The sequence below is a fragment of the Liolophura sinensis genome, chromosome 8 (genome assembly GCF_032854445.1).
Source record: "Liolophura sinensis isolate JHLJ2023 chromosome 8, CUHK_Ljap_v2, whole genome shotgun sequence".
Taxonomy (NCBI): domain Eukaryota; kingdom Metazoa; phylum Mollusca; class Polyplacophora; order Chitonida; family Chitonidae; genus Liolophura; species Liolophura sinensis.
Genome location: NC_088302.1, coordinates 2,685,547 through 2,757,635, shown reverse-complemented (window position 1 = coordinate 2,757,635; position 72,089 = coordinate 2,685,547). Strand labels below are relative to the sequence as shown.

Sequence of the window (72,089 nt, the reverse complement as noted above, 5' to 3'; positions counted from 1 at the left end):
CCATCCTAAAATTATCCGTCGTTGCTATTCTAAGAAAAAAGCACGGAAACCTTTTTCTTATGTACAGAAAATAACAGCCTCCAAACATCGTATCTAACTATGAATGACGAAATCTCTGTCCCTCTATCTGTATGTCGGGGCCTCCGTGGCTCAGTCGGTTAGCGCGCTAGCGCAGCGTAGTGACCCAGAAGCCTCTCACCAATGCGGTCGCTGTGAGTTCAAGACCAGCTCATGCTGGCTTCCTCTCCGGCCGTACGTGGGAAGGTCTGCCAGCAACCTGCGGATGGTCGTGGGTTTCCGCCGGGCTCTGCCCGGTTTCCACCCACCATAATGCTGGCCGCCGTCGTATAAGTGAAATATTCTTGAGTACGGCGTAAAGCACCAATCAAAAAAAAAAAAAAAAAAAAATCTGTATGTCCATGTGTCTAGCCTTTGATTTTCTACACAACCGCTGATTCGATCGACTTCATCCCTACGAAGTATATTGTTGATGACACATCAAAGTGCAGCACCAGGTAGTATAAAATTACGTACATAAGGCGTAACAAATGTTTTCAGCGGACACTGCCTTGAGATGTATACTCAAACCCTACATCCCTTAGAAAGAAAAGAGCATAAGAAAAGGGCTTAATGGAAGTATACAAACCCAACATCAATCAGATCAGCAAAAGGGCTTAATGGCATGTCACTGTTTGTGACATGTATTTCATATGGAAGGAAATGCACTGTACTAAATTAAGCGCCGTTCTGGTCATGTCCCGGCTGAAATATCACTTTTTCCATGACATGGACACCACTGACCTGTATCCGTAGTAAGTCATTGGCCAATTACGCATGGCTTGTGAACGGCCATCATAGATTGGGCCTGAATTGTATATAGGATTACTTAATTTGAGGTTAATATCGATTTTACGTTACGTCAGTGTTGATATCGCTCTGCTAATCATATCAGTGGGGCCGGGGCCCAAAGTATTCAGACCTAAGCTATATCCATGTGTAGTCAGTTGACGTTTGCCTTTGCCATTATGTTTTATGGATTATATGTAAATGATATTACAAGAGTACAATGACCAGCACAGCTTTGACACAAGTCGCGATTAGGCGGAAGTATGTATACCTCACATACTTAAATATACCCTGGAAGCAGGGCATTTTCTCTTCTCTCTGATTTCACCTTATTAAAGTACATTTAGCGCGTAACAATTAATCTTAAACTGTCAGAGAAAAAAGTCAAGTAGCAGCATTCATGAGAACTACTAATGTGGAATTAAAAATGGGGGACGTGGAAATACTTTTTTGTCTAATACGCGTTTAAAATGTCTTCATGTCGGCTAAATTTGTTATTTCATTCCAAGATATTTTAGTTTCGCTCCTAACACTCATATGTTTTTTTTTAAATTTGTGAAATTATAAAAATAGTGGCTGTAATGAAAAATATTAAATATGAAAAGGGGGGTAATCGAACTAATTTCTTTTCTCTAACGAGAATGCAAAATGCCATTATGTAAGTGTAAATTGAAATTAATGACTTCCGGATTGAGAGGATGGCGGACAAAATTTCTGATAAATTTACCCTCAGACTTTCAAATATCCAGAGTTACATTTGACAACTTTTTTTGTTATGAACTTTTCAGTTTTTGCATGTCACATACCGATCTGTCCGTGCTTGACAACTGCGAAACAGCGCAATCTGCCGGATAAATTACACCTGCGCCATAAACATATTTCACGTGTCGCGAACTATCATGATAACGTGATGTTTTAACACTGGGTGAGGCAATTGTACTGCTTCTGTCCAGGTCATAAATACACATGTAGCATTTTAAATACGTAGGAAGGAATCTGTTCGGAAGTGAACCTAGGCGTTTTAACTATAAAGCAATGTCAGAAATCACGTGTTATAGATGGAAAGTGTTTGTTAAGGAACTAAAGGAGACCGGCGTGACAGGTCGAACAATTATTAGGACTAGTGAATTATCTTCTATTCTCATATTTAACCATTACATGAAATAAGAACTACGGTTGCTGATCTTATAAGACGTGCATATAAAACCAGAGGCGAACAGCTACAGTCTAGGGATGTATTGATGTTAATTATGTTGGGCCTTGTGTCACTTTGTGGTAGAAGTCTATTGGTAATAAATCTATCTCTCGCCGGTACAACATATTTAAATTTGAAAAATGTACTTTTTAAACTCGTTAGCCTTTCATTAAATATAAAGGTTACATATACAAGTAAACTCTGTTTCGTGCAGGCCTATATGGAACACATAAGTCTTATACCATTAACAAACCTTCAGGTAAATATCCAAATGATTACCCCCAGGTATGTGCTTATGAATGTCTTGGACGAGTTATCCCTGGGCTCATTTGATTTATTTCACGGGTATTTAGATAAGTCAAAATAATCAAAACACTTTACAATCAGATGATTTAATCATTCTTTGCAGTGACATCTTTACAGGATGTACATGTGTCGAAAATTCCAATGTACTAGATGTATCTAATCTACAGATTTTGTCCATATTCATAGATGTTGAAGAGCAATACAATAAAACGATTTCAAAGCTACTTATAAGGAATATGTCGACTCTGTCATACGGAAGCCAAAACGAGAATTTAACCAACATATCACGTCATGTGGGATTTCTTCCAAATTGGCTATGAATCCGATTTAAAGTCTCTTATGTCAGACCTTAAACTGCTTTACCTGTATTGTCTCCAACACAGCTGTAACATTCTCAATACTAATCAATAAATAAATGACACTGAAAGCACCTTGAATGATTTATATTTAATCCAACCAGTTTCAAAGCAACAAATTTCGGTCAAAGTTCAAACTGCTTTTTCTGTTTGAGTTATGAGTTTGAGTTTTGAGTTTGAGTTATATGTTGGTAAGCAACGATAATGTACACCAAATTTAATAAATGAGTCCTTTCGCGTGGCAGGCTTAGAGAGAGACAGTCTTTATTTGATGGTGCCTAATCCAGTTGGTTCCAACGTAGATTTTATTCCGCTTTGAGCAAAGTATATTGACACTCGATATTATAAATGATATTATTTCACATGAGCAATACTGAATCTGTATTCTCCGTTCGGCATGATCTCAATTTCATCATCACCTATCCGCCAAGTCTTCGAAGGGTCTCACTTGACCATCGATTGGTAATCGAATTTAGTATTCCGTTCCCTTGAAGTAAATTAGATTATACTGTATGTACTAAATCTAAAGACTGTTGGTTTCCTAAATAACTATTACAAACCAGCGAATTTGCTGTTCTACATATGTGAACCCCAAGGATTTATTCTAAGATTATTCGTTCTTCGAGTTTCGTTAATGAGATTGCACTTCCTCTCCGTCCAGATGTGAGAAGATCTACATGAAAACCTGCGGATGGTCGTAGGTTTCCCCTTGGCTCTGCCCGGTTTTCTCTCACAATAATACTGGCCGCCGTCGTATAAGTCGTACAAGAAATGTTTTTGAGCACGGCTTAAAACACCAATGAAATAAATAAAATTTATTAAGTACTCTGCGAATACAGTTCACTACTTGATTCAAATATATCCTGTCTGTCCTGAAGAGATGACAGTGTGATGGGTAGTAGACCGAGAATGAGAGAATAAATAATCAATTTTAATTAATTTTTTTTTATTTTAAACAATTACAAAGTGTATTTGTTTATTTTCAGCACAGATTTTCTTCAAACCCTGCTAGAGACTGATTACGATGGGCGAGTGCCGCCAAACTTCAACACAGGTCAGTTCTGTTTGTTCTCTATCAAGTCATCTCGGTATTTATTACAGGTGTTTAAATGCAAATTTATCCGTAGGCGGCTTTTTTTATTCCGTTTCCTATAGCACATTTATGTAGAACTTTCTGAAATTCGGCCACAGATGAGAAAAACCTTTGGCTTTCCGACCAGTGCCAGTTAAGACTTTTTCAGGTGTGCGCATTGTTTGCGTATTGTTTTGTAAAAAGGCATGAGGATAAGGACATCCACAGCTGTCTGATCGCTTGTCCACCAGAAAACGACCCTATAGGCACACTGTTTTATCGTACGGTGCTTGGGAGTGTCTTATGTATAAGGAGGAAACAAAACGCGCTTGAATGCTGAAAAACTCATGTGGGGTGATATATAATATATGTCTAAGCCTCTGGCATATGAGGACGTCAAGGGTCAACAGAACAATCGTTACACAAGTTATCTCCATCCCGGATGGTGGGCGGAAGTGGGTTTGGCATTAGGAGCTGATACCCGGAAGTGTCTCATTCAGTGGTCACCTGCCTCAACCAGTGAGTTTGAATCTGTAAAAGACTATAGCTATAACGGCAGCTCATTCGGAGGGTATGCTACTTATCTATACCGGTAATGACACCTCCTGTGTCGACAGGGAGTTTTTAGGTCGTCATCAAGTCTGTGCCGCGATCAGAGACTGGGTCGTTTAAAGTACACTTTGGGAATGGTTCTTCTCATTAAGGCCAAGGACACCTTCATACACGCACACTATGACATTTCTTGAGACGTTTTGGGATAGTTTATAGAAACTGAAAAGGTACTGAGGAAACGCATTCCCGGCCAAAGGGCCATATCGCTTCGAACTTGTACGCCAGCTGAGTTTGTACAGACCAGAGTTTTCTCTCTAAAACCAATAGACTGAAGATCTATTGTTACCAGATTGGTGGTGCCCGTTTTGCCAACAATCATGGTGTTATTTATTTTTTTTTATTTGAGTGGTGATTTACGCCGTACTCAAGAATATTTCACTTATACGACGGCGGCCTGCATTATGGTGGACGGAAATCGGGCAGATCGCGGAGGAAACAGCATATTGCTGGGTGAACTCACAGCGGCCACATTTGTGCGAGGCTCCTGGGTCATTGCGCCGTGCTGGCGTGCTAACCACCTCGACCCCATCATGCTCTTAGAAAACGTTCATCCCAATAAGCTGTTAAGTGACGATGTGATCTGTAATCACGTAGATGTGTGAAGTCATTCATAGATTTAATCTATTTATTTATTTGATTGGTGTTTTACACCGTCTGAATATTTCACTTATGCGACGGCGGCCAGCGTTATAGTGGGAGGAAAACGGGCAGAGCCCGGGGAAAACGACCTTTCGCACGCTGCCTGCAGGCGTCCTTACGAAGCCAGGGCCGTGGATAAAAAACAGAACGCAGTACGCATGACTAAGCACAGAATCCTAATCTCAACGCTATGATCTAAACGTATCAACTACCAGAGCCGTTTATATCGAGATTCTCTTGAATGTGTGAAAGTAAGTGTTCAGTAGTGCACACGTATTGTCAGAGTCTCATAATAGGACTTTTTCGTTGTCTTTTCTGTATTTTTTGTTTTGTTCTAGTCGACAGTGAAATCGGGTAATTCAATCAACGCTGAATTGAATTCCAGGATGAGCGGATGCTAGAAAAAATAAAAGGATTGACGAAGCCGCAGTATTTGGACATTCTGCGCCTTCAAACAGAAGTACATTAAACGTTATTAACCATGCTTGAGATATCCTAAATGAGTTCTTAAGGTAGGTTAAAAACACAAACCGTTAGGTTAGTTGTCATTCCTTGCAGGCTTAGGCACATGTTTTGTGAGAGAGAGGGAATACGTTTCTGCTCGAAGTAAGCTGTCTCTGATTGTTTAAAAAACAACTACTCATGGAATTTGATTATAGTGCAGAGAATCTCACACGGCGTAGTCACCGGCTACAAACAGCCCATGTTCTGTACATTTAGCAAACAAGAGTAATTCAATTTTTACCTTTTTGATTCAATTTTGGATGTTGAGAGGACAGTATTGTTAGTATACATGAAATTTCTGATCATCTTATTTTAATAAGATAAATGTTTTTTCTAATGCCCTGTTCATTATGTTATATTGTTCATGGACTATTGCATGCAGAAAAAAACTAACTATATTTCCACTTAGATCTGCTTTGACGTAGCGTAACTTTCGCCATCGTGAATTCCACGTGTTGTAACGGCTAAGGTTCTGCTGAAGAAGCAAAAACACAGTAGCAGTGGATATTGCCATCATTTAACCTAGGTCTTGGTCAGGTCACACCACTGAAAACGAATGTTCTCTGCCCAATCATGCAGACTTACATTCACTGACTCTTGACTTGATACGAAAGTGAAGAAATAATTCAGCAGTAAAATTTGCTATGTGATGGTGTAAAAGTCACTGACCAGAAATCAATATTATATCTTACCTAGTGAAATTACTTCATTCTGGAAAACTTTTGGTGACTAAAAATTTTTTTCTCTAAAAAAATATGTTAAAACTGTATCGTTTGTTTAAGTCACTTTATGCTAGCCGTTTCGGCAAAGGAACTTTAAAACCGGGGATCCTTACGGATTTTATTACTCTGGGCTCCAACCAGTTTGGGATACACTCACAAACCAGAGTGTGCTTACACAGTATATAGCTATCACATTAGACAAATGTATTTAGTTGTTGTTAACCCTTACTTAAGCCTTCTAGACTAATATGACGATCAGATTTATGGACAGAGGAAACCGGAGTGCCCTGCTTAAACCAGCGACCTTTGGCAGGTTTCTCACGAACTTACTCCAACATAAGGCGTATAGATATGAAAACCATATTGGTGGCAGGCTAGTGGCAGGCTAGTGATTTATGGGGAGAGGAACGGAGTGCCCGACTTAAACCAGCGACCTTTGGCCAGTTTCTCACGAACTTTCCAACACATGATGTGCAGATATGAAAACCATATTTGTGACAGGCTACTGGCAGACTAGTGGCAGGCTTGTGGCGGGCTAGTGACGGGCTGGTGACGGGCTGGTGGCAGGGTAGTGGCAGGCTAGTGGTAGGCTAGTTACAGGCTAGTGACAGGCTAGTGGTAGGCTAGTGGCAGTCTAGTGACAAGCTAGTGGCGGGCTAGTGGCAGGCTAGTGGAAGGCTAGTGGTGGACTAGTGACAGGCTACTGGCAGGCTAGTGGCTGACTAGTGTCAGGCTAGTGGTGGGGTAGTGGCAGGCTATTGGCAGACTAGTGGCGGATTTGGGACAGGCTGGTGTCGGGCTAGTGGCGGGTTAGTGGTATTCAACTGCACAAATGGCCACATGAGCGTCGTTTAAAGCTTATTGTGACCAGCACTCAACAAGCGTGGGAATCTATAATTTGTCTGCCCAAGGCCGGGTTTGAACATGCACCTTTTATGTCCTATCTATTAAATGACCACGACCAGCTCCCTTGGACGCATTAAATCAGTTTTCAAGTTAACTATCGGTAAATATCGTATAGTGATGAGGTAAATAGTACACAGGTGAAGAAGTTCCAGTTGTTTAATTTTTCATAGAAGGTAACCTCATGCTCGTCTGGAGTTGTTGGCGAGTACATTGGCTTTATTGCCACGAGCTTCAGTTTGTCTGTATCCCAGTTTGTCGGCTTGTTGCCGTTAGAGCGTCAAGGACAAGACTGGTGTGCGACAACCATTGTAGACGACGCCAATATAGCCACGTAACGCCTCTGATATTACTGTAGACCGTCATGTGCAAGTTATGCTGGGCGATGACAACCGTTATAGGCGGCGTCAGTATAGCCACGTAAAGCCTCTGATATTACGGTAGACCGTCATGTGCAAGTCATGCTGGGCGATGACAACCGTTATAGACGGCGTCAGTATAGCCACGTAACGCCTCTGATATTACTGTAGACCGTCATGTGCAAGTCATGCTGGGCGATGACAACCGTTATAGGCGGCGTCAGTATAGCCACGTAACGCCTCTGATATTACTGTAGACCGTCATGTGCAAGTCATGCTGGGCGATGACAATCGTTATAGGCGGCGTCAGTATAGCCACGTAACGCCTCTGATATTACTGTAGACCGTCATGTGCAAGTCATGCTGGGCGATGACAACCGTTATAGGCGGCGTCAACATAGCCACGTAACGCCTCTGATATTACTGTAGACCGTCATGTGCAAGTCATGCTGGGCGATGACAACCGTTATAGGCGGCGTCAGTATAGCCACGTAACGCCTCTGATATTACTGTAGACCGTCATGTGCAAGTCATGCTGGGCGATGACAACCGTTATAGGCGGCGTCAGTATAGCCACGTAACGCCTCTGATATTACTGCAGACCGTCATGTGCAAGTCATGCTGAGCGATGACAACCGTTATAGGCGGCGTCAGTATAGCCACGTAACGCCTCTGATATTACGGTAGACCGTCATGTGCAAGTCATGCTGGGCGATGACAATCGTTATAGACGGCATCAATATAGCCACGTAACACCTCTGATATTACTGTAGACCTTCATGTGCAAGTCATGCTGGGCGATGACAATCGTTATAGACGGCGTCAATATAGCCACGTAACACCTCTGATATTACTGTAGACCGTCATGTGCAAGTCATGCTGGGCGATGACAACCGTTATAGGCGGCGTCAGTATAGCCACGTAACGCCTCTGATGTTACTGTAGACCGTCATGTGCAAGTCATGCTGGGCGATGACAACCGTTATAGGCGGCGTCGGTATAGCCACGTAACGCCTCTGATATTACTGCAGACCGTCATGTGCAAGTCATGCTGGGCGATGACAATCGTTATAGGCGGCGTCAGTATAGCCACGTAACGCCTCTGATATTACTGTAGACCGTCATGTGCAAGTCATGCTGGGCGATGACAACCGTTATAGGCGGCGTCAACATAGCCACGTAACGCCTCTGATATTACTGTAGACCGTCATGTGCAAGTCATGCTGGGCGATGACAATCGTTATAGGCGGCGTCAGTATAGCCACGTAACGCCTCTGATATTACTGTAGACCGTCATGTGCAAGTCATGCTGGGCGATGACAACCGTTATAGACGGCGTCAGTATAGCCACGTAACGCCTCTGATATTACTGCAGACCGTCATGTGCAAGTCATGCTGAGCGATGACAACCGTTATAGGCGGCGTCAGTATAGCCACGTAACGCCTCTGATATTACTGTAGACCGTCATGTGCAAGTCATGCTGGGCGATGACAATCGTTATAGACGGCGTCAACATAGCCACGTAACGCCTCTGATATTACTGTAGACCTTCATGTGCAAGTCATGCTAGGCGATGACAACCGTTATAGACGGCGTCAATATAGCCACGTAACACCTCTGATATTACTGTAGACCGTCATGTGCAAGTCATGCTGGGCGATGACAACCGTTATAGACGGCGTCAACATAGCCACGTAACGCCTCTGATATTACTGTAGACCTTCATGTGCAAGTCATGCTAGGCGATGACAACTGTTATAGACGGCGTCAATATAGCCACGTAACACCTCTGATATTACTGTAGACCGTCATGTGCAAGTCATGCTGGGCGATGACAACCGTTATAGGCGGCGTCGGTATAGCCACGTAAAGCCTCTGATATTACGGTAGACCTTCATGTGCAAGTCATGCTGGGCGAGGAAAGCTGCAGGATAATTCGGCTTATGAAATGAACTCAGTATTTGAAAGGGGATTGCAGTCATGTCCTTACTGGAGGAAACCCATCAGCTTCTCCACTCGTAACCAGACTTCTCATGCTCACGATTGCATTACTATGAAATCAACGGATGGAGCTGGTTTAAACTAACTGAACACACGGACTGTTTTTTTTATCTGACTGGCCTTAAACGCCCGTCTCAAAATAAATTCACCCTGGCGATACTTGACAAGTGGGAACCATAACTAGACAGGTTGCCGGCGGATATTGCCTGCTATTGAAAACTGTCACACCCAGGAGTTGCGTAAATGTAAAAGACAACGCATCGTTTCACACGTTTCTAGAAGTTTCTGAATTCAGTGGCATAGATATCATGTCAGAGACTAGTATCGGGGATAGTGACTGGCAAAATCGATCTAAAATTATGTAGTATGCCATCCGGCATTAGGTTTTTTTCTAACTGTTCATGTAATGGCTTGAATAGCTGTAGGTTGCATCCCTCCTATTATCACGGTTGAGGCAGAATTAGATAAAAAACCGCTAACATTAATAATAATTTTAGACGTCTTTGTTATAGAAAGACCTGAAATGCTGTGTTATCCTACACCGGAGCAAGTTTTCCCCATTTCTCTACAAAATTCTTCATCTTTCAGCACATGTCGCCACTGTCGAATTTATCGTGTTAATGGCAATAGCATCTGAGAAAAGTTAAAATGCGACTTTCCTTACGACTCCTTATGAGACGAAAATTAATTGACTCTACCATTTATAAGTCGTACTCCAGTTCTTACACTTTCAAGAAAGTTAAAGCAAAAAACAGCACCTGACTAGTGTTTGTTTCCACTGAAAGAGTACCATTCAAAGTATCCTAAACCAGCAATAAATATTTTTTAAAGATTTTTTTCAACCCAGTAAAGTTCAGTGAAACTTCGTCTTGTCACAGCTTCAGCAAGTCTCCATTATTGTCACAAAGATGACGTCACGTTTATCGTAGCTCTGCATGTTGACTAAACGCTAACATGAACGAGAAAAAATGTATTTGTATGATATGAACAGCGTGTTTAAGTAGGCCTAAGGTCTACTGGGGAAATGAATGCTGTTTGGACCGAGACGGTATGCTGCTGTCGGACACAATTTGTTATACCATCGTTGAATACTACACGGCTTGTAAATCAACTGATTTTACGTCTGTGATGGTTCAGACCTGTCTCAGAACACTGCGTACAATGGCCTTTCGGCTACACGTATTTAAATCGTTGTAAACGATCTCAAATTGATATTGTATCAGTAGTTCCGTGTTATCATATGTCGCCTCATGGAGTGAATGGGTAAACGCTACGTCACAGCTTAGTCCCCAAAATCTGATAGCAACGTCTTTTATGGGATAAAATTTTCAAGACGGTTGCCTTGATCCACACGAGACATGTGTGCTGTATTGTCATTTTCCTCTACATGTCATTTGGTGAAATCTCATTAAAATAATAAGTGTGATACTTTTCGGCTTTCGATTTAAATAGGTATAACCAGATGCTGTCTTGTCCTTTAAGCATAATTCCCCAAAAGATTGTGGTGGATTCAAGCTATTTGGTGAATGTACAGACTGTGATGAAAATTTACGCTTATACTTTTATACTTATCCACAATTAGAGTACCAAAAGAAGTGCATATTGAGAATTCATTGCTATTCGAGAAAAAAGTGTAGTTTTTTTAAAATGACGAAATGTCATCAAATGCCTAACGGTTAATTATGTGGGTTATGTGAGTCTGTGCTAATGACTTTCGATTTCCTGAACAATTGTCCGGTAATATCACAACGACAACGTTTTCCGAAATGTCACCAATTGGAAGCTGTAAGTGGTTGGAACTAACTGCAAATTGTGCATTTGAAAGGTTTGTGGCTTCTCTGATATCCGTCCATAATCTTTCCGAGAAAACAATTAACGGCCTGTGACACCCTGCTCCCAGCCTTGTGGTCTAATTACCTCCCAAGGTGCTACTAAAGTGGTCAATCAAGTCGATCAAGAACCTATCCATTATGCATGGTGACGATTTGGACACATGGGTGTAGATCATGTTGGTGACGTTGCTCAGGCTGCTATTTTAAAGGTCTCTTTCGGTTGACAAACAACACAATGACGGCACCACTCTAGATAATGGAATTTACATTATTGCCTCTCAAAAACACAACAATTGTTTTTTCTGTTTGTGAAATTGCATAAAGTGTTTCTGTAAATGACTGTCATTTGTACGTCTGCGCGTTTCTTTTACAACTACCCACCAGTATTAGACAGCCGGGGGTTCATGGAGTACGGGATGTCTTCGCCTTCTGTTTAAGCTGTCGCTTAGATTCAATACAGAAAACGATTCCATGTCAGTTTATATTGTATTTCCTGGGGAATGACAATATGCTTTCAAAGGATATCGCCGTTGTAAATAATCACCCTCGGCGTGGTTCGTTAGATGAGTGTACTTGCGTGTACTTGTTCTCATGCTGTATTGGGGAGTATGTTTTTGTGACTTATGACACTGAAGGACTGGGAAGAATTTGCATCCATATTTAACTTTGACTGTCCTTATCCTACAGCTGTATCTAAAACATTAACCGACTGTTTTCTCGGGTACCAGATAGGCATGTTGGCGCCTGAGATAAATTAACGGGGGCTAGATTCAAACACGCGACCTCATTGTCAGCGTTTAACTGACTGTCGGCACATCCCATCTGCCGGATCAGTTCTTGCATGCATATTACTCCTGCCTTAGTTTTAACAAAAAGATCCCATTTTATTGTTCCTCGGCTACGGTCATACTGATTGTCTACTCTCAACTATCACAATATTTAACTGTATAGTCAGGTAGCAGCGGACTTACAAGATCTTAACCTGCTGCATGACCCCGTTATCTTTATCAGTTATTGTCAAAATTCTACAGAATTAAGCTATTAATAGAGATAACCCGGCCGAAACTAGATAAAAATATATGTGTTATATATTGCCATTAAAAACTGATACTTATCTCTAAATATAAATATTAATAACAAAACAAGCAATGAGCTCAGATAGTAAATCATTCTTTGAGACAGTCTATGTTGTAGTCTGTGTCTAAGTTTCTGAGGCATTTCTCTGAGTAAAGTTCGTGTCTATTACAATACTAATGTTTGTTCATTTGATTGGAATTCTATGGTATTTTAAGGTAGGCGTTTTCTTGAGGCAAGATATAATATATCTAGTGTAAAATAGTCAATATGCATATTTGTTCTATCAAAATGGCTCAACGTCGTAAAGGTAAAGGCCAATTTTTTTTACCTAAGCCACAGGGTCTTAGGAGAAGAAAGGGAATGTCCCGGCATAAACCACCGCCCTTTGCCCAGTAGTGGACCACCAAAGCCATATTCAAGCCTGGCTCCTCAATGACCGTGCGCCGATTGACTGCACAGTGAATTATTCGATATTTGTTTAAGATCATTTGCAAGATTTTGCCCCTTGCACGATGATGATCATCGTGCCAGGGGAAACCATGCACCTTTTGAAAGTTTGCTTTAGATCTTTTCCACGAATGACACAAACATTTGCACGCCACACTGGAAGAAAACAAGTATTCTTCAACCATCATACGACTTTGTAAATGGCTCTTCGTTTGTTGCCGCCCGTTTATTGCCACCGGGGCCCTAGGGCAATTAGAGAAAGAGTCTTCAACCATCATACGACTTTGTAAATGGCTCTTCGTTTGTTGCCGCCCGTTTATTGCCACCGGGGCCCTAGGGCAATTAGAGAAAGAGTCTTCAACCATCATACGACTTTGTAAATGGCTCTTCGTTTGCTGTCGCCCGTTTATTGCCACCAAGGCCTTAGGGCAATTAGAGGAAGGGCAATCTAGAAATCTGGTGTACAGGCCTCTTGGTTCATTAACCAGCTCCTCGTGTGTTCCAGAGGTTTGTAATCGTGTACCTTTCCTGTGAGCCACGCCCTGCTGCAAAGCAAATGTACCTTTCATGTGAGCCACGCCCTGCTCCACAGCAAATGTAACTTTCCTGTCAGCCATGCCCTGGTCCCCAGCAAATGTACCTTTCCCGTGAGCCATGCCCTGCTGCAAAGCAAATGTACCTTTCCTGTGATCTACGCCCTGCTGCAAAGCAAATGTACCTTTCCTGTGAGCCACGCCCTGCTCCCCAGCAGCTTTTCTGTGATCCATGCCTCAAAAGGACGTAAAATCAATTTTATAACGGCCCTCATCGAATTGGCCAGGCTTGTGTAACTTCTTGCCAGCACCTTTCCTGTGAGCCACACCCTGCTGCCCAGCACCTTTCTAATGATCCGCGCCCTGCTCCCCAGCAAATGTACCTTTCCTGTGAGCCGCACCCTGCTCCCCAGCAAATCTTTGAGTCGGATCGATAATTAGCTGCACCCTCAAAAGGACGTAAGATAACGTTTGATAACGGCCCTCATCGAATGGCCAGGCTGGTGTAATTAGCCATCACTGGAGATGCATTTTGTTAATTAGGCCTCCTGATTTCGCTGTACTTTGTCTGTTTGCTTTGGATTTTAACAACGGCAGCGAAAGTAGAAAACACTCGTGACACACATAAAGACAATTATAAAGCACATTTCGTGGTATTTGTTCTTCAAATAAAATGTTAAAATGAAGTAGAGGAGGAATCTCAAACACGATAGCGTGAGAACTTCCCATGAAAACATCGACTACAGGATTAAATATGGCGGTTTTACTTTACTGACATATTCAACAAGTCCTTGCACGAAGAACTGAGAACGCAAGCTTTATCCAAATTTCCACAGATTTCATGAGTTGGATCAATTTGTTAAAAGAACAGAAAACCGGAGAATCGCATGTCTTATCACGCTATTCAAGAGGAAGTCAATGAGATTTTCTTTTATTAGTCACGCTTTCTGCAATAACCCACGAGTTGACGATCAACTTTATTGGTCGTTTTCACATTACCTGTGAGAGTCACACAATACCGCTGAAAGTTTACGTCACTGTAATTTGGTGGTTGTAAAGTATGCTCATTGAACAACACGAGTTTTTATTTTCAGAACTAGGCAATTGTGCAATTGTAAGACCTGCTTATACCTGATCTGGATAAAACATAAGTAATTTTCATAAAATTTAGAATGCTTGTTGACTACTGAAAATTTTTTTGACTTCTATTTGTTTATTTATGAGATGGAGATGTGTCGGATGAAACACCGCGCTTGGGACGCCGTAGTGTTGAGAGACTGCGAACGGCCACACGAGCTTCATCGACCTGTCACCACTGCAAAACGATCTTTAAAACAAGATCATACACACTATGGACTCTGCATAGTGTAGACTACAGACTATAAAAGTGTTTTTGTTTTCTGTTACAATTTAGAAAAGTGTCATAAAAAATATGTTTTGTAACTAATATAAAGACATGTGCTTATTATTTTTGAATTCAAAGCTTCTGATTTTAGCTTAGATTCTGGTATAGTTAAATTAAGTGTGGAGTAAGAGAGTGGAAGTGATGGTAAAACCCCAGCTGTAAGACTTACAGTAGAGAAAAAGTAGAAATTTGTAAAAATGTTTTTTTTTGTTTAAAAATGCAACTTTTTGAAATGAATTTATTTGTTTCATCGTTGTTAAAATTTATACACCGTAAACTACCCGCTGCATAATAACGGTCAGTTGTATGGGTGGAGAAAACCGGTGTCTCCTGGGTAAACCCCTGACATTTGACATTTTATGAACGATCACACCCATGTGATGTACACAAGTGCACATCGTATTCGTGAAGGACAACTGGTCTCCAAGGAGGACTGGTATGCCTAAATAGCCTAAAGAGCGCAGTCGACTATTTATTGACATTAAGGCTTCACGAACAGCGACAGCGGAGAGAATCTATAGTTACCTTGACCAAGGCCGGGATTGAACGCGCATTTGTCGTGCTCCAGAGAATGAATGAAAATCCTCTTAACTAACCCGGCATGACACGGCTCTTAGAATGTAGAATAGCGCATTTGTTTCAAAGTTTGTTTTGAAATCTTATCATTGATATATGGCTTTAGTTTGAATTTGAGCCATGATAATTGCAAGTCTTAAGAAAGCAAACAACATACAGAATGTGGCGGGAATCTTTATAAATGCAGTTCATAAAGTGACGAAGTGAAGGATTCTTTACACGCAACCCTAACGCAGGGCCCCGTGAAGACTGATGTCAATAGCGTTTTAAATTTACGTCTTTGCTACAATCCAGTCTGCGATCGGTGACATGTAACGTACCGTGTACTGTAATTAACTTCTTCACACCAAAGACATCAATCTTGGTATCCTTGAGATAGACCTGTTCATTGCGTATGGTCCCTGTGGTCTTCACTTATTATGTGTACATTTATTTATTTATTTATTTCAATGGTGTTTTACGCCGTACTCAAGAATATTTCACTTATACGACGGCGGCCGGCATTATGGTGGGAGGAAACCGGGCTGAGCCCGGGGGAAACCCACCACCATCCGCAAGTTGCTGACAGATCTTCCCACTTACGGCCGGAGAGGAAGTCAGCATGGCTGGACTTGAACTCAAAGCGACCGCACTTATTATGTACATGTACATATTATGTATGCACATATTTATTATGTGTACACGTATGTATTGTGTGTATATGTACGTATTAAGTGTACATGCACATATTATGTACCCGTGTATACTATGTGTACGTGTACGCATTATATACACGTATGTATTATGTGTACACGTACACATTACGTGTACATGTACACATTATATGTACACGTATGTATTATGTGTACATGTGCGTATTATGTGTACATGCGCGTATTATGTGTTCATGTGTGTATTATGTGTACATGTCTATATTAAATATTAACTATACTTAACGTTTTGGAAGAGAATTGTAAACAACATTTAGACAGAATTTTTCTTCACATACATGCAAGTGAGCGGAGGTGGGGGGGGGGGCTAATTTGTTACCATGACAACCGCTAATATGGACACGTATGGTACATTATTCACCTTTGCATCTGTAAATATGTATCCACGTACATTAAAACTGCATATGCAAAACTTCTAGCTTTGTAGCTCGGTCAAAAAGTCATGCCTAATTACGGGGAAAACCAAATAAGGCTACGTTGTAGTCATGATTACTACCGACGACATAACGGTTCTGTAGGACATTATCTCGCTCCATTACACCTATACACAATTAGTGAAAGCCACGTAACATTAAGCGTAGAAGATATCTGTTATTCGGACGAACGGACGGACGGACGGGCTTTGTCACATACTAGTAGTTAGAGTACCTACACGGAGCATCAGGGAGACTCATCTGTAGATACCAGACACCAACGGTGGTGAGTGTGGAACATCCAGCAGGGCGAGCGTGATTCAGAAAGTGACCGCGTACCGCTTAAAGCTCGATTTATCGTCATTGCGGAAGCCAGAGCTACTTTGACAAGTGTGAGCGTCCCCATATTTCAGAAGTTAGAGTTCGGCGTTAAGCTATCGATTTTGACTGAGCTTTAGCCTATGTGAGTTCATCTCGCCCATTGCCAGTGGAGGCACAGTGAGGGACAGTGCCAAATTGTCGGCCGGTAGGTGGAGTCACGACAAATTAAGCCCCTGGATTTACTCGGTGACCCAGATGCTGTTTCAGTTCATAACCCAAATAAAATCGAAGTATTGATATCTCCTTACTGATAATGAATCATAAAGATCGGTCCATAAAAGTAACTGAACTCATGGCAAATGTACATGCGTGTCGTTATGATTATATAGTTTGTTTCAAACATAAACCATTATATGATAACTGACACAGGCATTTTATGCAAATACTACACGTTGATAAACGATATTACTAGATGATATCCTTTTTGATGTCTCTGCTATGAACATATCTCTATTGTTACGACCCAAACTGCCTGTATTATAAAGAGATGGCTTGTTCGAAATACACGACAGTTTAGCCGCACAAAAAAGTAACCAAAACCAACAAATTTTATTTTACAACAATTTATTAGCTTTAACCAGAACAGATAATAAGACTTATACAAATACTAAAGTACTTAAGTTTAACAAGAAAGGATAGCTTTATGTGTACAAATACTAAAGTACTTACGGTGTCAAGTCCAAATGGACGCATATATTCCACAATATATACCATACAGACATAAATGCTCAGAGGCAAATTCACAAGAGGGAAAATCCACGGTACAACTAAGTGTATGACGAAATATACACAAAATTCCACAGACAGGGTACGTGTACTAATAAGCACTGTGTACACAAGAGCACGAATCAAATATACAAGCTTGGACTGAACAAGTGCTCGGTGGAGATATAACAAAGCCGGAGGCTATAAAGACACCAAAATTCAGCACAAAAGGCCTACTAAAGTAATACACAGCAAAAGCATCCAAAACTCTCAATAATTCTCCGTTTTCACCTTTTGACCTGTTTTCATAGGTCTTATATAGCCTGGTGAAATTGTCTAGAATAAGAAAATTCCTGAACACTTGATGTAAAGAAACAGGCACCGAACTGAGGGCATTCTGGAATATTCTAAGGTAGAGGCAGACAGCAGGCGCTGAACTCAGCGTATGTAAACAGTGGCAAGCTAAATTTAGAAACTGACGGCAGTCGTGCACATAACACTATGTTGAAGAAAAAGAATTTGATGGCGAATCAGAATAAAAACCAGAACATAAAAAGTCGTTGGCTATCGAGTTTTCACTGCAAGTACTTGTAATAGTATTACAAACTCGATGCCGCAGAATCATAGCTGTTATGATTGTCCTGCACGTCTAAGAGCAAATCGTTTCGAATACCGGTACCATAGAGAAAACTTTAGCAGCCGCTATTACGGCTTGGAAGAAAACACTTTAGTAATGTTTTATTTTAAGTTAACATTTTGTCGAGATGACAGAGTCTAGTTTAATTAGAATATCCGCAATGGTTTGGTACATGTGGCATGGCAACAATATCAGATAAAGGCATGCTAAATATTCTCTTTCTCACTGTCCTGTGAGCAACAACGAAAGAGAACCGAGTCGTGTAAGATTTCAACAGATTTAACTACACTTCTTTTAGTCCCCACTCAAAGGGAATAGACCAGGTGAGGTTGTCTGGAGGCTTTGGCAACACGTTTGAGTGAAGAACACGGCACACTGGCCGACCTTCCCTAATAACCCCTGTGAAAGATCTGTACTGAAAGAGATATAAAATCCGAAGGAAGAGGGCAACCTGACAAGCAAAGGCCCATTAGTGAGATCCAGTGACACAACCCAGACTCCATGTTCCTTGGAAAGATGTTTTAATCTCACAAGCCGATCTTAATTACTTTTAATAGTTGTTTGTGTGTTTGTCTATGATGTAAAATCCATGTCCTGTAGATACCTTTACGTGTGGATATCAACATATAGGAAGGAATCCCATGTGTTTCCGCATCCACACTCAGAAGATGAGATGAACTTCGCACATGAAATATTTTTCTTTCCAGTTGTAAAGGTTTCTATTTTTTTAGCACAGGAATCCATCTATGTTTATGGAGGAAACAAGCACGCCCGGGACGTTTCCGGAATTTAGAATGTCCAACGCTTTCCTACACATACATGGTTACTAAGGTTGAGAAAGAGACAATCGGGAATAATTGTCAGCTGGATTAGGACCGCCCTTTTCACAGGACATGTGACCTAAAAGATCATTTTTTTTACAATGAAAACAATGGAAATGGTTTGTTCCTGGTAGAAGATTAAGCCCTACTCCAGATATAACAATCAGAAAATATTTGATACAAACAAATATGACAAAGACGTAATCCTATTTAGCAAATTTGATGGCACAGTTATCACGCTCCTGCGTGCAGTTATCACTCTACACTGTACAGTTATCACGCTCCACCGTACAGTTATCACGCTCCACCGTACAGTTATCACGCTACTGCGTACAGTTATCACGCTCCACAGTACAGTTATCACGCTCCACCCTACAGTTATCACGCTCCACCCTACAGTTATCACGCTCCACCCTACAGTTATCACGCTCCTGCGTACAGTAATTTAACGTATGTAAAGGATGGTAAGAACACTTAAGACCATGTTTGGCACTCTTCGCTGTCTGAGTTTTAGGCTTAAAACTTAAGATCGATTGAAGTAAAGACTTGGATATGGTTTAAGATGAACGTTAGAAGGTACTAACTCATAAATGTCACGCGTAAACTCCATTTGGCTTTATCCTGGGTTTATTTGCCTGGTTTTCTGGGCAACTGGTGTTAAGGCAAGATAAAAACCTGCAATGTAATCGATGACAAAACAGACGAAGTAAAAGACCTACAAATGTCAGAATAATTTTTATTTTCCAGTTAGAACCATTATTACTAAGAAAACGTTGTTTATTGACAAACTGCCTACAGTGCACCAATTTTGCCATGGTAATGTTTTTCCCTGTAAAAAAAATAAACTGCTCTTTCATTTTCCTTACTCCCGCGGTTATGAACAAGACCTTCGGCTCTCTGTTCATGTCTGTACCGAGACTAAATGTAAAATGTACCGCTGGTAATGGGTGTTATGCACTGCTGGTAATGTGAGTTATGTACTGCTGGTAATGGGATTTATGTTCTGCTGGTAATGGGAGTTATGCACTGCTGGTAATGGGAGTTATGTACTGCTGGTAAAGGGTGTTATCCACTGCTGGTAATGTGAGTTATGTACTGCTGGTAATGGGATTTATGTACTGCTGGTAATGGGAGTTATCTCAAGATTAAATATTCAAAAGATTTTTTTGGCTGTCGTCTTTTATTATTTAGAAAGTACATGTAGTGCTAACTTTTTTCTCTCGTTTGTCTATCGTTATGATGATTTTTTTTTCACCATAGAACCAGCTTTACTTTTGTGAAAAACAATATCACACATTTTGCAGTGAGTATTTTTTTACGTATTCACATCTGGCAAATCCTATGCAGCTTACGCTGGCGTGGGTATGTTTGTCATACTCATTATAGACTTGCCTGTCACATAAGGTTGCTATAGATTCCATAATACCGTTCCCTCCTGGCCATCTTCACCGAAACCCTGTCAGGCTAATGCGATTTTTTTTTATATTAAATTCTGCACTTGCAATATTCTGCGGAAACATATAACTACAGGCATAATAATCCCTACTCCGTAGAGGGCGTGCCGTATTCGAGAAATTGGCATAGTGCTTTGCAGCGCCATATTGGCGTCACGTGTTTCGCCCTAGGAAAAGTCTTCACCTTTAGTACTATTGCATTGTGGTTTAAGAGTTATGTGACATTGGACAACAACATCACCTTCAAACCGGCATAGTTATTTGTCACTTATTGGTAAAAATCAGGGCGATTCGAACACTACAAGATCTTTTGATCTCACCGCGGCCAATGCGTGTTTTTTACCCCAGTTTTATGGCTGTCGTCATTTGAAAAAGAAATAGAGCCAAATTAAAAAAAAATATGTTTTTTTCCAGTAACAATTGCAAAGTTGTTGTCTGGAAAGAGTGACAAATTGTCATGAATTTTATTCATCATGAATACGTTTGATTTTTGACAACATTGCATTTAGGGTGTGGACCTCGTTCAGTCAGCTACAAACACAGTTATGTATAATACGTCATGTACACTGTAAATATTAACGGCGCATGGCATGTATTTATAAAAGCACACGCAATAATGTGCAATCGCCTCGCTGTTTTATTTGAACGCAAACGTCTTATCTATAAACGCGTTACGTGTATATGGCGTGACTATACACGCAGACTTTTTCTTTCAACATATAGGCAGAAACTCTTTTTATAACATTGACCTTCTCAGTAAATTATTTCCAACGTTTTCTCCAAAACATTGATGAAAACATATGACATGTCTACTAGAATGGTCAAATAGCCGTTTTTATTTTAACATGTATATGCCTATCAGTTTTTGTTGTGTATGAATAATGGGAGAGTACGGCAGTGTTTTGAGAGAAACTCTCGACTTGTCATCGTGAACGTCCTCATTATTCTTGACCCATCCTCAGGTAGACATCCATCTGACCCACCCATATGTAGAAAAAGACCTGACCCAGCCTTAGGTAGAAATCGGCCTTGGTCAGGTCGTATAGCCAGAGGGAATCAGAAACATTGTTCTCAGCCATCGACTTCATGCTGTTGAAGAGAGGAAAACTGTTTCCTGGTTAGTGTTTGGTGAGTGTAAATGCTATCTGGTTAGTGTAAATGCTATCTGGTTAGTGTAAATGATGTCTGGTTAGTGTAAATGTTTCCTGGTTGGTATAAATGCTGTCTGGTTAGTGTAAAAGCTGGCTGGTTAGTGTAAACGCTGTCTGGTTAGTGTAAATGCTGTCTGGTTAGTGTAAATGCTGTCTTGTTAGTGTAAATGATGTCTGGTTAGTGTAAATGATGTCTGGTTAGTGTAAATGATGTCTGGTTAGTGTAAATGATGTCTGGTTAGTGTAAATGATGCCTGGTTAGTGTAAATGCTGTCTGGTTAGTGTAAATGCTGGCTGGTTAGTGTAAATGCTGTCTTGTTAGTGTAAATGATGTCTGGTTAGTGTAAATGATGTCCTGGTTAGTGTAAATGATGTCTGGTTAGTGTAAATGCTGGCTGGTTAGTGTAAATGCTGTCTGGCTAGTGTAAATGCTGGCTGGTTAGTGTAAATGCTGTCTGGTTAGTGTAAATGCTGGCTGTTTAGTGTAAATGATGTCTGGTTAGTGTAAATGCTGTCTGGTTAGTTTAATGTTTCCTGGTTAGTGTAAATGATGCCTGGTTAGTGTAAATGCCTGGTTAGTGTAAATGTTCCTGGTTAGTGTAAATACTGTCTGGTAGCGCAGAATAACCATAATGGAGTTATGGGAAACCAACTGCATGTTTATTAACGAATATTTATCTGTATGTTGTGAAAAGCGTAGAGCATTGATTAATGGTAGGCAGTCAACTTTGGCGTGTTGATCTCAGCAGGAAGAAGATGGAGATTTTTTTGGTGAGGGAAAAAAGCTGTGAATCATGTTTAACTCATTACCAGAACGCTCAGTGACCCACAACCGTGTGTGCAGTTCACAACACATTCAGACTTAGCTGTTGGATTGTTTGCCGCGGACGTCAGGGTTCCCAAAAACTGTAAACGAGGTTTGAACGGTGTCTGATTGTAATAGCTCTTGTGCAAAGACAACAGGCTGCAGGCATGTTGTATTCAACAGTTTCACTAGAACTAATGAAAACTTTGTCCAGCAGCATTGTCGTACTTTTCAACCAAGAAATATGGCTACGTCAAACGCTCTTTTGCCATTGACTTTTTAACTTCACAATATCCATCCCACAACAGTGTAATTGTTCCAGTCTAACTATGTGGACATAAAACGAGAACGAGAGGTTGAATGATCGGCTCTGGAGACTGTGTCCAGTCAGTTGTGGGCAACCTGAGACTCATACGTAATCCACTAGGGTGTATTGTTCCCCAAGAATTGTAAAGTCTAAACCACCACGAATGTATTGAAATAAATGCAAAAATCTAGATGCCATGCAAATCGGTATTTGTTACGAATAATCCTAAGAGAAGAGAAGGTAAAAACAGGTGGCGATTGTGAATTTAAGCTTTCCATGAGCAGTCATACCAACATACTCGTGCAATAGATCTATACATGAGTGGCAGAGAAAATTGTTTCAGCATCCACATGCCGAAAACATAAGTTTCGTTTGAATTCTGAAACGCGGCTATCTACTTCTTTGGCATTTAGAATTGGAATGAATGAATTGTTATGGCTTATGGCTGTTAGACTTTTATATCAAGATTACGGGAAATCCGCGTTATAAGTGTTTCCCTTTGTTGCAGTGGCAAAATGGTAAAGTAACAATACATACAGTCGTGAAATCTGGCTGGCGGTTACAAGGTAGTACCTTGATCACACCATCAAGTTTGTTCCTACTGAACTACCTTCTCCCAACAGAGTTAGAACATCGGATAAGGTGACATTCCTGTGATCTGCATGCCTTTAGTTTAGGTGTTCAGATACTGACACTAAAACATAATAAATAGATGTTTTGGTCCCTGAGAGAGCCTCTTAATTCTACTTAAGCCATGGTGCTTGCGGGCCTGTAAGTGGCTCCAATCTAAGTATTTACATTAACAGTTGGAATGAAACCCTATCTGAGATAATTTGAAAGGGTGGTTTACTGTGACCATTTGCAAATAAGCACTCTATCGTTGCCGTTATGGATTTTCTTTCTTTCTTTCTTTATCTGATTGGTGTTTTACGCCGTACTCAAGAATATTTCACTTATTCGGCCGGCGGCCAGCCTTATGGTGGGCGGAAACCAGGCAGAGCTCGGGGGAAACTCACGACCATCCACAGGTTTTATGGTTTTACGTTCAATGCTTTAGTCATTCACATAACATTGTATTGTCATAGAAGTAGCACCATCTTGTCTTAAAAACCCGTTATGTTTTGCTATCACTAACATTTTTGGCAAATTGTGAAGATAAGATAAAATCTTGTCGGATTTCTCTCTCACAAAAATGGAAAATGCAGATAATGTTTTTGCGCTTTATTCACGGAACATTTCTTACCTTGCTTTTGTAAAATTACGCACAGCGTCCGTGACCTGTCATGGTGGCTCCATACGTAGGTTGTTTCACGATTCTTGTGCAGTAATCCATCTCATGGGGCTGGTCGTGACCGAGGCGTTAAGATGTTGCCTATCCGTCACTCGGGCTCAAAAGATGTTGGTTCGATCCTAACTTCGGACGGGAAATTCTCTTATTTTCACTGTTCTCGGTGCTTTGATGACATTACAATGTTGACATAGCGCTTATGACCTACTCGGTGCATTGCCTTAGAAAGTGTTAGTTTTAGATGAATTACCTTCCAGCAAGCCGCTTCGGTGGGCCAATGGTTAGAATGTCCACCTCGATGGCGGGAGGCCCAAGATCTTTAAAATGGCACTTCTTGCTGTCTCGATTGGCACTCAGCACTGAGAGGTTAGAGGAAGGAAACAGGACTGGTTGACCTGGTGTGGGTATAATGTGACTGGGTGGGGTGTGATGTCTTGTTTCCAAGGCTTGATACTTCAGTGGCGGTAGCACTTTGGCGGCATGTGTTTGTCATGTCACAAGAAGACACAGTATATATGCGCACACCTAATGACTCTTCGTCATCATCTGAATGAAAAATTGTAAAGTTCGACATTAAAACCCAATCATTCATTCATACATACATACATACATACATACATACATACATACATACATACATACATACATACATACATACATACATACATACATACATACATACATACATACATACATACATACATACATACATACATACATACACACCGACCTACCGACCTACCTACCTACCTACCTACCTACCTACCTACCTACCTACTTACAATGTAGTTTACCACGGTTTTCCCTACACATACAGCTGACAGCCGTGATTAAATATTACAAGTGTAACATTTTGTTTAGTGCGGCGTTAACTATACAATTTCACCAATGAACGAATCACAGTAAATCCATTTTTAACATTGACATCATCTGTTTTTTTTTATTTTTGATATGCTTCAAAAGTATGCATTGGGTTATTCGTAACTATAAAGCAATGATGTCTAAATTGGGCTCCAATATTTTACGTCGAAAGTAAAAATGGGGGTACATGATCTACACTTGCGACATGGAGATGAGAAAGTGTAAGATTGCACCTTAACATTTTCCGGGATAGAACACCAATCAACTTCTTCTGTTTTAAATGCCATGAAGAAAATGACATAAATGTCATCGCATTATCAAATGTCAGGGAGAAAATGACACAACTATCATCGCATGATCAAATCAAGCAGCCTAGATTGCTATTTTGTCTCGCGGAAACGGTACTAACTTTACGGTTTTGACATGGTTTGGTTTATTTTGGTAAGGTTGGTAATATTTCAAAGTTTTGCCTGTTTGATCGTCAGCAGCTCGTATGCCCTGTCCGTCGGGCAAGCTTGTCAAATCTAGAACTCCCCAAGCATTGAAGCATCATGTACAAAATCCAGAACTTATTTTCACATCTGATTTGAAATCTGGTACTCTCATTTTCACATCATTTGTCGGGAAATTACTAAAGACTATCACATCACGAGTATCAAGTATAGATCTTCCCAAGTACTATCACTTCACGTAGTCTAGATTGCATTTTAACATCGTGTATTTACTCTTGAGCTTCCCAAGTGTTTTAACATGGCAAATATAATCTAGAACGCCTCAAGAATTATAGCATCGCACACTTACTCTTAAACTTTACGGAGTATCTCATATATTTTTACATTGCAAATTTACTCTTGAACTTGCTAAGTGTTTTCACATGACACATTTAATCAAGAATTTAATGGGCTAAATCTGGAACGCTCATGTATTTTAACATTGCGTATTTACTCAAGTGTTCCCCAAGTGTATCTTCACTTAAGTGTTTTCACTTAACGTATTTAGTCCAGAAAGTCTCACGTATGGTGACATCGCGTATTTACTCTTGAGCTTCCTAGGTGTTTTCAGGTGACGTATTTAGTCGATAACGTACCAGGTATGGGGACATTACGTATTCACGCTTAAACGTTCCAAGTCTTTCACGTACCGTAACATATTTAGTCCAGAACGTCTAACGTATGGTGATATTGCGCATTTACTCTTGAGCTTCCCAAGCGTTTTCACGTGACGTGTTTAGTCCAGAACGTCTCATGTATGGTGACATTACTTATTTACTCTTGAGCTTCCGAAGATGTATGGTGACATTGCATATTTACTCTTGAGCTTCCGAAGTGTTTTCACGCGACGTATTTAATCCAGAACGTCTGATGTATGGTGACATTGCATATTTACTCTTGAGCTTCCGAAGTGTTTTCACGCGACGTATTTAGTCCGGAACGTCTGATGTATTGTGACATAGCACATTTACTCTTGAGCTTCCGAAGTGACATATGGTGACATTGCATATTTACTCTGGAACTTCCCAAGTGTTTTCACGCGACGTATTTAATCCCGGACGTCTGATGTATGGTGACATTGCATATTTACTCTGGAACTTCCCAAGTGTTTTCACGCGACGTATTTAATCCAGGACGTCTGATGTATGGTGACATTGCATATTTACTCTGGAACTTCCCAAGTGTTTTCACGCGACGTATTTAATCCAGAACGTCTGATGTATGGTGACATTGCACATTTACTCTTGAGCTTCCCAAGTGTTTTCACGCGACGTATTTAATCTAGGACGTCTGATGTATGGTGACATTGCGTATTTACTCTGGAACTTCCCAAGCGTTTTCTCATACCGTAAAGTATTTAGTCCAGAACGTGTTGTGTATGGTGACATTGCGTATTTACTCTTAAAGTTCCCAAATGTTTTCACGTAACGTATTTAGTCCAGAACGTGTGATGCATGGTGACATTGCGTATTCACTCTTAAAATTCCCAGATGTTTTCACGTGATGTATTTAGTCCAAAACGTGTTGTGCATGGTGACATTGCGTATTTAGTCTTGAGTTTTCCAAGTGTTTTCACACAATGTATTTAGTCCAGAACGTCTCATGTATTTTAACATTCCGCATTCCGCATTCCGCATCACCCGTGTATGTAGAGCGCGTCAAGTTTTTTTTCACATCACACGTTTTATGTAGAGCGTGTCAAGTATTTCCACATCTCATGTTTATGAAGGGCGTGTCAAGTATTTCCACATGAGATGTTTATGAAGAGCGTGTTAAGTATTTCCATATTACACGTTTTATGTAGAGCGTGTCAAGTATTTCCACATCTCATGTTTATGAAGAGCGTGTCAAGTATTTCCACATCAGATGTTTATCTAGAGCGTGTCAAGTATTTCCACATCAGGCGTTTATGTAGGGCGTGTTAAGTATTTCCATATTACACGTTTTATGTAGAGTGTGTCAAGTATTTCCACATCTCACGTTTATGTAGAGCGTGTCAAGTATTTCCACATCAAATATCGTGATGGCTTGATATATACATTCATTCAAATAAAATGTCCACAACTCCTGAAGTAATTCCACACCTCATGTTTTTTCATATCAAATATCATATCTAGGACTCCCAAAGTGTTTCACAGCGCATGTAAATCATCTTTGGTACATGTAAGAACGTATCTGCCTTCCCACGGGTCAACCTCAATCTTCCTGTGGGGTAATGCCAGAACGGTGTTATTCAGTCAGATTCTGGTGAGCTCTGTTAGATCCAGAAGCTTATTATGCTAAATGTCAGTACACGGTTGCCGTTATGAAAGGCTCAAGGCAATAGCCAGCAGGCTATGAAGTATCTATAATGGATTTTTGGTGAGATTCCCTAACCACACAACCGACAGGCAATGAATTACAGTGAGATGGAATTTTGTCTGCCTAGAAAAACGCCAAGACCTCCGTTGGTACTTCTGTCGAATCATTCGTCATCATCTTTCTCAACGTCTGATCCAAACCATGTGGGAGACACTTGTGCTTCTGTTTCACTGGTCGTAAACACGCACTGAGGGGGTATATAATGCAGTTAACACTGCGATATCGCCAGCCTTTACCCGTTTCACCAAGGCACGATGACGGGACTATATACATAGCTATGGCCTGTCTGAGCAGCAAAGCCCAAATAATGCTAGTACTTGAAGTTAATGTCTTCAAATAGAAAGTTGCAAATCCTGTCTTTTAATTGTTTGCTTAGACATTTGTTTGGTTTATTAGTTTAGGTTTATTGGTTTATTAATATTCATAGCCAAAAGGCCAGAAGCCCACTTACAGGTCTGATAACAGGGATAGCCTACACACAGTGTAACACAGTCAAAGGTTTGAATTGTTTGGTTGATTTTATGGACTATATAGGTGGCAATTTTAGCGGCGACGAAAGTGTTTTTTGGTCAGATTTCAGCTGATGGCAATTTTAGGCACGACCAAGCTGTTAGTCGGTCATTTAAATTTCAGCTGATGGCAATTTATCGGTCGTCAACTTTCCGTTGATGGCAAGCTTAGGAGCGATTTGGTTGGTCACATTTCAACTTGATGACAGTTTTAGGCACGAACAAAGCTGTTTGCTTGGTAGGTCAAATCTAAGCTGATGGCCATTTTAGGAGCGACTATGCTGGTTGGTCGATGGAATTTCAGCCACTGAACGCACAAACGTAAAATTTAATCCTTAAAGCCCTTGATGTCCACATGTTGTTAAGTGTATTCCAAAACGAACTTCTATGAGAATCTTACAGTTAACCCGGTTTGGTGATGTGTTAAAATATAATTTTAACAATATAATTCACCAATACGTCAATGACGATATTTTTTTGACGGTCAATCTGCCGATCAGTATTACAGTCTTATTTTGCTTACTTTGAAGCGAAGTTGAACACGTTTATGTTTAGATGAGGTCTCTGTTACTTTCAATATGTCATTGCGTTCTTGGATTAGTTAGTTGTATACCCAGCTCAGTGTAATACGCGATGCGGTGTGCAGTAGTATGTGTGTCATGATGATATCGTGACCATATCATGACCATATTGTTACCATATCATGACCATATCGTGACCATATCATGACCATATCGTGACCATATCGTGACCATATCATAACCATATCGAGCAAAATCAAGGGTATACATAATCAGCATTGGCGCAAAAGCAGGGGTATACGTAATCAGCACACGAGCAAAACCAGGGGTATACATAATCAGCACTCGAGCAAAACCAGGGGTATACATAACCAGCATTGGAGCAAAAGAAGGGGTATACATAATCAGCACACGAGCAAAACCAGGGGTATATATAATCAGCACACGAGCAAAACCAGGGGTATACATAACCAGCATTGGAGCAAAAGCAGGGGTATACATAATCAGCATTGGAGCAAAAGCAGGGGTATACATAATCAGCATTGGAGCAAAAGCAGGGGTATACATAATCAGCATTGGAGCAAAGCCAGGGGTATACATAATCAGCACTCGAGCAAAAGCAGGGGTATACGTAATCAGCACTCGAGCAAAACCAAGGGTATACATAATCAGCATTGGAGCAAAGCCAGGGGTATACATAATCAGCACACGAGCAAAACCAGGGGTATATATAATCAGCACACGAGCAAAACCAGGGGTATACATAACCAGCATTGGAGCAAAAGAAGGGGTATACATAATCAGCAGTCGAGCAATAGCAGGGGTATACATAATCAGCACACGAGCAAAGCCAGGGGTATACATAATTAGCATTCGAGCAAAACCAGGGGTATACATAATCAGCACTGGAGCAAAACGAGGGGTATACGTAATCAGCACTGGAGCAAAAGCAGGGGTATACATAATCAGCACTGGAGCAAAAGAAGGGGTATACATAATCAGCATTGGAGTAAAACCAGGGGTATACATAATCAGCAGTCGAGCAAAAGCAGGGGTATACATAATCAGCACTGGAGCAAAACGAGGGGTATACATAATCAGCACTGGAGCAAAACGAGGGGTATACGTAATCAGCACTCGAGCAAAAGCAGGGGTATACATAACCAGCATTGGAGCAAAAGAAGGGGTATACATAATCAGCATTGGAGTAAAACCAGGGGTATACATAATCAGCAGTCGAGCAATAGCAGGGGTATACATAATCAGCACACGAGCAAAGCCAGGGGTATACATAATTAGCATTCGAGCAAAACCAGGGGCCGATTCCACCAAGCCGCTTCAGGCTTAAGTCATAATTTGAAAATTCTTTCTGATACCTAGTCTTTGGTACTGGATGTTGAAATTTGGACACGATTGTTTTAGGATAAGGTTGTCAGAATAAAACTTGAAGATTGTATTTCAAATTTTGACTTAAGTCAGATATGAAACATTGCATCGCGCATTAGGCAAATGAAAGAATGTAGAATATGCCCCAGGTGCTTAAAATTCGAAGCGATGTTTGCACCCCAGCAACTATCAAATAATTATATCTTTGAAATCAGGTAAAACAGTGATCTGTGCCAAGACATGGTTCTAAATTCGATAGTTTAGTAGTAATGTCGGAAATATCAGATTAAGGCCGAATGCCAGTCGCAATCGTTTCCCGTGCTCAACATATTGGTACTGTAATACTCTTCATATGGATGTAACCCGCATTAATCGTATTTGGCCCTTTTCTCTGAAAACACAATTTTCATTTAGATAATATAGTATAGCTTGTCTCGCTCTAGGAATCTTGTTATGTAATCCAGCTGTCACAGAAGATTGTAAATGTTCCGAATGCCTTCACTTCCCAGATTAACAGCTCCCATACTAATTATGAAATATGTACAGGAAAAGTTACGAATTGCAATTTCCATAGATCGATATTAAAATATTCTAAGGACAAACAAAACGAAGAACTGAAAAAAAACCCAACAAAAAACAAACGATTATTGTAATTTCGTAACTTGTAACAAAGACAAAAGAAATATCTCAGAGGTAGAATTGAATGACAAATCCGCCCCGAGAGCAACACAGCATAAATTTTCTAAAGTATTCATTTACAAACCCATGTTCACGTTTAAATAGCGTACTACATGTTTCAGGGAAGAGCATGAGATCATGTAAGAACCGTATAGATCACGTATTTGAGTGTTTTAGTCCAATATCCGGTTGTAATCTTTACACGCTATGCTAGGTTTGATATAGAAATCATCGACTACACAGTTCAGCAATGCGGAATACGTCGCTGTTTAAGTGTTACTCCAAAGAAAATCAAGGATTTCTTACAGCGGTAAGTTTACCTGACGATGGCCTGAATATATGTCGAAATATATTTACCAATATGAAATTCTCGGCTTCCGTCGGAGTTACTCCCTTCCTCTATTACGTGGAACTAATACGTGGATCCAACAGATTGTCGGTGTCTGTACCTTGGCTATTGGAAGCTGACGAAGTGTCACATACAGTACCACAGCAGATAAAATTGCAAATCATTATTCATTGTCCATAAACTTTTAAGAACGCTTTGAGCCTGGATTTATTGAAATGTGAATGTTACTTTATTTTGATTCGAATCCACTGGATAAATTTGATGACACCAGACTTTCATATGGGACTCCTAATACAGCAATAATCACAGGAATATCCCACTGGAGCCAAGTGTTACATGAAGCTGTCCAAACACCGCCTTCCTGATCACGGAGGTGTGTGAACAAAAGTACGTACCGACAAGGGAATAATGAAACAAAATAAGAGGGTAAAAAGGCTTTAAAGTTTAACGAAAGCTGCTTTAATGCATAATTATTCGTTAGAAAGTGGAGTTGAAACAATAATTATAAAAAAATGTAACACTTTTTTAACCAATTTGTTGATCTGTACATTTTTTCTGATTAAGATTGGGAAACACTTTTTGAGACATTGCAATTTATGAAGCATATTAGTAAGCGTCATGCACAGCAGATAAAATATGTGATGAACAGCTTACTTTGAAACAAGAAAATTTCCGTGAAAATATCCATGACGTATGGAAAAGGTTATTCTCTAATTTACCTAAGTGTTGTTATATTCGTATTTATTTTTCTCCTTCTCAATTTCATCCAGAAATGAAAATACCGGTACACGCAATCACAAGGTAAAGAAAATAAAAACATTATCGCTAAAACCAATCAACCACTACTGACACTTAAACATTACCGGTATAACGATCAGTACGTACGGGTAATCAAACATTACCTGTATTACCAATCAGCAAGTAAGCCTAATCAAACATTATCGATATAACCATCAATAGGTAAGGCCAATCAAACATTAACGATATAACCATCAACAAGTAAGGTCAATCAAGCATTACTCGTACAAGCAATCATCTGATGGACAGACATTGTCGGAACTGTAATTGTGTGATCAAATCTGTCTAGGGAATACCACATGCAGCCTTCAAGGACGATAAGCAGGCATATTGTCGGGGATTAATCTAACCTCTCCTCTCGCGAAGTATTATGCTGTTTGGAAACAAATAGCCATGTTACAAGTCGATGGAATTGGTAAGCCCGACGGGTATCAGTTAGCAGATATCGGCTGTCAGATGGTCTGTCAATTTAATTGGCTTACAAATGTGTCCTCACGACTTACTCTGACGAGATCTGGAGTGTTACCACGAAGGTCAATATTCTAATGAATTACAGTAACAAGGCTTGACAAAGTCAATCTGTTCGATAATATTATATTGGGAGCGATATAACACATTTGCCACAGTATATCCTCAATCCATACAGCGAATTGTGCTTCTCGATGAGTGTCCCCTGGGACAAATCGTTATTTAGGATCTGATGTCAGGCTTGGAGAACACACATCGTCGACCGCTCACAACCCACCTTCAGGGCCCAACGACCGATTCCAGAAAGCCAGTGCTGTCAAAATTAAAATTTTTAGTTGAATTTATTTTCTTTTTACCTTTGGTGTTAAAATTAGGAAAACATGCCATGTGTTATGTTCAGGCAATGTACATCAGTTTGAAGTTAAATTATGTAAAGTATTGAAGTTCATAATTTGGGCTTGTGTCAAAGCTGGCTTTGGGAAATCAATCTCACGGAACTACAACCCATCACCATTATTATTCCGAAACATGTGCGTATGAATTCTCCTTCGGCTTAGCGCCTGTGAATTTGAATTTAAAACAGCTACAAGCAGAGAGAGATGTCTTTTTAATACAGAATGTAGAAATTTTTCTTACCGTGACAGAAAAACTTAAAAAGTAATGTTTATGTCAAACAAGATAGAGTTTTATCCACCTGATGTTGACATATCCTGCAGACGTCGGTTTTTATCCACCTGTTGTTGACATCTCCTGCAGATATCGTTTTTTTTTGAGGATATAAAACCTCAGAGGGACACCCCCTTCAGATGTCGGGATTTATCCACCTAGTGTTGACATCTTTTTCAGATGTCGTTTTATTATCCCCCTGATGTTGACATCTCCTTCAGATGTCGGGTTTTATCCACCTGATTTTGACATCTTTTTCAGATGTCGTTTTATTATCCACCTGATGTTGACATCTCCTTCAAATGTCGGGTTTTATCCACCTGATGTTGACATCTCCTTCAAATGTCGGATTTTATCCACCTGATGTTGACATCTCCTTCACACGTCGAGGTTTTATCCATCTGATGTTGACATCTCCTTCACACGTCGAGGTTTTATCCATCTGATGTTGACATATCCTTCAGGTGTCTGGTTTTATCCATCTGATGTTGACATTTCCTTCAGATTTCGGGTTTTATCCCCCTTATGTTGACATTTTCTGCACACGTCGAGGTTTTATCCATATGATGTTGATATCTCTCTCATATGCCGGAGTTTTATCCAACTTATGTTGACATTTCCTTCAGATGCCGGCGTTTTATCCACCTGATGTTGATATCTCCTTCAGATGCCGGAGTTATATCCACCTGATGTTGATGTCTATTTCAGATGACACGTTACAAAGACAGGCTGACATTTTTCCTCGGTCAAATCCTTCCTGCTCACCTACAGTGCATCACACGTCAATGTCCACATCCACCGTTAGTTTGAGAGGACAAAAACAAGAATATCGGTATTGCGAAATGTGTATGCGAAAGCAATACCTAACGTCAGTTCACATGCATATGGCATTTGCATGGACAGGCATATTGTCTACAGACGACGGGTATTCCATACTCTCATTGCGAAATTGCGTGCTCATCTAAATATCACGTGTGTTTAACAGTCTTGTATTGAGGGTGCAGTTAAACGAGCTTTGTGTCGCTAGATACATGATACCATATAGAAACCACGGAGAGTCATAGCCCAGGTTCATATTATCCTCAGTATTTGGATATTATACATTTGTGTAGGAGTCAATACCATGAATCGTGGATCCCTTGGATAGCTTCTGTCAAGCTGACCTGACCTCGGCATGCGACTAGACTCGACCTCGGTGAGGCCAGCTTGGCAGACTCTGGTCAAGGGATCCGGGATTCACGGTATTGACTCCCGCATTAGTTAATACGTGTTTTGTTATACCGGCTTTAAATTCACGCAGGTTCTGTTAGTTTATGCAGCACATTTTCGTATTCCGTATGACTGGGCGAGTAGCCCTGTAGCCGGGTGTTTCCTGGTTTCCATGTAATAACCTGTAAGTTACACGTGTGCAATGTACATCCTCGGGAAAATGAAAGTAACGCAATGAAGTGATGATATTTAATCTCATCCCTGGCAGTGAAATAAATGAACGAACAGACATGACAGGCGTGATTAAAATATTTACAACGGATTTCGCGTGCTGATGACGTCAGATAAAAACACTCACACGGACCTCACGTGAGCAATGTATCTCTTACAAAGGGCAGGTCATTTAGTGAAAAATAATGACCAGTTAAGAGCTCTGTTTAACCAATGAAATATCAAGACGGCTTTGTGAATATTGTCACGGTATAATAAAGCTGTATGTCAGGTTTTCTAGAAATGCTATATATTCCTTTATATAGAAAAAGAAAACAGGAAAGGGTTATCCTGGTTATCAACTCCAAGACGGCAGTCTTGAATTGTCTGTGTTACTTCATGTTTATCATTAGCGATAGAGTTAGGGTGGGGTTATCAGGTGTGCTAGTGCTGGAAGGCTACTAGACGTCGCACGTTCAGTTACAGTCAGTTTCACGCAACATTCGTAAAATATTCGAAAAAGAAATTCCGAACAAAGAATATCGCGTTTTAGCGAGAGCATTGATTAGATATATCAAAGTAGGACGACTTGCCTGACACTGCAAGGTGTTTTTATGGTGACCATGATAAAACGATGCCCCACGTGACAGACATAAAAGGCATGGAAGAGAGGACTCCCCGCACTATGCTTAGTTGGTGCATACCGAGTATTTGGTCGATAAACACACAAAGAACGTATGCCAGTTACATGTGTGACTTCTTTTCTTTTGGCTATCCAGTTTTGATGACGTTGGTTTGAAGATGACGATCGTCTCACATGGCTATTGTATAAAGAGGAGAACAACGATAGCTGTTAGGAATGTTGTCATCTAAGGCTGGTGGCATAACCTGCTCTTGTGGAGATATTGTCATAGTGATAAGCACGCGATAAGCACGCCATATTGACTTGATATATGACTTTTTGATGTACGCTGAACAACGACATCACAATCCGACCAGCATAGTCTAAAATGACCGGTAGCGTGAGCATTCTCCCAGGTGGCGTAGATCCAACTTTTATTTGTTTGACCTACAGATGACCTTCAGCATAATTTTGATTATATGACGACTATGTTGCATTGAAACAGTGCGATCCCAGTGTTGTTCTATATTTGCTTCAAACTAAAGACAAATCTATCACAGCATCCTTAGCATTAATCCCGAGTAGGAATGAACGAGACTGTCTGTGTGAAGCTTTGTCAAATAATGCATGATTGCATCGGCAACATTGCAGCCATGAAGATCTCGCTAACTAATTTATCTAGTCATTAGAGTGGTGTTTAACGCCGTACTCAAGAATTTGAATCTTATTCGACGGCAATCAGTCTGACAAACCTTCTTACATCCGCAGTCCAATCGGTAAGAGTTGGATTGGAAGATACTATCTCGTTTGTCGATGGTCTGATAGTTGCCAGAGCTTTACCTTACCGAGCCAAATTGATGTTATTTTATTTATTTATTAATTCAACAACAAAGAAAACAAATCAGACGGTTCAAATGGGTAAAAATTCTGATTGGGTATTATTTAGGATTGGAAATCATATCCGATGTATTCATCTATTTAACTGTCCCTTTCTGGACAAAACCATTAACACTGTGTGAGCTCTTTGAGCTGACCTTATCTAAATTGCTTTGTACATATATCGTGTCACTAAATGTCAAAAACGACTCCAGTGGGTAAACACTGGCAATGTTTGCTGAAAGTATGTTGAGAGGTGTGTGGTGAACAAACACGATGGACAAACACGGCTGCGTGAGCTGAACTTGAAAGCCTGCAGCTATTTGTATGTGTGTACCTTGTGGATGATAGCATCGTCATGTCTGGGATAAAAACACCACAGAGGACATCACAGAAGATACCACAGAGGACACCACAGCAGATATCACCGGAGATACCACGGAAGACCACGAGGAAAACTATGATTTGTAATAATGAGTGAAACGCGGCTATATGAAAGAATTTCGGATAAAGAGGTGGGGCTACCAAGGTATTACATTGAACGTAAGAATAAGAATCGGCATGGTGATGGCAATTTATATAAAGTCCTCATTAAATGCAGTTCGTCGGAAAGATCTGGAAAATGATACCGAAATGGTACTGTATTCAAAATAATCAATGTTCTAAAAATGTTCTATTTGCCACCTGATATAGGCCACCCAATCAAAAAGTTCATGTAAGACAACACTTCCTAGACAAGTTCGAACACACTTTATCATCAGTGCTGTTGGAAAACTCGGAATGTATTGTTATTACGGGAAATTTCAATGATCGTTGATGTGACTGGTATGGAGGTTTTTGAGTGTTGCCAAGAGTATATTCCTAATAAAGATGTAACTATTCGTCCACGAGATAAACCGTGGATGAGTAATGATGTCATAAGGAAGCTTAGAATTAGAAATAGATGATTTTAAAAATTTAAGAGCCCACATTCCGATTTTCATAAATTGCAGTTTATTGTTGCTAGACGAAAAGCAAATACTTCAAAGCGTGAAGCAATTGCTACATTTGCTAACAAAATGAAATTGAGACTTTCAGATCCTCACATTGGCAAAAAACCTGTTGGTCAGTTATGAAATCTGTATTAGGATGTAAGGCTAAGCCATCGATTCCACCCTTCTACTCAGTGGAAGAAATGTTTCAAATGATTTTGAAGAAGCTAGTGAATTCTGTACTTTTTTTGCATCTCAGTAAACCCAAACCGAAATAACTTTACCACCTTTCAGGTTCTTGACTGAATCACACTTACGCCTTCTACAAGCCACTCCTTCTGAGGTGTGAAATTGAATATCAAAAGGATCTGGTGTAGATCATATTAATAACTTTACGTTAAAACAATGTGCCGATCAATTCGCTTCTTCACTCTCCAATATCTTTATTCTTTATTAGAATCTTGCATATTTTCCTCGGGCTGGAAAATATCACGTGTTAGCCAAGTTTAAAAAAGGGTGATCGAAACATCATATCTAACTACAGACCTGTTTCTCTTCAATTATCGCTCTCGAAAATCCTTGAAAAAAGAGTCTATAAAAAGTTCTATGAATACTGTTATGAAAATAATCTTCTGATTCCCAATAATTCTGGTTTTAAACATGGCGATTCCACTGTAAACCAAATCTTGAAAATTGTCCACAAAGCCTATCAGTGCTTGGATAAAGGTGAGGATGTGTGCATGGTTGTGTGCAAAGCGTTCGGTAAAGTATAGCATGAAGGATTATTGTTCAAACTAAGACTGGTATTGAAGGGTAACAGTATATCGCGATTATAGAATTTACAGATCGTCTCTGTCAAAAAAAATAATCTGACCGACCACACCTGCCACTCAAAATACTATACCAGCCAATTAGAAGGCTTGATATTTGTGGAAGTCGTCAAGTTTGCACGTCAATAGAAAAAAGTTTGAATAGGACGTGGTTATTTATTTTTGTGTGTTTGTGTGTCTAGTGGAACCACTTGTGTCAAGTTGAACCACTTGTGTCTGTGTGTCTACTGGAACCACTTGTGTCTGTGTATCTACTGGAACCACTTGTGTCTGTGTATCTACTGGAACCATTTGTGTCTGTGTATCTACTGGAACCACTTGTGTCTGTATGTTTACTGGGACCACTTGTGTCTGTGTGTCCACTAGGACCACTTGTGTCTGTGTGTCCACTGGGACCACTTGTGTCTGTGTGTCTACTGGAACCACTTGTGTCTGTGTATCTACTGGAACCACTTGTGTCTGTGTATCTACTGGAACCATTTGTGTCTGTGTATCTACTGGAACCACTTGTGTCTGTGTGTCTACTGGAACCACTTGTGTCTGTGTATCTACTGGAACCACTTGTGTCTGTGTATCTCCTGGAACCACTTGTGTCTGTGTGTCTACTGGAACCACTTGTGTCTGTATGTCTACTGGAACCACTTGTGTCCGTGTGTCCACTGGGACCACTTGTGTCTGTTTGTCCACTGGGACCAATTGTGTGTGTGTGTCTACTGGTACCAATTGTGTCTGTGTGTCTACTGGGACCACTTGTGTCTGTGTATCTACTGGAACCATTTGTGTCTGTGTGTCTACTGGAACAACTTGTGTCTGTGTATCTACTGGAACCACTTGTGTCTGTATGTTTACTGGGACCACTTGTGTCTGTGTGTCCACTGGGACCACTTGTGTCTGTGTATCTACCGGAACCATTTGTGTCTGTATGTCTACTGGTACCAATTGTGTCTGTGTGTCTACTGGGACCACTTGTGTCTGTGTGTCCACTGGGACCAATTGTGTCTGTGTGTCCACTGGGACCACTTGCGATTAAAAAAAAGTATGCAAAATTCAAAGCGAATGGTTACATTTGAGGTAATGGTTATATTTGACGGGAATGGTTACATATATGCAGGAAGACAGCCGTTGTATACTGGACCGTTGTACACGGAGCCGTTTTTCTGGTTCCAACAACACCGTAAATCTCTTAAGGGTCACTGATGAACAGTCGGACATGTAAACTCACGGGATTATATGTGGCCTGGAATTCTCAACTCAACTGACAGAATGACGTATAAAATATCTAGGCTGTATTTGCGCCGTTGATCGTGTCGTGTTAGTAATTATTCTCGTCTATGTGCTGTTAGTTTTAATACGTTGGAAATACTTACTTTTGTTCCAGCACGTGTATCTCTAACACACCCACCAGTGTATGGCGTGACTTATTACCTGGCTTATTTATTTAAATATTATGGAGGTCAATTCATGTTTATGCCCTAATTAAAATTTGTGTATTAAGCTAAAAATTGACTGAAAATGATGCTTTTTTCTATCAAACTACTTATTGTTTCATAAGATTTCTTTACATCACTTCATTTTTGCACCTCCTACTCTATCTCTCCTGATTTAGCAGCAACCATCCTATGCGTGGAAACAGACAATCGTCAAGCATAATGGGCGTTTTAGGTAAATAAACGCAAGACCAGATTCCAATGCAATCTGTTGCCCAAGTTTCTAGGGGCCGAGAGAGGCCCAGGAACCTCCAACCGATGCGGCTGATGTGAGTTGAAACCCACCTTATGCTGGCTTCCTCTCCTATCGTACGTGGGAAGGTCTGTCAGCCTGCAACTTGCAGATGGTTATGGACTTTCCCTTACCTCTTTCCGGTTTCCTCTTACCGTCGTATACATGAAATATTCTTAGGTACGACGTAAAACACCAATCATTTAAATAAATAAATAAACCAATACAACCTTCAACACAAAATCCACAGAAGATTAAGTATATGGAGTAAAACAAAATTAAACGACCGTTTTTGGCGTGTAAATTTAATCGATATTTAAATCTTGTAGAATGTCAGTTGGATCAAAATGTGTGTCTCAGATGCGTTTGGACTGCAACTGCTCATACATATCAAACGTGTCGATTTCACGCAAGGTCATGAAGACACAAGGACCCTAAGCGCAATGCGGCAAGTGAGGCCATATACTCCGGACACGCCGTATATATTTACTTACAAGAGAGTATATAAAGATAAGGGTAACAAAAAATGTCAAAATCGAAACTATTCCTCTGGTCGTAAAGTCGGCCTGACAGGAAATCGTCCAGGAAATGAAGGGACATGAGTAGACAGGGCATGTTGTGAAAGTTATGTAAGATGTTCGTCATCTCTTACTGAGTGCTTATTCGTCATCTCTTACTGAGTGCTGATTCGTCATCTCTTGATGAGTGCTGATTCGACAGTGGTGATTCGTCATCTCTTACTAAGTGCTGATTCGTAATTTCTTACTGAGTGCTGATTCGTCACCTCTTACTGAGTGCTTATTCGTCATCTCTTATTGAGTGCTGTTTTGCTCTATTAGCCTTAGGAGCCGCTTCTGAACTGGTATACGTTGGGGGTCTGTTGAAGCTCTCTGCTACTGTTCAGATGATTTCATTCAATTTAATGTAATTCTGTATTTATTTAATGAGGGTAACCCACAGCCAGTTGGCCGCTGGGTGATCTCCTGTGATATACATTTGTTCACAATTAAGTACCATACAGATATAACAATTATACGGTAAACAGATAAACATTGATATTTATACAGTGATAATTATAGAGAGAAAAGATATTCATTTGTATGCCTGAACACACATATCTGCACATTTCCAAATAAATACCTGTATATGCCAGTGTATACATACAGTGACGTACAAAACGTATAAAAACATGTTAAATATGAGTAATACAGGGGGAAAATATGTGGAACTATAAGTGAAAAATAGAGAGCTTATACTTTTGTAAGAAACGTTTCAGATGATACTTCAGCTTCTCTAAGAATAACATGTAGTAAAGATCGTCTAAACCACATAGATGTATACTCAGCACAAATAATTCCACGAATCAATCGCTTAAACTATTTTCCTCTTGCGATTTGGCTGGTGTTTTACAGCATGTAAAAAAAGTGCCTGACTGTTTTTCAAAAACTAATGGGTTTAGCCCCACACATCGATGACCGCATAATACTTATGACTAGTGTAATCCCCCAACCCCACGCACTCCCACCCCCACCCCACCGAGTGGGCAGAGTTTTGTTGAGTTTTGAGCTCCCGTGTAAGTGAGTGAGTGAGTGAGTGCGTTGCGTTTAACGTCGTTCTTATAGCTCGAATATATGAGAAGAATTAAATATATACGAGGGGGGAATCACTGTATGCAATGACAGGATGCGACTTTTTATATGGCTGTGATGTAAATCTAATGACATATTACTTCTTTGGAAACGTAATAAAGTGAGCAGTTGGAATGAATACATGAATGAATGCTTATGGCTTAACGCCAGGTGGATAAAACTCGTGCTATATATCGTCGTAAGCCCACTTGTAACGTCAAAACTAGCATTTTACACGATTTGGATACGAAGTGAATTTACACGCTTTAATTTTTTAAATTAAAATACTTAAATTTTAAATTTCAAATACTTTTTTAATTCGTCTGTGGCTTGTGTAGAGCATTGTTTCGGAAGTTTCTCTTGCGTGTATTTCCCTTGACGCCCATTATGTTTGACGATTGCCTGTTACCACGTATGGATCCTGGTTACCTTTGAATCAGGACAGATAGATTGTAGTGTAAAGTAAACTGATGTTATTATAGAGAAATACAATGAAACAATAAAAATAACTGTAAACTGCACACAGTCAACAGGGCTATATCGGGCATCAAATGAAACACAATTCGAGTGCTAAAACGCGGGAGAGTCAGTACCTATATATTTAAGCCCTCTGTGCATGCCAGAAGAGACATGTATATAAATATCTTTGTTTCATTCCGAGCAAAGTAGTACCTACCCGGTTTGGTATTTATCCAGGCACCGGTATCACGAGGCGATCTTAGACTTAAGTCAAAATTTCAAATCACGCTAAAATAGATATTTCTTACGTAACAAGGTCGAAACATTGCAGGACAACGTCAATTCTGGGTAAATCATTGTAAAACAAATTGCACCTAAAATAATGGAAAAGAACATACCAAATTTAATGATGAAACGTTGATTTAAGTCTAAGATCGCTTCGCAGTCTAGCGGCCTGGATATTAATATTGGTCTTTGATTTAATTGTTAATCTGATCTAAACTCTGTACAGATTCTTTGAGGCATAACTGGAAACCGTTGACTTGTTCATGCATCATTTATATATGACTAGATGTGTGAGTATTTGTACAGGTGTTGGCGGCTGCTTTTATGGACATCGAACATCCTATTTTAGTTGAAATTCTTTGAATTTAACTGTTATATGGATACATGTTGTATACAATTGAAAAATCCGATTGGATAATCGAATATTTGTCAAACGCATTATTCGATCGGTCTTGCAAAATTATGACTCAAGGCGTACAGCTGCTCTTTACCATCAGTGCGCAAAAAAGCACAACTTATACACACGCAGTAATTGTTGGAATCCAATAAAGAACCTTTCGCGTGAAGAGTGGGACCGTCTTCCATTACATATGTACTGAGTACTCTTGAATTCTATGCCCAGGGTGATGGTCGTCCACTTCAAAACCGCCTAACTCTGTCAGCGCGATCCCGGTGAGATTTCGTAAGAATTATTTCAGAAGAGGCAAATCTCTGACGATCCTGTCTTTCGTATGACATTCCCTCCCTGTAGATACTAATCAAAATCTACAGCACGTACTAGAAGAACACCAAGAGGGAGTGTATAATTAGTTAGAGATTTCTGATATCGATCCCCAATACGCCACGTTGATTAACTGTAAAATCTTTGGGTTTTTTATGACTGTAAAGAGGTTAATAAAACCTTCAAAGAGCTAATCCATTGCGGTCCTATGATATTAGGCTCAGTGAGATTTAACAAGTGCTTATGTTTCGTAGGTTGAGCCACAGTACCAATAAGCTATGAACGCTATAAAGAGATCCCTCAATGTTTGTAATGGCACAATTACATTGGATATTAAATATGCTCTGAGTAATGTATCTTGGTCTCAATGCTCGCGTAGTGTGAACAAGACCAGTGGAAAGGGGTTCGTCATAAAGCAAGTTTTAGTCATCAATAACAGATAGCCAGTTAACAAACTGTGCATGTTATTAAGCGTAGTGACATGAAAATCAGGTAGTTTGCCAATTTTTTTTATAGTAGGTAAATCTTGAACTGTCTCGAAGACAAATGTTTGCTGTTGAACTACTGGTAAGATTTATTTAGTAACATGTTCCCAAGAAACACGTTTATGGTTTTCTCGTGTCAAGACGTGTAGCGCTTACGTTGTTGTAGTTCAAAAGTTTCCTTGGAAAACTGTAATATCAAGGGCATTTGTTGCCATATTACATATATATTAGACCTATATTACAGCAACAGACACTATAATTTAGAGTCTCAGAGGTTATATCTTAACATGACAAGCCGTAAGCTGAGCTTGTGACCCTTTGAGGGCTAATTACTGGGTCAAGGATATACCATCAAAGGGCAGTTGTTTGACTTTTATGCCATGCACATTGACGAATTCTGCTGAATTAAAAAAATAAGCCTCAGCTGATTATTTATTCTCGGCCTCTACTAAAATCATCTTAACAGGATGCTGCCTGGCTTCTCCCGGTAACGAAGCCACCTGTGCTTTATCACTAATTGCATTTCTCCTCGCTGTTGCCTACGCTCACAGTTATACTGATCTTTTGTACTCTAGTGATTTGGTTCACTTCGTCGCTTATAAAAAACACAGCAGGAATAACGCTTATACTCGGTTCTGGTACATCAGCATGTTGACAAATGCTTACAGTTCACTGCATCGAAATGTAAGCACAACACACAATCCGTTGCTGATATGCTACATGTAATCTGGAATAACGGTTCATCTAACTAAGTCGTGTTTTATCTCTCCTGTACATCACTACACACCCGGTAATTGTGTGTTCAACCGTAATGTCACCGTCATCTTGTCTCACTGAGTAAGAGCGATCATTGACGATATCAGTATAGGGTGTAAGCAATCCTTTTTTGTAAATCACTTCAAATCGTTACCTCTCAAAACATCAATTTAAAAAATCATCAGAAAACAACACCATCAACAGGCCCTTATAACATTACGAAATTTGCTCACAGAATCTTTACTGACGTTTGTAATGTCGCACCCACTGGTACAAACGCGCTGACTGGATAGCATACAGAAGTTTCACTTCACCGCACTATATTTCTCCGTTTTCTCATCTTAAGAGGAATTTTATGCTCGGTCACAATTTATTCACTAAAAACTTTTAAACTATGAAACGATTAAACTATGAGGATCGTCTCCACTGAATCTTGTCTTCACTAGGTGTTGGTTTACCTTCAACATTTAGGAGTGGGGCTGTCTTTCAGATTTAGGTGTTGAGTTAACATTTTCACTACTCACTTGGTGAAGATTAAATCTTGTCTTGAGCTGTCTTTAGGTGTTGGCGTACCTCGAAGATTTAGGTGTAGGGCTGTCTTAAGATTTAGGTATTGGGTTACCTTAAAAATTTAAACGTGAGTTTAACTTAGGATTCTGGTGTTGGGTTAACTTTAGGATTTGGGTGTTGGGTTACACTTAGAATTTGGGTGTTGGGTTATACTTAGAATTTGAGTGTTGGGTTACCTTTAGGATTTGGGTGTTGGGTTACCTTTAGGTTATGGGTGTTGGGTGACCTTTAGGATTTAGGTATTGGATTATGTTTAAGATTTCTGCTTTGGGTTACAATTGTTCACTAAGACTTTCTCTACTCACGGAAAGATTAAATTTCGCGAGTACGTTTTCTTCTGGCTCCGTCTCAGTTGGGCTCAGGCTATACCTTAACGCTGAGGAGATCGTCTTCTTGTTCAGGACAGCTTAAATCGGTTGATTATTACTAAAGCTTTCATTGTTCAGAGGTGTTGATAACTGTCCTACTTCCGGAAACTTGTCAACCACCTTGTCAACATCGAGCTGGCTGTCTGTTTGCAGACTATGTCAGTTTATCCCAATCATCCTGACGTGTGCTAGTCACGTGGATTGAGTGATTTGCCTTAGGGTATTAAGGTGTTAACCAGAAGATGATGTTTTGTGGCAGACTGTAAGCAAAACCACCACGCCACGGGATGAGCACATTACTTACTACGCCACTGGATGAGCACATTACTTACCACGCCACTGGATGAGCACATTACTTACCACGCCACTGGATGAGCACATTACTTACCACACCGAACTGTGTGTCGCGTCTGGCTAAAATACCAAAGCGTGTAGGACGGTGTACTCAAAAGACGAAATATGCGTTTTTGGCGTCTAGTGAGACTTGCGCTTATCGTATGTAGTTGAACTTGCGTTTGTCGCATCTATTGGAACTGTCGCAAAACGTTATTTACCCACTTCGATGCAGTGCAATTTTTATCTCTGAATAAGGGTGGCCTAAACCCAGCATATCCAGAGCAAGCCCACAGGAAATTCAGGGGAGTGGTTTGAATATCTACGGGCTTAAAACATCGCCGATTCGGGTTTAGTCAGGGACAATGGGTAGGATTTCATCATCATTCAAGGGAATCAGGCTGTGATAGAGTTCTACACATAGGGAAATCGGTTTTCAGGCTTTGGGCCCCGAGCGATAAAGCCATCGCCTACGTGCAGATTCCTAACGGTTTCGGTTTATGCAATCAAAACAGATCAAAAAGGAACTTCATTTACAATGTAGATTCAGACTGTTCAGTGGGATAATGTGCTTGTATCTGGAGCCAGCGATAAAATGTGTGTAGGTTACCAAATCAATATCTGTCACTCTCACCTCTGGGAGGGAAGATTAGTTTTAGAGATTTGCTATATTCTTGTTTAGATTCGAATAGGTGTGAAGGGTAGGGAGTTGTGCAGTCAGGTCTATGTGAGGGGATTATGCTGTGGAGCTTGATGACGGAGGCGTGCTGTGAAGTCTAAATGATGGAGTAGTGTTGTGGGGTCTGTCAGGGATTGGTGCTGTGGGGTCTATGTGAGAGAGGTGCTGTGGGATCTACATGAGGGAGAGGTGCTGTAAGGTCCAATAAGGGATTGGTGCTGCTTTAGGGTCTAAGTTAGGTAGTAATGATGTGGGATTCAGGCCAGGGAGAGGTACTTTCGGGGCTGTGTTAGAGAACGGTTCTGTGGTGTTCAAGTGAGGAAAAGGGCTGTGGGGTCTAAGTGAGTGAGTGGCGATGTGAGGTCTCAGTGAGGGAGTGGTGTCGTGAGGTATAAATGAGGGAGTGGTGTCGTGAGGTATAAATGAGGGAGTGGTGTCGTGAGGTCTAACTGAGGGAATGATGTCTACCGAGTGTTTGCTTTGATTAATTTATGGCATTTACTGCCATTGAGAGGACGGCGGACAAAGTAAGATTATCAAATTTATTAAATTATATTTAATATTGGTTTAATAAATTAATTAATTTAATTAATAATTATTATTTTTTACATGAACTTCCCAGGTTTTTATGTCGCATCCCGACCTGTCAAAAAGAAAAGAACATCGCTAGAAGTTACAGTGTTAAACTCTTGGGAGATATCTTAACACCGAATTTAAATTAAATACATAAAGTGGCTTGCAGCATTAATTAGATTAAGACGAGGCCTGCTTATTGCAGTCTGATCTCCCGTCATGGTCTCTTGCTGATTTTACGGCGGTGTTATGCAGAAACTGCTCCTGCTAGCGATTAACTCACCCACTTTACCGAAACCACATTAAAATTCGATACTTTGCTTACACAAATCTTTCAGACGAAAGAATGAAAGTGAGGTACCAAAAAACTTTTTTTTCAACTCTGCAACCGTATCCATATTGAAGTTTTACACGACCACAGTAAGGAACAGTACCCATTTCACACTTTATACATCGCCTTCAGAGCCGTTATGGGGTATATCGCAGATCTGACAAATGTTTAATACCAGGCATTAGGGTTTATCAGGATGGGCTGTTAAAGGATTAACTCTTCAGGCAATAGTAACGCGCATGGCAAAATCTGTCCACAGATTGCTAGTTATACTGTATACCAGATGTATTTCTGACAGTTTTTATCTTTTCTTTCAGATGAACCGACGGTAGTCGAATGCCAACTCTTCATCTACAGCTTTGATTCTTTTTCGGAGACGACTATGGTAAGATAAACTTGCATAGAATAATTACCGATACCTTTAATATGGTTATGGTTCTGGTACAATACCCTTAGAAGGATTCCCAACATACTGAAAATGTTCTTTTCTCTTTTCTGATGTTGCTACATTTTTGATCAAGCAAGTCTATTTTTCCTAGAAACATTTTTCTGACTACGACCGCTTGCTAGTGATAAAGGGATTATCACTACAATCGACTGTAAACAGCACAACTGACTTTACAACTGTCTGTAAAGATAGTTTAATCCGCTAGTACTCTTGAATTGTTAGGTGATGGAAGTTTTCGAAGTCATAATTGCAATCGTAGTCCAAATTTGACCTGTACATAAAAGGGGTCTGTATAAATGAGCTGTATTCCCACTAGTCATAAAAGGGGTCTGTATAAATGAGCTGTATTCCCACCAGCCATAAAAGGGGTCTATATAAATGAGCTGTATTCCCACCAACCATAAAAGGGGTCTATATAAATGAGCTGTATTCCCACCAGCCATAAAAGGGGTCTCTTTAAATGAGCTGTATTCCCATCAGCCATAAATGGGGTCTATATAAATGAGCTGTATTCCCACCCGCCATAAAAGGGGTTTGTATAAGTGAGCTGTATTCCCACCAGCCATAAAAGGGGTCTGTATAAATAAGCTGTATTCCCAAAAGGAAACTTTTATTCCTCTCATTTTCTAAAGGATTCTATAGCACAATGATTAAGCGGCTAACAACAACAAGACGTGAATAAATTCTCCTAAAATGGTTTTGAGCCAATTATTTATTTATTCCATTCCATTGTTGTTTAATGTCATTCTCAGTACTCAAAAAATTTTCAGTATTAATACGATGGCGGCCCACACACCATATTGGTGGAAAACAAGAGGCCTTTAACGAACGTAAAATTCGAGCGCACACGGACAAAATTTGTTGTGGGAAATAATACTTTCATGTCCCGATCAGATGTACAATGATCAGGAAGATTAGTTACCCGCAAACGAGCAGCATTTATTATGCATTTTTTAAGATTCCTGCAGCAAAAGGCGGTCATGTTGCATACACGGTCCTGCATACGACCGCATAAAATGCTGCCACATCGGCAGAAGCCACCACTTAAGCATACAGTCACATTTCCATAGATGCTGAATAATTGATGTAGATGACACCAGTCTCAGAAAATCCAGGTTGCCCTTACAGGGGCTAAATCTATCTACGGCTCGTTCGTTTGCAGAATCTTCGAATCCAGTGTTCTAGACTCGTGAGAGTTTGTGGTTACCTGCACATGTGTATGCTTCGAGAGATCAAGAAATCCCTTTTTCTACCACAAATGTTGTCCGTGTAATCTTATGCTGTACAGGCCGCCGTACGGGCTTTGTCGACCGCTTATTATAACCATAAACATTGTTGACGAATAAATCTACCTAAGGCTGGGTTTGAACCCCTTTGATACAATGAAAATGATCATCTTCCAAACTGAGTCAAAACTGAGTGACTAGACATGTATAGGTATACCTTGCGGTAATGTTGGGGCCATTTTAACTACATGTACTTAAAATAAGCTCCTATCAGTTGTATTTAGTTTGGCAGTTACTTTGTGCAATATAGTGTTGACTGAAAGTTAGGGCTGTGATCAGCTTAGGATTGTGATTTCTTTGCGGAAGGTGCCTTAGATTTGGTTTGATCTCAAACTGTGGACTGTTGTAGTAGTATCTTTTGCAGTGTTTCAACAAATACATGTACACCAGTTTACGGAGGCATTTGACGGTTCCCTTTCGTTACTACATGTTACACCTAATACCCAGATCTGAACATGATAACATAAGCGATGTGTAGTCACAACATGCGGCGCACGCGCAGTTCAATAGTGGTTCCCACGATGAAGAAGAACACCATCACCAACAAGAAGAAAAGCAATAGCAACAACAACAACAACGCCATTCTTTTATAGAGCCGCTCACTACAGCTAAAACAAGCGGGTGGATTAGTGGATATCATCTCCTCAATCTTGGAAAAACTAAAATGTTATATGGCGACGTTATATTGTTATTGTGACCATATTTCAAAATTACGGTTCAGGGGCCAGTCCCACAGAGCAATTTCTGACTGAAGTTAAAAATTTAAAATACCATGTTAAAGCTTACTTTTGGGTTGTGGAAATTTTTTGTCCACCTCATCAATGTCATCTTAAGACAAATGTGTACAAATTTTTAGCTTTCATTACGAAAAGCTAAGGATTGTGAGGAGGTTTTCAATTTTGAAATTCAGTCAAAATCGGCTTTGTGGAATCGGCCTCTGGTGCGCCTTGGGAGACTTTCCATTTAAGCTGCATCACCGCAGGAGCTTCAGAAATAACCAGCCCCCACCGTGGACATCTTACTCAATGATTCAAACTTTTTGGTCCATCGCTTTCCCTTGTGCAATAAATGCCATCAACTGCTTCTCTGCCATTATTAATTTCTTGTTATTTGCTGACAACTCAAGCAATTCTCTTTTCTCCGATAATATTTTTAAGCAAAACCAACGAATGATCAACTAATTTAATTGTGCGAAAAACTGGTTATGAACAAACCGTTAATCTTTAAAAGTAAACAAAACAATATGTGCTTTATGCATCATTTTGAGTGCCAAACTCTGACATGCAATTAATATTTGAAAACATATCAAGAATCATTAGTATCAAAACTTTATCCTCGCCATGTAATTCCCGATATATAAAAATGATATTGTTTGTTGAAATGATAGAGTGAAAAACAACAAGAAGAATCATTTGAGACAGTATTTAGACACGTATTGTCCTTCATCGTGTATACTGAGGGATATTATCAGGTATATTAAGGGCGCCATTTCTGCTTTGAGCGAATGTCTATAGGTTTGATGCATTAAGGAAATGAACCAAAAATAGTTAGGTTTATTTACTTCAAAGTTTAAAAATACGTCTTAAAACCTTTCCAAGTAAACATAAAGGTCACATGAGAATCTTTTTGCTTCGTCCATTAGCATGAAGGTTGGACATCTCAAGAATGACAATGAGCAATTTCTTTCAATTAATTTATTCTCCGTGCTGTTCAAGTTAATGTAGATTTTATGACACCGTTGTACAGTCTCCATGGTGCCGGTCGTAAAGATATGTTATCGAGACGATTAAAACTTAAATAAATTGAGACCGTTCACTTTAAGTTGTCGATTCATTTTCCCTCAGGACTTTGGCACGTCGACTTTTAGTCGCATCGTTTTAACGTTTAATTCCCGGAGCGACAGTTTTCTTTTTGATGAAGCCCAGGTGGTTGATTGATCATGATTATTTCATCCTAAATACGAAGATATCTCAAGAGGGTGCCTTGCCCACTTGTAGACAGAACATGAACGCTGCTGCATCTTACGTATAGTAATTGTATTATGTTATTTAAATTGAAAATTAAGCTGACTAGTAATAACGATGGGCACTCCCCCCTGTTTACAACAGTTGCTTCGAGATAGCCTGTTGCCTATTTATCATTACAGAGTTGTAGACGACCTGACGTAGGAGAAACATTTGAGAACATAATATGTGGGGACACATATCTTCAGTGCAGAATATATAACGTGGGCACAGTTCCAATTTGACGTCAAAATGCTGATTGAATAGGCAGCTTACATGATCTTGTTTTTGAAGGAGTCAGGCTGGATATAAAGAATATATTCCGTAATATGCCCGCAGGTTACAAAATAAAGCACGCATCCTCCCCATAGCAAAGCTTTAAACCTAAATGATTTGAAACAGTGGAACTATGGCTAGAATGCTCCAAAAAGTAAAAGCAGCACTGTGAGTCAACTGCAGCCTTCTACACAGCGGTTATACAATGCTACACTTTGGCTCAGTGAACAGGACTTTACTCTACTGCAGATTCAGTCTACAGTTTTCTGTGGTACGTCAGACTGAGTGCATAGTATATTGCGTTGCTGTAGACTGAGTGTACAGTATATTGCGGTGATGTAGACTGAGTGTACAGGATATTACGATGCTGTAGACGGAGTGCACAGTATATTGCGGTGCTGTAGACTGAGTGCACAGTATATTGCGGTGCTGTAGATTGAATGCACAGGATATTGCAATGCTGTAGACTCAGTGCACAGCATATTGCGGTGCTGTAGACTGAGTGCACAGTATATTGCGGTGCTGTAGACTGAGTGCACAGGATATTGCGGTGCTGTAGACTGAGTGCACAGTATATTGCGTTGCTATAGACTGAGTGCACAGGATATTGCCGTGCTGTAGACTGAGTGCACAGGATATTGCGATGCTGTAGACTGAGTGCACAGGATATTGCGATGCTGTAGACTGAGTGCACAGTATATTGCGGTGCTGTAGACTGAGTGCACAGTATATTGCGGTGCTGTAGACTGAGTGCACAGGATATTGTGATGCCGTATACTGAGTGCACAGTATATTGCGGTGCTGTAGATTGAGTGCACAGTATAGTGCGGTGGTGTAGGTTCGGTGCACAGTACTATGTGGAAACAGTATAGCTGCATGAGAGCTGTGAGCCGCGGCATTGTGTGGAACAAAAAAAGTACTGTACTTTTACTGACAGTAGATGATAACAACGGAATAAAAGGAAACAATTATTAGATCGAAATAAAAGCTTTTTATACAACAGGTTTTTCATGGCTGCGTATTGTCGTCTCATCACTTCGTGTCAGGACTGCATATTGTCGTCTCTCATCACATCGTGTCTTCGTCCAATGGCAGAGCATCGTCGTCTCATCAATTCGTGTCTTCGTCCCATGGTTGCGTATTGTCGTCTCATCACTTCGTGTGTTCTTCCTATGGCAGCGCATCGTCGTCGCAGGACTTGGTGTCTTTGTTACATGGCTACGTATTGTCGCCTCATCACTTCGTATCTTCGTCCCTTGGCTGCGTACCGTCGTTTCATCATTTCGTGTATTAGTCCCATCGCTGCGTATTGTAGTCTCATCACCTCGGGTCTTCATCCCATGGCTGCATATCTTCATCTCATCAATTTGTGTCTTCGTCCCATCGCTTAGAACCATCGTCAGGCGATCCAACGATGGAAGGGTGATGGCCTTACATAGCTTTTATGCCTGTCACCATTTCAGAAGAAAGGTTTCTCCGGCCTTTTGCAGAATATGTAGGCCTAGCCAATGGTAAACTTAAATGTCCCTGAGTAGTTTTCTCAAACTCCACGCGCAAAGAAGTCCGATAGGTTTCGGGTCATTAAATCAGAATCTCGACAATACACGAATGTATCACGACATTCTGGACATGAGGATGAAATATTGAACGCCATATGAAGCGGAGAGCTCTGAAAGGTGCTATTAGCAGAATGTACATCTGTCTTATCCCACTATGCTCAGTGTGTTGGACCCGTGGCAAAGGACCAATCTGCCGTGTGCAGTACATTACGATTTGAGCCATATATCTCCTTAAGATGAAAATGTAATCCGTGTTTCAATTATTGCCGGCCTGATGATCTGAAAGCTTCCGCTATGTATTTCCATCACGTCTTGACAAAGCCATGTCTTCTTTGCAAAACGTGCGTACAGAGCCCTCTATAAAGTCAGCATTTTTCTGTTACAAGATCATACCTGGTTGACTGAGTTGCTAACTGGGTTTTCTCTAGTGAATACAAACTCTGGACCAATAACCTGGCTTCGCAGCGGCTCCGAGTCAGCACTTTGATTTCTGTTGAGATGGGGTGTTTTTCTTCACGTTCTGTTGGATTTTCTTCTCCCCGAATACAGAAAAACACAGCCTGGGTGGAGGGGTGGGTGTGTTAAACCAGAACAGCGTTGTAGTGGTATAATCTGGAGCTAAGTGAGGGTTTCATTCTAACATTACATGTAAATCCTTAAACAGTGACAACTTAAGACCGCAGTTATACATGGGACTAATATAACTGTTATATTACTCCCAGGTTATATCAAATAATTCACATAAGTAAAAGACACTTTGTGAACTCTACGACAGAGTAACTTTGTATTTTTTCCTTTATGACTGTCAATCCATTATAGCCCGGTAGCATGTTAGATGTCGGAAACAATTCACACTATGCATAAGTCGTGGTTTTGATTTAAGATTTTAAAACTGTATTAGGTATAATTATGGGTATAGTTGGGTTCCCTGGAATTCGCGCGAAAAAGTAAAACCTTAGGGGAAGCCCAACAGATCCATACTTCAAGAAGATTAAATGTGAGCATGACGGTTGTGAAATATTAAAGTGGGTCAGGCAGTCATATACGTCAAGAGTAAGAGACAGCTACATCAAAGGAGCCACAAAACCGGACTTCCTGTCAAGTACAGTTCATCACGATTGAAAATGTGACAAAATACACCATGCATGGATGTCAGATTGGAGCAGCGTGTAGACTTACTAGCCTTCACTCTTGCCGTTCCCTGAGTCAGTCGGTCAGTCAGTTAGTCACTCAGTCGCTTAACCAGATAAGAGAAGATAAAATACTTTCTCTATTGTCGATCTTAAAACAGTAAACATCTCAGTATGGATTCTATTACCATCGGAGTGTAACGATATCAATAGTAAAACAAGAAACGACGACAAAAGATTTACATGATAAACAGACGGAGATAAATTCCTTTTCAGCTGGCAATATATTTGTTAGATTGCATGCTGAGGCTGTCCTTCAAGTCACAATTTTTTCAACCAGTTGGTTTAGACAATGAATCAGTTCATTCAGTAATTCAGTTAACCATTTTTTCAGCATTTTGGGATTGCCCAATTGATTGTTTGAATCAGTATATACCGGAAAAACCAATAAACAAGACAGAAGTGATATAATCTGTATCCATTGCTCATTTTACAGCATGGACACACGGAAACTTACTTTCATATATAACTGAGAACATTACCAGATTGAAACTGTGTACTTACCAGATTAAAACTATTCACAAGTACTTTGGTGTATTAGCAGAGAATGATGTGTTTTTGCACAGCTTGGACCCGATTTGTTAAAGCGCGCAATGTTCCATATTGCAGTAAAACCTGATGCATGATTCAGACCAAAGAGATCATGGTCGCTCATCACTACCTTAGTTATTCGCGCTGATATCTAATATCACTTTAGCATTATTATCTCTTTACGGTATTTATTTTTATTTGTCATCTTTACTATTTGTTTTGACATAAGAATTCAGCCTAAAGACAGATACAGGTTGCATTCTCCCAATCAAGTTTGTTTTGAGGATGTATCAACGGTACGGATGACTTCCATTCACACGAAATCAGACGTAATATTTCACGACGATTCCTTCCACCTTTCCGTATATATCTATTTCGTACATTTCTCCAGGGACTATCAGCCGGGAAAACTGACCTCGTAATTACAAAGGAGTGGGGATTTTAGGTAATAACGGATCTTGTGTTAGATCTCTGGCGAATACCGAGGACAGACAACAAAGGCATAGCGTCGATGTACAACATTGTTTATTCAGCTATTACACCGGCACATTTAACTGAGCTTTCCCGTCCTGAATCAATTACTTGTACGCCGGTCAATGATCTAAGCGGCCCGACGGTAAGGTACTTTATTCTCCTGTCCGGTAAATACCACTATCTGTCAGCAGCCCACGGGAATTAGAGCTGGTAACCTGACCTGGTGTTAACCCAAAACAGTTTAATCACAAAGGTTTACGTTATTTGTCCGCGTGATGAGTGTCTTCAGTACTCAGTAATAATTCACAAGTATGACAGAAATTATGTTTGCGGGTAGAGAAAAATGGTCAGCTTAATTTCAGCTAAAATACCGGAATACAGCCTTCTGTCTCGAGCAGCTCATAACGATTTAACATCTGATGAATTATATTTCTAATACGAAGACTGTTAAACGGAGGAGCACTGTAGCCGTCTATCAGCACAAGTCCCGTGTAGTCGTCTATCAGCAAAAGTTCCCTGTAGCCGTCTATCAGCAAAAGTTCCCGGTAGCCGTCTATCAGCACAAGGTCCCCGTAGCCGTCTATCAGCACAAGTTCCCTGTAACCGTCTATCACCACAAGTTTCTTACAGCTGTCTATCAGCACAAGTTGACTATAGCCGGTTACCAGCACAAGTTCCCCGTAGCCGTCTATCAGCACAAGTTCCCGGTAGCCGTTTATCAGCTCTAGTTTCTTACAGCTGTCTATCAGCACAAGTTGACTATAGCCGGTTATCAGCACAAGTTCCCCGTAGTCGTCTATCAGCAAAAGTTCCCTGTAGCCGTCTATCAGCTGTAGTTCCTTACAGCCGTCTATTAGCACAAATTCCCTGTACCCGTCTATCAGCACAAGTTCTCTGTAACCGTCTATCAGCTGTAGTTCCTTACAGCCATCTATCTGCACAAGTTCCCTGTAGCCGTCTATCAGCACAAATTCCCTGTAGCCGTCTATCAGCACAAGTTCCCGGTAGCCGTTTATCAGCTCTAGTTTCTTACAGCTGTCTATCAGCACAAGTTGACTATAGCCGGTTATCAGCACAAGGTCCCCGTAGCCGTCTATCAGCACAAGTTCCCGGTAGCCGTTTATCAGCTCTAGTTTCTTACAGCTGTCTATCAGCACAAGTTGGCTATAGCCGGTTATCAGCACAAGTTCCCCGTAGTCGTCTATCAGCAAAAGTTCCCTGTAGCCGCCTATCAGCCGTAGTTCCTTACAGCCATCTATCTGCACAAGTTCCCTGTAGCCGTCTATCAGCACAAATTCCCTGTAGCCGTCTATCAGCACAAGTTCCCTGTAACCGTCTATCACCACAAGTTTCTTACAGCTGTCTATCAGCACAAGTTGACTATAGCCGGTTATCAGCACAAGTTCCCCGTAGTCGTCTATCAGCAAAAGTTCCCTGTAGCCGCCTATCAGCTGTAGTTCCTTACAGCCGTCTATCTGCGCAAGTTCCCTGTAGCCGTCTATCAGCACAAGTTCTCTGTAACCGTCTATCAGCTGTTGTTCCTTACAGCCGTCTATCTGCGCAAGTTCCCTGTAGCCGTCTATCAGCACAAATTCCCTGTAGCCGTCTATCAGCACAAGTTCTCTGTAACCATCTATCAGCACAAGCTCTCTGTAGGACTGTATCAGCACAATCTCCCTGTAGCCGTCTATCTTTGATTCATCACCAACCCAATCAGTCAGTGGTTTAACCAGATGGCGAATCAGTCACTCAGATAACGACTTTATCAGCCATGTGGTGGGTTTAGGTCTCATCAGTTGATTCATTTGATGTAAGAATAAGGTAACTAGTTTGTCGGACATTGACATTGCTTAATTAACTGATTCAATCACTTTTAGTTGAAAATCAACAAATATGAAATTGATTGGTGAGGGACAATGTACAACTTCCTAAGCTAAATCCCGATTGTTCTTATCCAGTGTTTCCATATTTCCACAATGTTTCTGTTCTGAATAAACTAGAAGGAAAGAAAGTTCGGATATTGAAGTCATTGATTAGCTATCAATATTTAGGTAACTAGACAGTAAATCCGGATACTGAAGTCATTGTTATCTATCCATATTTAAGCAACTATGATGTGCCATTTCACCCATATCTACCTCTCGTTATAATTTACATTTTTGTTATTTACTGCATGGTTACCCCCCGCCTTTTACTGCATGGTTACATCCCCCACCCCCCACTTATTTACTGCATGGTTACACCCCCCCCCCACACACACCTATTTACTGCATGTTTACATCCCCCCCCCACTCCCCAACTTATTTTCTGCATGGTAACATCCCCCCACTCCCCCACTTATTTACTGCATGGTTACATCCCTCCTCACCCCCACCCCACTTATTTACTACATGTTTACATCCCCCCACTCCCCCACTTATTTACTGCATGGTTACATCCCCCCACTTATTTACTGCATGGTTACATCGGCCCACTCCCCACTTATTTACTGTATGGTTACATCACCACACTCACGCACTTATTTACTGCATGGTTACATCCCCCAACTCCCCCACTTATTTACTGCATGGTTACATCCCCCCCAACTCACCTATTTACTGCATAGTTACATCACCCAACTCCCCCACTTATTTACTGCATGGTTACATCACCCAACTCCCGCCACTTATTTACTGCATGGTTACACCCCCCTCCCCCCTCCCACACACACAGACACACACACACATGTGACATGGGGAAAATTTTTGGAAGAGGAAAAAAATTTTTGAAGATAATAAAAAGTAAATAATATGGTGAAAAAAAATTGGGAGAAGAGAAAAAAATTTTAACCCCCAACCTTTAAAGTCGGGGTGCCGAGTTTACAACTCGGAGCCCCAACTTAATTTGCCAATCACAGGCCGTTTGCCATCAAACTGCCAATATGGCATCCACAGACGAGCATTTCTCACTGATGTTTTTACTGGGGTCTCACCGTGAGATAAATAACTTGCAGTTTAAATTAAGAACAAGGAACGGTCGCATACACAGGTCAATTCTAACTGCCACGCTGCAGTGCTTGTGAATTACATGTACATGTATGATTTTGCTTGACGGAAACAACTTGGTCTACGCAGGAACAGTGACATACTGAAAGAATAAAAGAGTACATCGCTTTAGACAGACTTGTTTTAGGCGGGAAATGCATTTCCCTATATCAGCTTATTAATAACTTTATGTCACATACATATCTAAGGACAGCTGTGATAATTTTTTAAAAATCATCGTATTATTTGGTTGAGTGTTTACTTCATTAATAATAACTCCAGAAGCAAAAGCATAATGGCACTAACCATAAGGCTGTAGCCCTCTATATGTAGATGAGATTATAGCGCAAGCCCTTAATTATGACTGGTCAATTATGGCGGGACCCAAACTTGTAAACTTGGGGCCCCGACTTTTAATGTCGGGGGTTAAAAAAAATTCTCTTCCAAATAAATTTTTTTCACCTGGTAATTTTTTTCGCTTCCAAAATGTTTTGTCCCACGTCAATTTTACCGCTCCGTACATTCCTGCCTCTCTGCTAATTTACCATGCTTTGTGTTGTCTTAAGTATCTGTATACATTTTAAACCTACACAGCTTCATCCATATAAGCGTATGTATTCTTTACTGTTCGAGCTGCCGGATGATGGCACAAACATATAGCCGTGGCCGCAATATTAATTGATAACCACGACTTTCCTGCTATTTTATTGAATGTTCGCATACCATCTTATTACAGAGCAGATGATTGTGGATTCGTTATGGACACTTTGCCAAGACAAAATGCGCCAGGACTGAATACAAACCAATATAGACTTCCGAGTATCACAACAGCATTAACTCCAAACTGTGTCCCGGAGTATTGCAAATCCTTACTCGTTTCTGTTTTATCGGGTTTTATCTAAATTCGTTTCCATTAAATGTCTCGTGTTTTAACGCTTTCTGAAACACTTTAACGGTCCATCAAGATCGCAAGGTGCGTCAAATGAAAGGTTGTAAAAAGCACAGAGTTAACCACTTCCTTCCATGAATCTCATACTTTTATCAAACAGAGTTAAGTAAGAAGGTGAAAACTTGACACTGACTGCTTTGCGATGTTAACTTCCATCGAGGAAGTAAGAGTTATTTTTGTATTTTTTCTCACCCGAATTCATAGTAACTGAATTACGTACCCTCGTGTCTTCGGAGAATCACAACTGTTTCTTACTTTACCGTTAAATACACGTAGTGCTATAAGGCAAATGACAACGATTTACTTGCGCTAACTCCATTTCTCCATCAGGAATGCGTTCAAATCTGAGAAGCTTACTGAAGGAAAACTGTAAGGCCTTGAGGCTGAAACATGTTCCTGAGAAGACAAGTGAATCAATCGCCTCGAGACAGGTCTGGATTGCTTGCCAAAGTCAAAGTCTCCGACAATGGCGAAGGATTACCGTCTTTGGAAAGCTCATTTCCCACGGCTGTCAAACCCAACCAGCCAAGGTTTCTCTAAAAATCAATGTCACTCCAGCGAAATACTCCTCGTACTCAGATCAGAGACTTCAGGGTTGAAAACGGATAAGGCTATTTGTCACTAAAAGTGTTTTCCGTTCTAAAACTACATATGGAAATGTCACATTAAAATGTTTAAGAGTGCCAAAGTATAACACACGGACAGATAAATGCACACTCATCTTCCAATCATCCAACGATGTCAATCTGTGAATCAGTTAGTCTGTAATAATCTGGAAAATCTACTGACTTTAAAAAGCCAAAGTTTTCGTTGTGTACAGAATACACTTCCCAGCGTTCATATGATGTCGTCAAGCATTATCACTAAATCTATAATGTTGAGGCCTTCATTATCTCAAGGCTAGATAAAACACTTCGTGCAGTCCACATAGCTATTTGCCCTTTTTCAAACAAATTGAAGCTACCCTTGGAAAATATCTCTCTGTAACCCTTTTTATTTGTTTTTATTTTTGTGCATGGATTTTTAAAAATCCATGCACATGATTAAATTATGTAATTTAATTAAATTTAAACCAAGCAGCCTTAAAAGAGCTGCCAACGTTTTCAAGAACAAATCTCCTAGATACATTTTCGTTTCTTGTTAACTGAGTCTTGCTTTTTTTCTCATTTGCAGGACTTCTCCGTCAATATGTTTCTTCGTCAACAATGGACAGACTACCGCCTTCATTTTCACGATCTAATCCCGACCAGTATTATCCAGCTGGACTCTCGCTTCCTGGATAACATCTGGGTGCCTGATCTTTACTTCGTGAACGGCAAGAACGGCAAGCTGCACGACATCACCATGCCCAACAGACTGATCCACGTGTACAAGAATGCTACAGTGCTATACAATATACGGTCAGTACATGAAACCATAGTATATAGACAATGGCTCTGCGACCTTAATCTGAATAATGAGATTTATGCTCAGGTGACATGTATAAATCTTTTATAAAATCTTTTCACAATGATAAAATGGAAGAAGGCACGTACATGAGAAGAAGTCATGCTGTTTTCGGAACGGCTGTTAGCAATACGGTACATCATTCCCTTTACAGAAGGAATATAGCAGCACACGAATGTAGGTCTATATACAGATGATAAACATAAAGTAATCAAGGATAATTCTGATTTGATACGCTGGTAAGATTTGTGTAATATTAAGGTATAAAAACATACAGCATGTTGGTGAGTGCGTTGGAACCGTTCGTGCAAATAGGGCTAAACAGTTTTTTAATTGGATACAGGCTACTTACACTGGAGGAAAATGTGCAAAAATTCTCCGTTCTTGCGACTTAAGGACTGGGTTTATTTCATGAATATTTTTTGGCCTAACCGGGTGACTTGTTCAGTTTGGGGCCTTCAAAAGTTCCGTATAGCCACTGCCATTTGTGTGGAAATTACATATGCTGGATGCGATGTCATCTTGGAAAAAAATATGTTGGACAATTATGACTTCGTTTTTCCGAAGTTTAATTTGTGTAATAAATTTGTGGAATTTTGTCGGATTAAGGCACGTCTCATTACCGCGGACTTTAGCCTGGTCAGTTTGTCCTGTATCTATCTGACAGGCAGCTCCACTGCGGATTAAGCTTATCCGGGATATCTAGGGTAAAAATAGATCAGAACTGAATAGACGTGTACCGTGTAGGACACATGTATCGGCGGTAATAAGCCATACCACACACTTGTAATAGGAAACCTGTCAGGATATCCTGTAGCATCAGCTATGGATTAACAGGTAGAAAGGTTGGTTGACTATAACAGGAGCGTGTCGCTAAGGTTTATTGCAGGTCGCTCCAAACGTCCACATTCTGTCATGTGATGTGAATATGGTATTTCTCCAGCATGAGCCATAGATTAGCCCAAGACCAAGTATTCTACGGCTGGAATAACTAATATGTGGGTGAAGGGAATATATCAATAATGTACCATCTGACGAGATATTAACTGGCCATAGCTTCTCCAGGACTGTGAGGAATGTCACAGTTCTCGGGTGTTTTTCATGATTCTTGCGAAATTTTCCTCTTGTGTACGAATTCCGAATGTGTCGTGAATATTTAACATAATATGTCAGCAGGTGTTTCGTGCAGAAATTTCTCTCACCATTCATCGATTAAGAATATACGTGTTAATTATAAACAACAGCGAATCTCTTCCGGTTCGATTGTTCATTGAAATATTACGTATTGTTGTGAGTTTGAAAATAATTTTGATACGTTATAACACGATGATAATGAATCGACTGGGAAACTATTTGCAATAATATACACGCCTGTGACATCTGTAGATGAAACTGACCCTAAAGATAAGGGATGTACATAGAGACAGACCGGAACAGCAAAGCACGTAACCACCGTTAATGGTGACGGTAGTAGTTCCAGTGTAAAGTCAGTGTCAGTTTATCTGCGGCGCACATCAAAAGCGTCTTACTGTGCAGATATCAACATCAGTTAGTACATAAGTGACAAGGTTCAAGCCGTGCTTTCAATTTAGATGGTGAACAACCCGTTACAGAAAGCGTATGGAATGTTGTATTGTACGTAACTACAATGGTGTCCTAACTACAAAGATGTTATATCTACACATATATGTAACTACGATGATGCCTATCTACACATATATGTAACTACGATGATGTTATATCTACACGTAACCTCAATGATGTTATGTCCACACGTAAGCTCATTGATGTTATATCTACACGTAACTACAATGATGTTATCTGTACACGCAACTACAATAATATTATATCCACACGTAACCTCAATGATATAATGTTTACACCCTACTACAAGGATAATTACACATATCTCCATGTTGTCTACAGTGCCATTATATCTGCACGTAACTACATGTAGAATGCTGTTATATCTACATGTAACTACAATCCAGTTACATCAGAGCGTAACTACAATGACGTTATATAACCATCATTACAGTTACGCACACTACTAATTCAGTTATATCGTTATAAATTTGCTTGGGCCCCGTCTTTCAATGCACTTACGCATTGATAAATACTTGTCATAATACAGACTTAGTACAGCAAGTTGTTCTACGTAAATTTACACTGTCTGTGTTGCAGCTTCAAACAGAAACCGAGGGCGCGTCCGAATGTTTGTATAAATGGTTCCACTCTGTGTTGTTAAATTTAGACACGGTTAACACTCTTCCGAGAACAAATAATAATTACACCCTAACATGTCGTCTATTTGAGACCACTCATATGTATCCATTTTACTTGAATGCGAGGTGTTTGCAGAATACTATGTAACTGAGAGGATAGACCATGCCATGATAAATTGCGTGTTTAACTGTTTCTTCACTGTGTTTTTCAGTGTTTCAATGACGTTCAGCTGTCCCATGGACCTAACATACTATCCCTTGGATATTCAGATATGCTTCATTGAAATGGCCAGCTGTAAGTTGACTTATTTGTTCGATTGCTAACATGCAGATGTTAGTCTTTTAACCTTATTTATTAATATTAAAAGTTTTCCACTTACGCCACGTGGGTCAATTTTATGGATAGATTGAGCGAAGTGTACGGCGTAAAGCTTCCACCATTGGTAACTTTGCGGCGTGCAGACTTGCACGCCATGTAGGTGGACGTAAATTCCAGGGAAGTAAAACTGTCCATGATCTCTGACGGGGGTTGTTGACCGCTTATTCTCGGTCTGAGGAAGCAGGGGAATCCAAAAGTTCCCTGTCCAAGAATCGGGTTGAACCCGTAGCTTGTAGGCTTCGTGGTTGAATCTTACCACAGGGCCTCGTTCTTTCCACTACTGTTTTGATGTCTCAAACCGTAACGTTGCAACCTTTCTTGGTTTCAAGTGTAAGATATCAGGCCTAGCACTAAGGTCAATGGTCCATGTGGCTATTGAACAGCTGTCGGTATACTGTAGTGAGAGGTATGAGCGTTGTTTTCATGTGGGCTGCCATCATGCCTCGGTGTAAACCAAACGGACAATCCTTCATTTCCGTTCAAAGTAGAATTTGTGTTAAATTATTGATCAATGTAGAAAATTTTATACCATATAAAGGGGCTTCAAACTTAACTTTATGAGTAGTTGTTCGCTCCCAAGTCCTGTTTTCTTATCAAAATGATTCCTTATAATATATTAGCTGTATTACAAACAAACTTTTATGTTGGAAATGTGATACCCTGCCATTATTTCTCTGAAATTGCCCCCTTTTGGTTACCACTATAACAGAATGAAAGACAGAATTTCTAAACTAATATGATTAGAAATTCATTTCATAAAGAAGCCTGTAGTGCTCTTTGTCATGAGCTCCAGGCGTCGGAGACCCACGAGCACAGAGTTTGCCTAGCCAATGTAGTTGTTATATAATCGAGGTATTTTACTGACAATTTTTTGTGGCACACAAGGCAATTGGGAATCACAGGAAACTCATTTGCCAATCTTGGCAATGTGGAAAGGACATTGCTTAGCACTTAAACTCTACTGGGTTGTTTGACTTGTTTGCCTGGGTAAAATTTAATAAACATTAAACCAACAATAGCGGACGAACACCTTCGTATTCAGGGGCAACCATCAAATATTATGGAAAATGTACAATTGGCAGGCTAAAATATTAATCGGGCTTCAACTGATCGTTGCCTTGACATTGAGGTCGCAGGATCGAATAAAACTCTTGCTGGTTCTTTAATTTGATTATTTGATTGATATTTAACGCCATATGCCATATTGTACATTATCCCGCACGATGGCGGTCAGACTTTGTCAGAGGTAAACAAATAAATAAGTAAAACATTTCCTAACGATTGTTACTCAGAAGCAATGTCATCTGAAATTCAATAACACTCTTCAAAGTCGTTACCAGTTTGTCGTCAGAAACAGGATACAGTATGAGCCCTTTCTGTTACATCTGTAACAGCTTTACATCTGTTGTATTGTAAAACTCTGGTTCATTGTTGCTCTCAAGTCTTTACCGATCTTCACTTGTTTGGCCTTTGCAATACTCATTTAAAGCTAGAAGGATCTGTTGTAAATTTGATGCGATGTGTGTAATACGTGACGTGTAACAAGAGAGTAACGAGGAACAATTGTTTCTGTCTGTAAATAACGTAGACTGTGCGTGGGAAGGCCTTGAAAAAACCTGCAGAAGGTCGTGTTCTGCCCCCGGCCCTTGCCTGGTTTCCTCCCACTATAGTGCTGGACGCCGTCGTATAAGTGAAATATTTTTGAATAGGGCGTCAAACATCAATCAAATAAATAAAATGTGATAATTGAGGACTACATGGACAAAAATTTGTAACTGCTGGATTATGCTTTTCGATTGCTTTTCGAAAACAGATTTCCGATTGCTTTGGTTTCTGTTTAACAGTGAGTGAATGATATTGTCTCAGATATGAGCTCTTAATGCGTCTCCATGCGGACGAAATTATAAACTTAGTAAATTATAGATTTAAATCATAAAACGGCACTTAGAAGAGTGTTCTGTTCGAAAATCAAAATGCCACCATCTAAGAAATAAATGTAATTAGTCTTTTTAAGATTTATTTTAAGATTTATTTTCTTGGAAAAGCGCAATTTAAAATTTGAATCACTCTTATGTTGATGCTTGACAAAACACTTAGCCCTAAGGGTGCTCACGTGATTTATCAGCTTTTCCGCTTATACGGTTAGAGTTTATAGCTTTATTGTTTGCTTTAAAGCAAATTAAATTTACATTAGAATTATTTCACGTAGTAGGCTTATATTGAAATGATTTTACGTAACTATAAAATATAATCAGAAAAGTTATTATGGAAAGATGTTTGTACGTGTGGTTTTATACAATGGTTATTTGTCTGTTTTAACTAACCAAGGAGTCACATGCATATTTGAGAAATTTGCAGAATGAAACTTAAGAAATTTCTTGAAACTATGTGAAAACCTCCTTATAAATTCAAGAAAATGGCTCTGCTAAGATGGTCAAATTTAACCGCGTACATGCATGGTCCCGTCGAAGAGCTACTGCATAAGGAATGCTCTTGTCGAAGGGCTACTGCATAAGGAATGCTCTTGTCGAAGGGCTACTGTGTAAGGGAAAATATGACACGCTACAGTAGTTCCTTGTTAATGCACAAGCTGCTTTTGGGTTATAGACACTTCTCACCTGCGCCCCCTCACTCTCCCATTCCTCCTCTTCCTCCCATCGTCAGTAATAGACACTTCTCACCCGCGCCCCCTCACTCTCCCATTCCTCCTCTTCCTTCCATCGTCTGTAATACACACTTCTCACCTGCGCCCCTCACTCTCGAATTCCTCCTCTTCCTTCCTCCGCCCCCTCACTCTCCCATTCCTCCTCTTCCTTCATCCGCCCCATCACTCTCCCATTCCTCCTCTTCCTTCATCCGCCCCTCACTCTCCCATTCCTCCTCTTCCTTCCATCGTCTGTAATACACACTTCTCACCTGCGCCCCATCACTCTCCCATTCCTCCTCTTCCTTCCTCCGCCCCCCTCACTCTCGAATTCCTCCTCTTCCTTCATCCGCCCCATCACTCTCCCATTCCTCCTCTTCCTTCATCCGCCCCCTCACTCTCCCATTCCTCCTCTTCCTTCCATCGTCTGTCATAGATACTTCTCCCCTGCGCCCCATCACTCTCCCATTCCTCCTCTTCCTTCCTCCGCCCCCCTCACTCTCCCATTCCTCCTCTTCCTTCCATCGTCTGTAATACACACTTCTCACCTGCGCCCCTCACTCTCGAATTCCTCCTCTTCCTTCCTCCGCCCCCTCACTCTCCCATTCCTCCTCTTCCTTCCTCCGCCCCCTCACTCTCCCATTCCTCCTCTTCCTTCCATCGTCTGTCATAGATACTTCTCACCTGCGCCCCCTCACTCTCCCATTCATCCTCTTCCTTCCATCGTCTGTCATAGATACTTCTCACCTGCGCCCCCTCACTCTCCCATTCCTCCTCTTCCTTCCATCGTCTGTCATAGATACTTCTCACCTGCGCCCCATCACTCTCCCATTCCTCCTCTTCCTTCCTCCGCCCCCTCACTCTCCCATTCCTCCTCTTCCTTCCTCCGCCCCCTCACTCTCCAATTCCTCCTCTTCCTTCCATCGTCTGTCATAGATACTTCTCACCTGCGCCCCATCACTCTCCCATTCCTCCTCTTCCTTCCATCGTCTGTCATAGATACTTCTCACCTGCACCCCTCATTCTCTCATTCCTCCTCTTCTTTCCATCGTCTGTCATAGATACTTCTCACCTGCGCCCCGTCACTCTCCCATTCCTCCTCTTCCTTCCATCGTCTGTCATAGATACTTCTCACCTGCACCCCTCACTCTCTCATTCCTCCTCTTCTTTCCATCGTCTGTCATAGATACTTCTCACCTGCGCCCCCTCACTCTCCCATTCCTCCTCTTCCTTCCATCGTCTGTCATAGATACTTCTCACCTCCGCCTTCTCACTTTCTCATTCTTCCTCTTCCTTCCATCGTCTTTCATAGATACTTCTCACCGCCGTCTTCTCAGTCTCCGATTCCCACACTTCCTTCCATCGTCTGCAATAAACACTCCTATTTCTCCCATTCCTCTTCCTGCCATCGTCTGTCATATACACTTCTCACCTCCGCCTTCTCACTTTCTCATTCTTCCTCTTCCTTCCATCGTCTGTCATAGATACTTCTCACCACCGTCTTCTCAGTCTCCGATTCCCACACTTCCTTCCATCGTCTATAAGACATTTCTCACCTCTGTCTCCTCACTCCCCCATTCCTGCTCTTCCTTCCACCGTCTGCAATAAACACTCCTATTTCTCCCATTCCTCTTCCTGCCATCGTCTGTCATATACACTTCTCACCTCCGCCTTCTCACTTTCTCATTCTTCCTCTTCCTTCCATCGTCTGTCATAGATACTTCTCACCGCCGTCTTCTCAGTCTCCGATTCCCACACTTCCTTCCATCGTCTATAAGACATTTCTCACCTCCGTCTCCTCACTCCCCCATTCCTGCTCTTCCTTCCACCGTCTGCAATAAACACTCCTATTTCTCCCATTCCTCTTCCTGCCATCGTCTGTCATATACACTTCTCACCTCCGCCTTCTCACTTTCTCATTCTTCCCCTTCCTTCCATCGTCTGTCATAGACACTTCTCACCTCCGTCTCCTCACTCCCCCATTCCTCCTCTTCCTTCCACCGTCTGCAATAAACAGTCCTGTTTCTCCCATTCCTCTTCCTGCCATCGTCTGTCATATACACTTCTCACCTCCGCCTTCTCACTTTCTCATTCTTCCCCTTCCTTCCATCGTGTGTAATAGAGACTTCTCACCTCCGTCTCCTCACTCCCCCATTCCTCCTCTTCCTTCCATCGTCAGTAATAGACACTTCTCACCTCAGTCTCCTTACTCTCCCATTCCTCCTCTTCCTTCCATCGTCTGTACTAGACACTTCTCACCTCCGTCTACTCACTTCCCCTTTCCTCCTCTTCCTTCCATCGTCTGTAATAGACACTTCTCACCTCTGTCTCCTCACTCCCCATTTTTCCTCTTCCTTCCATCGCGTGTAACAGACACTTCTCACCTTCAACGGCTCACTCTCCCATTCCTCATCTTCCTTCCATCTCTCCAAAACACATTTTTTCAAATATTCTGAACTGTATCACTTGTTAGTCTTTTAACAATATCATACAAAAATATGTATATGGTTTCTGTTCAGTCGCATTCACCACGGACAAGCTGATATTTAAATGGAGGGAATTTGAGCCGATCAAAAGCAACAGAAACGTAAAGTTGCCGCAGTTTAAACTTGTCAAGATCGAGAACTCCACCTGCGATGACCCCCTTGATGTCGGTAAGTATCATGATTGATGTCGGTAATTATCATGATTGATGTCGGTAAGTATCATGATTGATGTCGGTAAGTATCATGATTGATGTATTGTGAATGACGTCAGTGAGTAGCCTAACACATGTCGGTGAATAACTTGACTGATGGCGCTTTGCAGACTGAGGGTGTTTTGGGACATCTGTAAAACTTGCAGGAATTAAACAGAAAAAATTCTGGTTCATTAATTACGCAATACCTGAGCTGTCTAATTGCTAATCAGCGATGTAACTGGAGCTCTAGGGAAAGCCTCGAGGTAACCTAGGTTTGAGAACTTCCACCTCTTATGATGTCAATTAGATCCACTGGAGTTCAGGCACCTGTGTCTGATGGCTGAACCCGCTCCCGGCAGCAAATTCCATCTAGTTAATGAGGGATCTGTCATAAATCCATGCTTTGACATCATCCATTAAGGAGCGGCAGCCACTGTGGTAAAATTGTACATTAGCGTAAAGCCTAATTGGCCACAGTCCCATCGGTACGAGGAAACTGGGGAGAATTATGTGACACAATACACACGCACTTAGAGACAAGAGACAATTCTTCAATACACTACACACGCACCGAGAGACTGGAGACAATTGTTTAACACGTTATGCATGTATTGAGAGACAGGGTACAATTTTAACACGTTACACGTGGGCTTAGAGACAAGATACAACTCTTTAACACGTTACAGACGCATTTAGACACTGGAGACATTTCTATGACAGAACACAAATGCACTTAGAAAAGGGGACAATTCTGTAACACAATTCACACAGTTGAAGGACAGGAGACAATTCATTAGACACGTGCATTTCAAGAAAGAACACATTTCTGCAAACAAAGTTTCAAACAAGTTCCACACGCACTTGGAGGAAAAAGACAATTTCATAAAAACACACGCACCTAGAGACCAAGCACACTTTTCGCACGCAATTCGAGAGAGGAGACGGTTCTATAACACTATACACACTTGGAAACAAAAGACAATTTTATAACAATGCCGTCGACAGTATTAAGCCACAAGCTTCACAGTGATTATCGTTTTGACAAATAGTTCCACAAGCTTCTCATGAAAACTGAAATTGCCTACCAAAGGAGGTGTCATAGAAAATATTCTTACTTTCTATCACCTTATTTGTGATTAATAAATACTAGAACGTGACAATTAACACGAAAGTATCTGGCCCATCGACATCATCCTATCTTCGCCAACCGACTCAGTTAATAGGCTCTCGATATCGTCCGGAAAGGAAAACTTAGGAATGAAAACTTCACAGATGTACATCGTTGCTGTTTGTGGTGGCAAGCTTTCTACTCCTAAGCATATGGACTCAGCCACACGATACAGACCAAAAATCAGATCGGTGTCGGTGTAATAAGACCAATAATCAGATCGGTGTCGATATACTCTGGCTGAAAGGCTTTCGTATCTTCTATTTCAATGGTCTATTTCTTTTAGAGAGTCGCCTTTTTTCGGCTCTGTGTAAAATCAACTACCATAATTGCTACCATAATCGCCTTTAGCCAGTGACACGTCACAACCTAAGCTCTACACATTGTCATAATGAAGGTCCATATTATTACCAGGAAAATGCAGTTAGGAGACTTTTGTTTTTCTTATTCATAATATGAAACTCCATAAGCTTAGTTTCGACATAAAGAATTCATTGCCTCATATGACGTCATGATTTTCCGAAGTAAGTTGCATTCTGGTCAGTGGGCGTGGAGAGTATTTTGTTTTACAATTGCTGCTCGAACGAGCGGTTAGAACAGACCCCACGCAGTAACACAGCCTACAGTACTGTCTGCGAATAGATTACAGTGTACATGACTTTATTTTCCTAACATCCATCTTGAAATCCACACCGCCGTGAGATCATGTACTACAAGAGGTAAAATAAAATTCATTTATTAAGTTTATATTATTCTGAAACGTGTAAACAATTTCAAATATGGCAGTGTCGGAAACAGGGTTTACACTTTACATTCGATAGGGGTGTAGGTAACTGTTGTCACTCTCCGACAAATCACGTTGAATTCTGCTTAAGATCCAGCATGCCACTGTTTTTAAAAATAATTATAACGTCGCTCAAGGTAATAGGTTCTTGCCGTCAAAACCGAGCTTATGGACTTTAACATTAAGAAATAGACAAATTGTTTTAACTTCATTTTCCTTGCAATAATACAGACTTCCAGCACATCCATGTGAAGAGATCGTGTTGTTACGTGTCACTGACTAAAGGCCACTTTGGCAGCAAGTATGTCTGATTTAACAGACAACTGAATATAGGCGACTCAGTGATAGAAATAGACTATAGTCAAGCAGCAATATGTATGCCTGTATATGCATATTGATAGGACCGGTCTGCGATAAACAGATTCCGATTCGGAATGTGGTGACCGAGACCGGCCTGATACTGGCAGACACGGTCAGTGGTCGATAAGGAACATGGTGACAATGATGTTGAACCAGAAGTAGAGACAGTTGGTGCAGTATCACATGTAATGTCTTTCTTGTATCAATATCACTCAAGTGTCTCAGAAACATTACTGTTTTATTATGTTTCTTGTCGTCCAGGTAGTTTCACTTGTATCCGGGCAGAACTCCATCTCTCCAGGCAATTCGGCTACTTCGGTGCACAGGTGTACCTCCCCAGCGCTTCCGTCGTCCTTATCTCGTGGATCTCGTTCTGGCTCAACGTAGACTCGGTTCCCGCGAGAATCTCACTTGGCTTGCTGACCGTGCTCACCATGACAACGCAGTTCTCTAGCGTCAGGGACAAGCTCCCCAGCGTTAGTTACGTCACCGCCCTTGACGTGTGGATGTCTGCTTGTCTTTTGTTCGTCATCACCTCCCTGCTGGAGTTCGCTCTAGTCAATGTCCTCGTCAGGAGAGATTACACTGCCATGGGACGCCTGAAGATCTCGGAAAGTTACCATGGACGTGATGGCTACTGCAGATCAAAGGAACTCTACGCATGTGTAAGTGTCTTAAGTCTTTAGTGTATCTAGCATAGAGCCGTTGACCTTTGACTGGAGAAACTTATCACGTTGACAGTATACGAAAAAAAGGAACTAAGGAACCAGTGTCTCGTCACTTGATGAATTACAAACTAGGCACTGTGACAATGAGTAATTCGTCTGCTTGAAGATCTAGAGAACGTCTTAGGTAGAAAGCAATACCAAATTAAGGAAGCCTACTTTAAACTATGCACCTGAGCTGGATTTGCCTTGCAATAAATCACTTGACTATTCCCCATTCTTTGACCCCGGCCCCTGCTGTGCACTGGCGAGCTTTACTGTGATTAATCTCCGTGAGATCACATCACCTCAGGGATAAAAAAAACTCGGAATATTGTTTTTCTCTCTCAAGAAAAAAGCTTTTATAAAATATTCGTATTGTTTTCACATTGGCTGGTTTTAGCCGAACTTTGCACGAGTGATACAGTGGGACATCGAACACATTAATCAAACAAAGCACGAGGGCCAGTTGATTTGACAGTAGACTACATGTAGAAAGTAACAGAGGACTTCGGGCTGTAAAGCCTGGCCCCTACCACAAAAACTGCCGTCAGTGGACACTGAGTACTTTGACAGAATCAACCTGCTGATTCTGTATTATTAATACATATAACCTTCCCAACTTGTCAATATAGAACAACCGTTTTACCTGCCATAAATTGTAACTGGTGTAAGTAGGCTAATAGGTAAACTCTGAAGGGATCAACTCAGGGCTGGTCAGTCATCCTTATTAATTTCAGTCGGTTTTGTTGAGTGTTTTCGGCCATTGATCAGACTGAACGAAGTTGCTGCAACGATTTCATACCTTGAAAGCTTCAAGATAAATTCTAGTTGGTCACGTCTAACGCGTCCAATAATGGAGCGGACCGTGGTCTCATTGCTAAGGTAGCTTTCAACCGCCGTCGTACATGTGTACGTGGGGAACTACCTGAATAGGGGTTAAACAGAAATCAGATTAGAATAATTAGCATACAAGTGATGTTTCCATTTTACTTCAACGGTAAGTATGTAAATTAGAATCATTGTTTTCGTAATAATAACATAAAATGTTGCATGAAACGTGTTCCTGTCTCCAAAATGCCAAAGCCTTGTTGTGTGGAATATATTTACCTTTCGCATTAACATTACAGCCCCAGTGATTTTCAAAGACCGGACTTGTAAAGAAATATTCTTATTTCTTTGGTTTCAC

The 72,089-nt window shown here is 40.6% G+C and overlaps 1 protein-coding gene across 1 annotated transcript; it reads left to right on the top strand.

The window, feature by feature from the left end:
- The first annotated feature begins 36,514 nt into the window (after positions 1-36,514).
- Positions 36,515-62,505, top strand: LOC135472397 (glycine receptor subunit alpha-2-like). The gene is made up of 4 exons (XM_064751880.1): positions 36,515-36,592; positions 47,089-47,156; positions 59,684-59,910; positions 62,394-62,505. Exons 1-4 carry the CDS (start codon positions 36,556-36,558, stop codon positions 62,503-62,505), a joined length of 444 nt encoding a protein of 147 aa, XP_064607950.1. The 5' UTR covers positions 36,515-36,555.
- The last annotated feature ends 9,584 nt before the right edge of the window (positions 62,506-72,089 follow it).

What these genes read in the sequence shown, in the direction of transcription:
- LOC135472397 (XM_064751880.1), top strand. Translation starts at nt 36,556, where the DNA reads ATGAAAGAATTTCGGATAAAGAGGTGGGGCTACCAAG. An exon ending in CTTTTTCGGAGACGACTATG is followed by an intron (nt 47,157 to 59,683) that starts GTAAGATAAACT and finishes TCTCATTTGCAG; the next exon opens with GACTTCTCCGTCAATATGTT. An exon ending in ACAGTGCTATACAATATACG is followed by an intron (nt 59,911 to 62,393) that starts GTCAGTACATGA and finishes TGTGTTTTTCAG; the next exon opens with TGTTTCAATGACGTTCAGCT.